The sequence below is a fragment of the Pelodiscus sinensis genome, chromosome 1, assembly GCF_052426305.1.
Source record: "Pelodiscus sinensis isolate ZL-2025 chromosome 1, ASM5242630v1, whole genome shotgun sequence".
Taxonomy (NCBI): Eukaryota; Metazoa; Chordata; order Testudines; family Trionychidae; genus Pelodiscus; species Pelodiscus sinensis.
The window spans coordinates 112,843,026-112,914,678 of NC_143052.1; the positions used below are offsets into that span (position 1 = coordinate 112,843,026).

General features: G+C 45.6%; 1 protein-coding gene across 3 annotated transcripts; it reads left to right on the forward strand.

Moving 5' to 3' along the window:
• The first annotated feature begins 13,130 nt into the window (after window positions 1-13,130).
• On the forward strand, window positions 13,131-50,566 carry BPGM (bisphosphoglycerate mutase). 3 transcript variants are annotated; one of them, XM_075897277.2, is made up of 4 exons: window positions 13,131-13,155; window positions 23,893-23,986; window positions 27,937-28,588; window positions 46,137-50,566. In XM_075897277.2, exons 3-4 carry the CDS (start codon window positions 27,988-27,990, stop codon window positions 46,316-46,318), a joined length of 783 nt encoding a protein of 260 aa, XP_075753392.1. In that variant the 5' UTR covers window positions 13,131-13,155; window positions 23,893-23,986; window positions 27,937-27,987; the 3' UTR covers window positions 46,319-50,566. The 3 variants fall into 3 exon arrangements, with proteins under 3 accessions (XP_075753392.1, XP_075753402.1, XP_075753385.1); XM_075897287.2 differs by lacking the exon at window positions 13,131-13,155 and adding an exon at window positions 13,350-13,374; XM_075897270.2 differs by lacking the exon at window positions 13,131-13,155 and adding an exon at window positions 18,457-18,613.
• The last annotated feature ends 21,087 nt before the right edge of the window (window positions 50,567-71,653 follow it).

Below are 71,653 nucleotides of genomic sequence, written 5' to 3' on the forward strand. Positions count from 1 at the left end.
TTACAGTATAGATTTTTAGTAAAGCTTACTCTTAGGGTGGCTATACTTCTGGCCAGCCCCCAGACTGGAGGAAACAAAAGTAGCAAGGTATAGGTGTGAGCCCAAAATACTGGATGTGTAATGAGAGTGTGAGTTTATAATAATCTTATGAGATTGTTGACTTTTGAGTATCACCATTTTAAAAGGTATGAATATCATTGTGAGGGAGTGAAGAGAGGAGATCCTGTCAGTACAGGAATTAAACAAATCTTTTGGCTCGGCTAGCCCCGCCCCACTTCACCTGTAGCCAATGTCAGGAGTATAAAAGGAAGGAGCCTGGCTCAGTTAGGGGCTGACCAGTGAGAAGACAGGAGTTGGTTCTGCTGTCTGCAAGACCTGAGCTAGAACCTGTCTACTTGGCCAGCCACAGGAGCAGGTAAACCTCCACCCCCACCCCCTGAGGCAAAGGGGGAGAACCTATGAGGAACCCTCATTAAGGAGGGGGAAACTTGGACTCTTGGGGCCATGCCCCAAGCTTAAGAACTATACTCAGATACAGTAAACTTCCGATAATCCGGCACCTTTGGGACCCAGGGGGTGCCAGATTATTCGATATGCTGGAGTACTGGAAGGGGGCTATGAGAGGTCTGGGGGAGGGGTCGGCGAGGAACGGTGCAGCGTGGGCAGCATTCCAGCTTCTGTGCCCCTGGTTTCCCCAAGTCCACTGCTGGTCAGTTTCAGCAGCGGCGGACTTCGGGAAGCCAGGGGCAGAGCAGCTGGGGTGCTGCCGGGTTGGTCCCACAGTGCTACTCAGGTAAGGGGCAGCACTGTGGGACCAACCCGGCAGCACCCCAGCTGTTCTGCCCCTGGCTTCCCCAAGTCCGCTGCAGGTCAGTTTCAGCAGTGCAGGACTTGGGGAAGCCTGGGGCAGAGCAGTTGGGGTGCTCTGCCCCACTGCTTCCCTAAGTCCGCCGCTGCTGAAACTGACCAGCTTCAGACTTAGGGAAGCCGAGGGCAGAGCAGCTCCAATTGTCCAGCTGGCCAGAGCACTTCCAGGTTCCAGCTGGTGCCGGACTATTGGGAGTGCCAGACCACTGGATGCTGAACAACTGGGCTGTGTCTAGACTGGCAAGTTTTTCCACCACAGCAGCTGCTTTTGCGGAAAAACTTGCCAGCTGTCTACACTGGCCACTTGAATTTCCGCAAGAGCACTGACGATCTCATGTAAGAAATCAGTGCTTCTTGCGGAAATACTATGCTGCTCCTGTTCGGGCAAAAGTCCCTTTTGCACAAAGCTTTTGTGCAAAAGGGCCAGTGTAGACAGCTCAGATTTGTTTTGCGCAAAAAAACCCCAATCGCAAAAATGGCGATCGGGGCTTTTTTGTGCAAAAGCACGTCTAGATTGGCACGGACACTTTTCCGCAAGAAGTGCTCTTGCGGAAAAGCGTCCGTGCCAATCTAGATGCTCTTTTCCGCAAATGCTTTTAACGGAAAACTTTTCCGTTAAAAGCATTTGCGGAAAATCATGCCAGTCTAGACGTAGCCCTGGAGTTTTACTGTAATAGGCTGGAGTTCCTAGGCCTGGGACACCAGCGGCAGGGGACTGCACCTTTTTGCCACTAGCTAAGCCTGAGACCTAACCACTAGTGGGGGACATAGCCACAATCACATGTTCAGGTTTGGGGGCAGAGTTTCCATTGCCCTGCTCCCATTTCATTTTTCTCTAGTTCAGCATTAGTTCATAATGGGTGTAAAGTGCTATCGGATATGAATGCATTTCACCCCAGCATGTTGATCACTGCATGCAATCCTCAGATCTGGTCAGGTTTCCCAAGGAAGAGGGACTAAGGTGGCTGAAGTGGAAGGTTATTCTTTCTGAAGTATTTGTGCAACCCAGCTACATGGGAGTCAGGATCTAGCCTTCTTGTCGCAGGTGTAAGTGTGGATAGAATCACTTCTGTAGTTCTGAGGATCTTACAGACCATTTCCACTTCAGGCAGATAGCACTGTCTTCATGCTGCTGCTATAGCTTGACCTCTAGTGGCAGTAGAGGCAAGTTACTAAATTATTTTGCAACCTGAATTATACAGAGTCTCAGAGGGGCTAGTCTGTAGCTGAAAAAAACGTAAACAATAGTTCTGCAGCACCTCATTTAACCCAGGCACTCTAACTTACAATATTTTGTCCTATTTTTTCCTTCTTTCCCTTCCCATCCCCTCTCTTTCTCTGCTATTTATTTGTATCCCTAACCCCTTAATTTCATTCATCTGAAGACGTGGGTTGTGCCCATGAAAGCTCATGATACCATCTACATTTTTTGTTAGTCTCTAAGGTGCTACAGAGCTATTCATTTTTTTTATGAAATACATAGTACTAGAAGATCTACCCAGTGTTGCTCGGCTCCTTAACTCAGTTAATTTTTGTTTTTCTTCATTTAAATCATTGCTCTGGTGTGGGGCTGGGAATGAGGGGTTCAATATGCAGGCTGCTCTGGGGGGAGAGGACTAGCCCTCTGTCACTATAGCAGCTTGGGGCCAGGTGAGAAGTGCCTCTCGATGACTGTTGTAGCTCCAGAGGACACAGCTGGGGCAGGTCCAGTTTCATCTGCCCCCTGTGCTCACCAGGCAGAGTGAGGAATGCAGCAAACTGTGCACTTTCCCCTCACTCCCTGACAAAGGGGAACAGCCAGCAATGTTCCCATATGAATGGAGGTGGAGTGAGCTGCAGCCCCCCACTCTCCCTAAGAGCAATCCACATGGGGGGGGGGAGGGTGCACCCTCACCCAGCCCCTTTCACATGTTTGGTGATTCTGTGTCTTTTCTTTTTTATCTTTTTTAATGTTTATTTTTTTGTATCCCTATACACATTGGTGCGGGTGGTGAGAGTTTCAGCAAGGTAAGGCTTTGGTTGTACCCCATTTTCCTGGCACAACCAAACACTTACCTTGCTTTATGTTGTGAGAGGAAGCTACCTGCCTAATTTGTTGGTCCTAGTTATTACTGTTTAGGAGGAGTTCTTGAATGAACAAACAAATAGATGGACAGACAGACTTGCTCCATCACTCACAGACAGATTCTCAAATATATAGTATTTGTTTTGTAAACAATTAGTAGGTGTGACCTAGAAATAAGTTTAAAAAGAGGCTCGTGTATTTTGAGAAATGGAAATTAATACATTTTTGAAAGGTCCAAAACAGAAGGCAAAATAAAATGTAAGAAACCTCTGTTAAATTCTGGTTATTTTTGTTAAATTCTGTTAAATATTTTGTTAAATTATTTGTGTTACATTCTGATCATTATTATCTGGAAAATCATAGTCTATATGTGGTTTTCCAGTTTTTCCGGTTACACACATACTTTGCTTTCTCCACCTTCTGCCTCTTTCTGTCTCCCCCTCCCTCCCTTCTTTCCTCATTTATTTTGGTTCTGGACAACCAACACTCTTGTCATCTGAAGAAGTGGGCTGTGCCCACGAAAGCTCATGATACCATCTACATGTTTTGTTAGTCTCTAAAGTGCTACCAGACCATTTGTTGTTTTTTAAGTTTTTCCTGTTACAGACTAACTCTTCTACCCCTCTGAATATTTTTGTTTAGTTTGGATAAGTCTGAGTTTACCAAAAATGTAAACAAAGCCTGTTTTCTCACACAACTACAACATTGTTCTCAGGGTATGGTGTGATATGTAATGTATTTTTTCATCAGATTTGGTTGCAAATATTGTATGAGATTCTGATGGGACAGGCCCCCATCCCTCTGGTGGAAAGACTAATGAGCATTCCTGTACTTGGGCTGCCTCAGCTAGGAGCACTTGCAGAACACCCTTTATCTGGAGAAATAAAACTTAAAAGATGAGGCTGGCCACACAGGGGAAGGGAACAAGAGAATTTTTCTGGAAAAGGGGGAGGTGCTTGTGAACTCCAGTAAAAAGGGGCGCTCAGCCTGAGACAGTTGCTAGCCTTTTCCATCAACTCCCTCCCCGCTACACCATTGGAGGTAGGCAGATGTTACTTGGTTTGTGATGAGCAGAGGCCCTGGAGGGCAGCTTCCAGACAGTACCCTATGATGTTTCATGCAAAGAATCATTAGGGACTAGCAGCAACAGACCTGTAAACTGGGCTCAGCCTAAAAAGACCCCAGGACTGAGCATAAGTCCAAGAAGGAACAGTACAATTGTCCAGGAGTGGGGGCTCCTGTTGGAAACCTGGGAGGAGATGCTCAAAGACATGTCCATAGTCCAGCAACAGCTGCGGCCCAACATACCCGAGAGTGCTCCATGGCTAGAGCACTGACAGGAAAAAGCCAGGTCCCGTGCTCAGCAATTCCTCCCACTGCTCTTCCAGAGCACTGCAAATAGCTTTTGATTAGACAGAAAAATTTGAAAAGGTTTTATTGAAAATGTAGGGTTTTTATGCAAATTTGGAAACATTAATATGAATTTTGATTTTAGTGAAATGTTAGTTTACATTGATTTTTTTTTCATGGAGGAAAAAAAATTTCCCAGCCAGATCGAATCTAGACCCATCAAGTATTTAAAACGATATAACTGTATGTCCCAGCCTGTAGTGTGTCTGTGTGGGTTCGAAGCGCTTATGGAGGTGGCCGAGTTGAAGAAATGGGATTTATAATTAGTTCTGAATGTGGTCAGGCTCATGGTCATTCTCTCTTGCAGGAACGCGCTCTACAGGTGAGGTCCAGCTGCAGTGAAAGTTCTGTGTCCAGCAGTCCTACAATCATTGTGCTAATGGAATATAGCTATTTTGGAAGCTCATGATAACAGATGCTCATCTCATGGGCCAATCCCATAAAAGGCTGTAAATAGTAAGAGTTCTTGTACTGTACTCTGCACTCAATGAGGTGTCTGTGAAGAGAGAAGAGCATTAGAAAGATGTGTTCATGCTGACAGTGTTGCTAAGCAGATGGGCTGATGTGTTTGGGATCAGAAGCTTTCTGGGGGACAGTAGTTTCATTCCTAACTATAAATTGCAATGATTAAAATTACCAGTTGCTAATTCATGTAACACTGTGGCCAGGACTGTCTCTGACAGGATGAGATAAAGTCTAGCTCTAGCCCATTGCTGACGGCAGTGGGGGTTTTGTTTTTGGTCTGTTGCTGCTGTTGCACCACCATAGCTGTCTGGGTTTTCTTTAGCTTTGAAGTACTGTCAGCTCCCTTTGCAGAGAGCAGTGGTCTAGTTCAGGGAAGTCAGTGGTGTTCATTTCTAGCGCTCCTCGTGCAGGGCATTTGGAACAGTATTAGGGGGTGCTGAGACACTGAATCAAACTGCAAATCCTGTGCATAAGGTAAACCACTTGAAGCCCCAGAGGGTGCAGTAGCACCCCCAGAAACCCTAGTTCCAGCACTTATGCCCTACCAACCACATGAGCATCAGATTCATCATGATTCTTTTGTGATATACTACAGCTGTGGTGTAGTGCTGCTGTAATGTCAGACTGGTTTTTAAGCACTCTTACATTGTTATCCTCGTTGCTATTTAGAAACAGATTTAGGTAATAAATTGATGCAATTCTTTTGGGTTGACCATTGTTTCAGTCTGTTTTACCTTGATTTAGCTTGTGTCTGTTCCTTACGTTTTTATGCAAAGGCTATATAAGGCATCCTTAAAGCAACCCTGAGCGCCACACAAAGGGTTGCACCAGTTTAATGACAGGATGTCATTAAGTTGGTACAACCCCTTAATATAATATATATAACGAACAGACTTAAGATCATGCCTGTTGTGTTAAACCAACAGTTTTAACAGGTACAACAATATTTGCATACACAGTAATTAGCCCTTTGCTATCTACTTGTGTTTCTGAAATCAGACGGTCTATTATCAGTGTTATGTTGGAGCACTATCATGGGCCTGGTTTACACTGGGAGTTTAACATTAAATCAATTTTCTAAACAATGAGTCCATACCACCACGCCTGTTCAGTCAGCTTCAAGGGCTGTTAAGGTCTGTTTTGGTGCTCCTGCTTTTCGCTCCTGCTTTTCACCTTGCACGGTCAACTTTAGGGAAGTGCAGACACAGCACTGTGAAAGTCAACATTCTTGGCCTCCTGGAGGTGTTCCACAGTGCCCCACGGTGACTGCTCTGTCCAGGGCTTTCAACTCTGCTGCTCTCACGGTGCATAGGAAAAGTCCCAGGAAAATTTGAATTTCCACTTCCTGTGTTGGCAGCATGGCAAGCAGACCTCCGAGCAGGCCACACACCTCAGCAGCACACCTCACCATGAATGCCCAGGGTCACAAATGAGCACCAGCCTGGAGTGTGCAGGAGATCCTGACCTCATTGCTGTGTGGGGAGAAGGCTGGTGGGGGGGGGGAAAGGGTATGCCAGGGACACTCAGCAGTGTTGTGTGACAACAAGGAGCTGAGGCAGTTGTACCAGAAGACAAAGGAGTCAAACAAATGGTCTGGGTCATCACTGCAAACATGCCACTTTTAAGAGCAGCTGTCTGGGATTCCAGGAGGGGTTCCAACCAGTTTCTCCAACCAGTCTGTGGATTCCTTCCAAGACACTCCTCAGGCAGCTTCAGGAAGCAGTGTGGAGGACATTGCGGATGAGACAAGAGGAAAATTGTCAGCAGGTGAACATAGCATCCAATTTCACCAATAGCCAGGACCTTTTTATAACTTTGGAGATAATCCCCTCCTCCCAGGACGTCTTGCTGCTGGGCCCTGATGTCAGGAAGGGCACTTCTGGTGAGTTCATATTTTTTATTATGCTACACGTGGACTAAGGCAATTGTGTGTGATTTGTGGGGGAACAGCTTGTTAAAGTGTCTGGAGATGGAGCAGGAATCCTCCCTCACATCTCCATAAAGCTCTCACAGAGGTACTCTTTCATCCTGCTCACAAGGTTTCTGGGGAGGCCTGCCTTATTCTGACCACCACAGTAGGCTACCTTCCCCCACCAAGGGGTCTGGCATCACTGCAGCACAAAGCATTGCAGAATAAGATCCAGGTTTCTGCCTGCGTTCAGTCAGCACCCGCTCCCTATCATGTAGAGGTTTTTAAGTCTCCGCTTGACAAAGCCCTGGCTGGGTTGATTTAGTTGGGATTGGTCCTGCCTTGGGCAGGGGGCTGGACTTGATGACCTCCCGTGGTCTCTTCCAGCTCTATGATTCTATGACTCTGTGGGTGTGTCTAAACTACACCCCTTTGTCGGCAGAAGGATGTAAATTAGACACATCAAAAGTGCAAATGAAGCGGGGATTTAAATATCCAGCATTTCATTTGCATAATGGTGGCCGCTGCTTTTTTTGAAATGGGGCGTTTCAAGAAAAAGGCAGTTAAGATGGGTCATTTTTGACAAATGCCCTGTTTCGAAAGATCCTGTACTCCTCAAAATGCCCCATCTAAACTGCCAGGGTTTTTTAGAGAAAGCCCTGTTTTGGAAAAAAGCGGCGGCTGCCATTATGCAAATGAAGCACATGATATTTAAATCCTTGCTTCATTTGCACTTTCAATACATCTAATTTACATCCCTCTGCCGACAGAGGGTATGTCTACACTACCCCGCTAGTTCGAACTAGCGGGGGTAATGTAGTCATCCGCAGTTGCAAATGAAGCCCGGGATTTGAATTTCCCGGGCTTCATTTGCATGAAGCCGGCTGGCGCCATTTTTAAATGCCGGCTAGTTCGGACCCCGTGCTGCGCGGCTACACGCGGCACGGACTATCTAGTTCGGATTAGGCTTCTAATCCGAACTAGCTGTACGCCTCGTGGAAGCCTAATCCGAACTAGCTAGTCCGTGCCACGTGTAGCCGCGCGGCACGGGGTCCGAACTAGCCGGCATTTAAAAATGGCGCCGGCCGGCTTCATGCAAATTAAGCCCAGGAAATTCAAATCCCGGGCTTCATTTGCAACTGCGGATGACTACATTACCCCCGCTAGTTCGAACTAGCGGGGTAGTGTAGACATACCCAGAGAGGTGTAGTTTAGACGTACCCTGTGTGATTCAGAGAAGACTGATATCACACATAGCTTCCTCTGCTTCACTCAGATTGCCATGTAACTCACGTCCTGCAGTAAACCTGATTGCTCATCCCCAATGAAGCATGACTTGAGCCTCTGCCAAGCTGCTGCTCTTGGCCCCCCTGCCACTACTGGGAATGCACTATATAGAACTACTCAAGGAGCTGATAGAGGAGATATCTGAGCCTTTATCTATCATCTTTGGAAAGTTATGGAACATGGGAGAGATTCCAGAAGACTGGAAAAGGGCTAATATAGTGCCCATCTATAAAAATGGAAATAAGAACAACCCTAGAAACTACAGACCAGTCAACTTAACTTCTGTGCCAGGAAAGATAGTGGAGCAAGTAATTAAGGAATTCATCTGCAAACCCTTGGAAGATAATAAGGTGGTAGGTAACAGCCAGCATGGATTTGTAAAGAACAGATCATGTCAAACCAATCTGATAGCTTTCTTTGATAGGGTAGGGTAACAAGTCTTGTGGATAAGGGAGAAGCGGTGGACATGGTATACTTAAACTTTAGTAAGGCATTTGATACGGTCTCACATGATATTCTTATCAATAAACTAGGCAAATACAACTTAGATGGGGTACTAAAGGTGGGTGCATACCTGGCTGGATAACCGTTCTCAGAGTAGTTATTAATGGTTCACAATCCTGCTGGAAGGGCATAATAAGTGGGATTTCGCAGGGGTCTGTTTTGGGACCAGTTCTGTTCAATATCTTCTTCATCGTTTTAGATATTGGCATAGAGAGAACACTTATTCAGTTTGCAGATGATAGCAAGCTGGGAGGGGTTGCAACTGCTTTGGAGGATAGGGTCCTAATTCAAAATGATCTGGACAAACTGGTGAAATGGTCTGAGGTAAATAGGATGAAGTTTAATAAGGACAAATGCAAAGTACTCCACTTAGGAAGGAACAATTAGTCTCACACATACAGAATAGGAAGTGATTGTCTAGGAAGGAGTATGGCAGAAAGGGATCTAGGGGTCATAGTGGACCACAAGCTAAATATGAGTCAACATTGTGATGCTGTTGCAAAAAAAGCAAACATGATTCTAGGTTGCATTAATCGGAGTGTTGTGAGCAAGACGTGAGAAGTCATTCTTCCGCTCTACTCTGTACTGATTAGGCCTTAGTTGGAGTATTATGTCCGGTTCTGGGCACTGCATTTCAAGAAAGATGTGGAGAAACTGGAGAGGGTCCAGAGAGAACAACAAGAATGATTAAAGGTCTGGAGAACATGACCTGTCAAGGAAGACTGAAAGAATTGGACTTCCTTAAGTTGGAAAGGAGAAGACTGAGAGGAGACATGATATTGGTTTTCAGGTATCTAAAAGGGTGCCACACGGAGGAGGGAGAAAAACTGTTCTCCTTGGCCTCTGAGGATCGGACAAGAAACAATGGGCTTAAATTGCAGCAAGGGAGATTTAGGCAGGACATAAGGAAAAACTTCATAACTCTCAGGCTGGTTAAACACTGGAATAAGTTGCCGAGGGAGGTTGTGGGATCTCCATCTCTGGAGATATATAAGAGCAGGTTAGATAGACGTCTATTAGGGATTCTCTAGATGGTACTGGGTCCTGCCATGAGGGCAGGGGACTGAACTCTATGATCTCTCGAGTTCCGTTCCAGTTCTACTGTTCTATGATTCTATGAATTCTTGCACACATTGGGTAAATGGCCTTTGACTTTAGAAAATCGGGTGCTAGAAAATCGATCCCAATTAATAAATCCGACCGGCTTTCAAACACTCATTGGTTAACTTCTGTGACCACATTTAAAGGGAAATATTGTTACACATCCATGGACAAAACAACATGTACATGCCAGTCAGCTCATGTTTAACTCAGTTTTCACTTTTTCTTGTAATATTAAAGTATTCAGTCTTTTAAATGACCCTCTCTATAATGGATCACTATTTTGTGGTGGGAATAGATGAGTGCAGGCAAACCCAATTTTGTGCTTTTTGGGCTTCCCGTCTGCCACCTACCACCATCAAATCTCATTGGAGTTCTCTTTTCAGCTTTAGTGTTTTGTTTGCCCAGATTCTAGCATTAGAGCACAGCAACAGTATATCAGTATTAGACAGGATGTTTTTCACCGACTTATCATGTCTAGACTCAGCACCATCCCCTCCCTTTCTCTGCACCAAGAAACCACTTTTAAGCTTATCAGCTCTGTCAGTCTTTTACTGACGTCTGCATGTTCTTCAACTTCACTGCTTTGTTTTTCTCAGAAAAAGGTTGAGCATAGGCCTTGCCTTACCTCTGAAGCAGTTGACAGATTCACTTTCAAGACTGTGACACTGGACATCTAGAGATAGAAACATGAATATATAAAAAAGTAGTTAACCCAACATCTCTGACACTTCAAAATGGTTCCATTTCTGGGTCAAAAAAATGGGCAACAGTTTGGTCTTGGGTGTGAATATTGGCTTTCCAGGAGTTCACTTTTCCATAGAGTTGCATTATAGTATCTCTTCTTTTGTGTTGACTGGCTTGCAGTTGCTTTGGAATGTAATATCTAACCATATAGGCCATGATTCAGGAAAAGAGTCTCTATTGAGGAAATTATTTAAGAACATGCTTGAATCCCATTGAGGTCAATGCTTAAAGTTAAACTTATGTCTAAACAGAAATTTAAAAGAGACTGACTTTGGCCACTACTGCAGTAGCAGCAGCAGTAGCCGGGAACCCTGGGCCTTTTTGAATTGCCAGGCCCCAGGGCAATTGTCCACTTTGTCCCCTCCTCCCATCAGCAGCCTGCCTGGGATCAACATGGCTGCAGCAAGACTGCATGCGGCTAGAATTCCAATTTATTTGAAATTTTCTTTTCATAGAATCATAGAACTGGAAGGAACCTCAAGAGCACATCAAGTCCAGTCTCCTGTATTCATGGTAGTACTAAGCACCATCTAGACCATCCCTAATCTGCTCTTAAAATTTGCCAATGATGGAAATTCCATACCCTCTCTAGGCAATGTTTTCCAGTGTTTAACCACCCTGATAGTTAAGTTTTTCTTACCATCCAACCCAAATCTCCCTTGCTATAGTTTTGGAAGCACTCAGACTTGAAATATGTTCAAGTGCATTAGCTAATATTTTTTAAATAATCAGGTTTTAAAACCAAAGTTTAGCTTTAGTTAAACTGATGCCTTTTGCTAAAATGTATTTACACTGACTGACAAATATCTGTGGCAGACATAAATAGGCTGAAGGATGACATCTTCCATGAATGCATGATGTATTTAATTTATATTTTATTTATAGGAATAATTGTGAAAATAGAACTAGATTTTAACATTTGGAGTCACAAAAATACCTGATTTAAGATGGGTGTTTCTGGGGAATAAAGTGTTATAATAAATAACTGACAAGGTGCTGCATTTGCTGCTGAAGGACCTCCTGCTGGCTGCAACTAGGAATTAGCTCTGCCAGGCCACAGCCTCTTCTTGATTGCACTCCATCACTTTGACGTGGGGTTTCAAGACTTCATTGTTCCTGCAGTGTGGGTGGCTATCTGGCCAGCTCACTTTACGTGTGTGTGTGTGTGAGTGAGAGTGAGAGAGAAAACCCACTGTCTCAGCAGGCAGTTTACCTCTCTCTGTGCCTTAATGATATAACTTTTCTAGTTGCTGCTAGGGGAACCTAGGTTTGCTCTCTTCGAAGGGTTCCAGCCCAGAGAACTTACCATTAACAGGTCTTCAGTCCTATCCCTGAGCTGCTTCTATCCCTGAGCTGCTTCCTATCTTGCCATTTCACCCTGCCAGTGACTGAGCCTGCCTTGCTCTCTGCAGTTCCCTTTCACTCTCAGCTAGTGGGCTTTATACTGCCCCATTCCCCTCCAACTCTGCTTCCTCTTTAATTAATCTTTTCTCCCCAGCTACTTCTCCAAGTCCAAAGTGACTAAATGGCCCACGTATCCTTCTTAACCCCTTCGGGTCTTGAGGGACGGGCACCCCGCTCACAATGTGGCATATTTTATTCGCCTTCTAAATGTATTGTTTTGCTTTGGGAATAAAGCAGGCCCGCTAAAGCTGTTGACACATCATTTTATTACACTCATCATTTTATTACACTCAGACACCCCCACATGATCAGCGTCTCATTGTGGTTAGGGACGTGGTCCTGAAGAACATACACACTAATTAAAGCAAGAAGACAAAATGGTAAAGCTGCTGGTGTGTGGAGGCCATTGCCTATCTTGCTGGCCAGGATTGTCTGAGTAGTAGCTGTGAACCCAGGCAGCCCCACGTGTGTAATTTGTAAAGTGTTGAGACGGTGCTTTCAAAGAACCATGGCACTTGCGCCAGGCAATCCTCCAGCTGCGCTGGCTCCCTCACGCAGCCAATGACACTGTAGCATGCAAATGAGCTGTGGAGTGAGGGTGCGATTGTTTGCATTACCGCTGAAATCACAATGGTGAATGTTTGGCCTGGCATAGGGACATGCCTTGCTGTTGCATGGGTGTAATTTGTGAAACAAAATGGCCGAGAACTTAAAAAATTGGACAGTAATAGACTGCATGTCCCAGTGATGACTGAACGCCAGTGATATCCTGAAAAAAGGGAGCCCTCAGCTATGCTTGTAGTTGTTCCTATTGCTTCATGCTGGCTCAACCAATGTTCTAGGCTTCGGAGTGACAAGCCTGGAATCTTATTATACAGATTGTTTCCTTATACTCCTCTCTGTCAGTATTCATCCATCTGTTATCTCTTGCCTTATATTTAGACCCTAAGCCCCTTGAGGCAGGGACTGTCTGTTCTATATGTACAGTGCCTAGCACAATGGGGTCTCATTCCATGACCTGGGCTCATAGGGGTTATAGTAATAAAACAGTTATTACATCCATTTAAGGATATAACAGACAGTGAGAAGAAGGATGAAGGCAGATTCTCGACCCTTCCTCAGGAGAGGCATAAGGATCTTGTGCAAAACTGGGTTTTTGCGCAAAAAAACCCCGTCCACGCTATTTGTTTTTGCATGAAAACCTCTTGTGCGAAAACCCCTTGGACAAAAATAGTTTGAATAAATTATGCAAATGAAGTATGGCAATATGCTAATCTGTGCTTCATTTGCATAGGCTCTTGTGGCAAAAGCCGCAGTGTAGACAAAGCCCAACTGAGGAGCTGCACCCAGACAAAAGAGGATGAGGGCAACAGCAATAAGGACATGCATTTTCAAGGTCAGCGGTGTACTCTGCTGGCTGCATGGGTTTGGAAGAAGACAGTGATGTCTTGGTCTAGTTTGGGAACAGCATTCTGGAAGAAAAGCATGAGGATGCCTGAGAGAAAATGAATAAATGGGTGATATAGGCTGTTGTCACTAGTGGAGCAGAGAGGTGATGTAATAAGATAGAAGAGTACATAAATAGGAAAGTGCAAAGGGAAGCAGAGACTTAAAGGTAGGAGCAAGAAACTTGTATTTGATGTGGGAGAGAAGGAGGAATACCTGGAAAGGGGCAATAAAGTCACAATGGTGGGTCAGGAAGATAATCTTAGTACTGGCATTTTCAATGGATCTGAGAGAAATGAAGGGGTGGTAGTGGTTCTACCGAGTAGTGAAAGTCCCAGAGTGCAGCCGATTTTATTACTGCTTGAAAGCTTTGTATGCCAGCTATAGTCCAGGATTTTCAATGTGCTGCAGCAAGTTTCCACATGAGATGTTACAGCATGGGAAGCTGGCACACTGTAGCTTCACACCCTGGTATGCAATGCAGTAAGGTCTTCTGTAGACAAGCCTGAAGAGAATGCCTCCATCATAGGCATGGATGACAGGGAGGATGGGAATGTTTAACTGTGCCAGGGGGAAATAAGGAGGGCTTGGGAGGGAAGACAGAGTTGGTGGCAAAAAATCCAGGAGGCGTTGGAACAAGAAGGGCCCAGAGGCAGGATTTGGGCAGAGGAAGCCCTTTTTAAGCTGGAAACTATGTAGTGATGACTGTTTGTGTATCAAAAATAGTCTAATATCTAAGTACAATGTGTTCCAAAAATAACTAAAAGAAAACATCAAAGGAATAGAGCTTCGTCAGCAGAGAATGACGAATATTTTGGAAAATGTTAACAATACATTGCTTACTCTACTGTTCTTCCTCCTAATTTTGTTTCCTTCTTTCTTTACTCTGCTTCCACTCTTGCAATCATCTTGTAAATAAGAGTAGTATCAATACTTGCATGAAACATGGTCCTAGAAAAGGATTTCCCTTAAATGCTAAGCCTCAGAGGGGTAGTTTGTGTTAGTCTGCATCTGCAAAAACAATAAGATTCAGAGGCAGCAAGGCAGGGGGAAAGCTAGTAGTTGAGTACTTGACTACTTGTTTACATCCCTACTAGATACATGCATAAATGAGTCTGCTCACTCCTACATTCTGCTGCTTTTGCTTAGCAGGAGTGGTCTTTTTTTTGTTTTAAACATTCTGGCTACGTCTACACTGGCCCCTTTTCCGGAAGGGGCATGTAAATTTCATGAGTCGTAGTAGGGAAATGCGCGGGGGATTTAAATATCCCCTGCGGCATTTAAATAAAAATGTCCGCCGCTTTTTTCCGGCTTTTAGAAAAGCCGGAAAAGAGCGTCTACACTGGCCCCGATCCTCCGGAAAAAGCGCCCTTTTCCGGAGGCTCTTATTCCTACTTCAAATAGGAAAGTGCAAAGGGAAGCACTTATTCCTCTATTCAATTAGGAATAAGAGCCTCCGGAAAAGGGCGCTTTTTCCGGAGGATCGGGGCCAGTGTAGACGCTCTTTTCCAGCTTTTCTAAAAGCCGGAAAAAAGCGGCGGACATTTTTATTTAAATGCCGCGGGGGATATTTAAATCCCCTGCGCATTTCCCTACTACGACTCATGAAATTTACATGCCCCTTCCGGAAAAGGGGCCAGTGTAGACGAGCCCTCTTATTGCAATTACAGGATGTAAATCTCACACATCTGCATCCAGATGGAAGGAGGCAAGAGGCTGGTGTTAATTTGCATTCATTGGGTTGTTCCTTGAAAGAGTGATGACTGCTTTGCTTTCTTCAGATAGTTATTTCCAATGTCATTTACGGCTTGATTCTGCCTTTTAGACATGATTCTGCATTACGAAGCAGTGTAAAGTAGCCCTGCCTCACCACAGCAACACTGGAGACATTCTCCCCAAGAGAGACAAAATGCATCTTACTGCTGTGCAGGATATGGGGGAGGAAGAGTAGGGACTGATGAACACGTTTGCAGTATCCCGTTAGGAGGTTTAGCATGCTCCCCATCTCAAGGAGGCTGCCAGCTTCACTGTCTGGCATGTAAGAGTAGGGTGTAGCTATGGCGCTACCTATTTGGAATGTTCTGCACCCCTAGGGAGTAGTTAGGGGATGATTCATGTACTTTCCTGAGACTGCATTTCTGCCCTGTCCTTGTTTAGACGTCATAAAGTGAGGAGAGGCTCTTTACTCTATTCCTCTTCTACTCCCGCATCGGCTGCACAGACATGAGGACCAGGGGTGTTGAGACTTAAAAATGTCAGAAACCCCATCTTTTCTTCTGAGTCCATGAGTTCTCATATCCCCTTTATTTGGCTGGTCCCAGACCCTTTTTTTGCGGCTTCTTTGACCATTAGGAATTGAACTTTCTTTTCCAGTTTCTCACACTTTTATTTAGTATTAGAAGATTTACCAGCATTCCTCAGGTCCTTCATGAGGCTGGGGATGGGAGATGCTGCAGGAGTCAGGGCAAAGGCGTAGGGATGTGGGAGGCTCAGGGCAGGGGGCTAGGTTTGTGAGGGTCCTCAGAGCAGAGGGCTGGGGGTGTGGGGTGTGCTTGCTGCTCTCCTGCGGTCATTCTGGAATAGGGATGTGAATGACTAGTCGACTAGTTGCTTCCCCTCTCCCTCCCATCAGAAAGAGGCAGCAGGGGAGGGGGAAAGAGGAAGGGGTGCTTCAAAGTGGCAGTGCCATGTGGAGCCCTGGGTCTGCCACTTTGAAACGCTGCATGCAGTCCAGGGCCAGCTGCGGACTCCCACTTTGAAATGCAGTGAGCACGCAGCCAGCAGGGGACTGCTTGCTGGCTCTGTGCTCCCTGCAGCGCTTTCACCTTTGAAGTGTAGCAACAGCCCTGGCGGAGGTGCCCTTATTGACTAATTTAATAGTCCATGCAAATTGCATCTACTATTCAATTAGCCAATTAATCTAAATTGAACCTCCCTATTCTGGAGTATAACTGCCCTATGCTTGCTCTCCTACGTGGTCATTATACACTACTACTGTCCCTCCTGTCACAGCCCTCCCTTTCCATGTGATGAGAAATAATCGCATCCCATTATCCTGGCCCAACCAAACTCTGACCTTGCTTTATCTTATAAGAAAAGGCAGCATACCAAACGTAGTGGTCCTAGCTCAGGGATGGGCATAACACAGAAGCAGTTTGCCAGGGTTAGCCTTGGTGGGCTGCTGCCCTATATTTACCTGTATGGCCACAGGTACTGGCGATCACAGCTCCCATTAGCCCTGGATTGCTGTTCCTGGCCAATGGGAGCAATGGGAAACAGTGTGGACCAGGACACCGCTTTCTCAGCTCCCATTGGCCAGGAACAGTGATCCATGGCCAACAGGAACTGTGATGGCCAGTACCTCCTACCATGCAGATAAATAGAGTGGTGGGGCCTCACCAGAAGCTAACCCTGGTGGCCTGGATCTGACCTGTGGACAGATGTACAAACTCTCAAATAGGTAGTAGAAGATGTGACAAATCCAGGCAGCATAACTTTTCTCTTGTGCCTCTGTCCTTAGTGTACATTGGGCACATCCAACCTGCAGCTCTTGAGGCTTTAAAAATGTGGCCATTCAAAGGCTTCTGTCTTAACAAGAAAATGTGCATTTGATTCCAAATGGAAAATGTGTCCTGCAGGTTTTAATGAGTAGTGTTTGAATCAGACCTATTGCTATGGAGACAAGGAAAAAGACACCTTCTTCATGACAGCCTCCCAGCATTACTACTCTCCCCTCCTTGTTTGTTATGATTCTGAATCAACAGTGCCTTGTAGTTAAGCTGGTGTCACTGGTAACATCCAGACTCAAACATCCAGACTACATCTGCTCTGTGGACAAATACCTGCAGTGAGTATGCTAATGAAGCGCTCCTTAGCATTTGTCATGCTCAGTTGCAGATCTCTGCCAATGCTTTTTGCGCAAGAGGTTTTTGCGCAAAAACAAGCAGTGTAGATGGGCCCATTTTGCGAAAAAAACCAAACCTTTTATGCAAGATCCCTTATGCCGGAGGTATATGGGATCTGGTGCAAAAGGTTTTTTATGTGCAAAACAGACCTGTCTACAGTGCTTGTTTTTGCGCAAAAACCTCGTGCACAAAAAGCATCAGCAGAAATAGGCAAATGACAGTACAACACATGCTAATGAGCACTTCATTAGCATACTCTCTGCTGACAAGCACCTGCAGTATAGGCATAGCCTCACTGTTACCTATTTTGGAGATTTTGGTCCTTGGAGGAACCTGCCTCCCCATGAGAAGCTCCAGCCTTACAGCTCAGGGTAGGCAACTCCATTTTCAGCTTCTCTTGGTCCTTCTGAAATAATATTTTGGTCCTCGGGCCAACAAAGTTACATGCCACTGGTCTATGTAGTATCAATAAGTTATAGACAAGTGACTCTGCCCTTCCTTGCCCCATTCTTTTCTGTCAGGTACTTAGTTCTAATCTAGGAAGATTTATTTTTGGGGGATTAATGCCTTCTTTTTCTTAGTAGGTAGGTTTAGTAGGGTTAAAAAAAACAAAACCCTGTGACTTGTGAATCTTTTACCCAGGGTCCCCCACAAAAATATTTTCCCTTGGCCTGTGATAAACCCCAAGTGTGTATGTTTACAGGGAAAGGGGTAAGAAAGCAGGAAATTGTATACAGGGGAAGCCCAAGTACAAACTTTCTCCAAAGCAAGGAAGGAAGCAATACAAATAGATATGAAGTGACCGCCTATGGTTCTCGGAGAGTGCATCGTGCTGAATTTGTGCCCTTGGAAAGGTTCAGGTGGGGGTACAGAAGCCTTGGCCGGGCCCCTGAGACTAGCCTCAGCTTGGAAGGAGTTTTCAAGATTCCTGCTCCCGGGTGCGATTCGGTATGTTGCGAAAAGCAAGCCGAGGCGTTCTACAAAACCTCCCGCGGGGCAGGCAGGGGTCCCAGCGCCACAGCCTAGAGGGGGCGATTCCACTGCAGGCTGGTCAACCGGATCCCTACGAGGGCAGAATTTTCGCAAGCGGGAGAGGGGGATCCTGGCGCTCCCTCCAGCAGCACTGCCCGGGAAAAGCAACCCCCCCGCTGCATCCCCTAGCAGCCAGCAACCACCACCCCATTGGCTTCGGCATCTGTTTATCCGCCCCACCGGCCAATCGCACGCTCTTCCTACCGCAGCATTGGAGCCGGAAAAGACGGATTAAGTCCCCCGGTCCAGCCCTTCGCCCCGCTCTGATAGGGAGCGGCCCGGCTATTTAGTGAGTGACGGCTCGGCACCCCGCTCACACGGCGGCTGGGCGGGCTTGCGCCTTTCGCTGCCTCCCGAGCAGCCAGTTTGAACCTGTTGTTACAAACTGTTCGCCTGCGGGCTGCAGCGAGGCAGGAGCTGCTGCTGCTGCATTGTTGGTCCCGGCGGCGCCTGGAGACTCGGCACTGCCAGGTAACGCTGGTTTGATGTGGGCGAAGAGTTAGTGGAAGCAGCCGGCTAGGGAGTGCGCGCATGGGTGCACCCCGGGGAGTGAATCGCTCATGCACTCGCGGGGCTTTGCTGGCACGTTGGAGGCTGATGCTGCCAGCACGTTTCCTCCCCATGCAGCTATGCCCGGTGCACCGCCGGCTCACTGTGCTGGGTCTTGCACCGAGCCGGCTGCCCAGCGAAGCCTGTGGACTAGCGGTTCTTGTGCCGCCGGTGTAACGACAGAAACACTAGCCACCGGGAGGGAGGCGGATTTGTGGGCTTTTCTCTATTTGTGATGAACAACAAATAGTCTGGTAGCACTTTATAGACTGACAAAACATGTAGCTGGTATCATGAGCTTTCGGGGGCACAGTCCACTTCTTCAGAGTGTTGGATGCGCAGAACCAAGGGTATAAGCTTTCATGGGTAGAACCCGCTTCATCAGATGAAGTAGAGTGTACAGAGGCATTGGGTGTGTATATAAGGACAACAAGAGAGAGAGAGGGTTCTTGTAAGGACAGTAGCTGTTGTGCTTGGAGTGCTGGTGATTTCTCTAGTCTCATAGAAACCTAGTCGTGAGAGCTTGATTTCCTCTAGGGCTGTTACTCCTTTTGCTGTTGTTACAAATCAGAAAGCTGAGCTATGCGGTGTAAATTATGGGGCAGGAATAGTGGGGAAAGTAGAATTTTATTTTATGTTTTTGAAAGTGACTTTGCTAAAGGAGCAATCTCGGATGTGCTGCTCAGTAACTTCTTCATGAACTGGGAATGTTTTCAACTTGATTTTCTGAGGTGCTCAAGAGTCATCACTTAATTTGATAAGTGGGAGCTGCAGGTGCTTAGCACCTATGAATGTCTGGTCCCAAGAGACTGCATTGAATTAGAGGCTTGCCAGTCAGAAAAGTTGCATTGTACAACAGTTACCTTTCGCTTCCTTGCTGGGCACAGCCAAGTATGTAGCCTTCTAGTTGGCCTGATTCTGCTGTCCTTGTGAAAGCCAATGTTTCCTTGACTTCATTGGGGCTGGTACCTGCGTCATGTCTGCAGGATTGGGATCCAAATGTGCACAGTCTGGGGAATAAAAAAAAAAGTATAATTTAAAACATACGCTGGGGGGAATAGATTACCTGAGATTGAAACCTGGTTGTTTTGCAGTGGCAACATTCTTAATTAATCAAAAGTAACGTGATATCGAAAAGAGGCTGAAATGGTGGAATGGGATGGGAAGCTATCTATGAATACTTGAAAGATGCAATATCCCAAGAAGAAGGAATCTACTTTCAAAGGTATCAATAGTGGGCTGTTATGTAGAGAGAATTTTGAGCAGACTTCAGGAGCAATTTTATCATATCAGTTACTGACATTACTGGGGAATATTTTCCCAGAGAAAGTGGGGGAAGCCCCATGACTTGAGTCACTTAAAACTCAACAAAGCACTGGACATGCAGACAGGCAAGGAATAACATTCTTGAAAGATTCTGAGGGATAGCCAAGTTAGTCTGTACAGGATAAACTTAAGCAACAACAAATAGTCTGGTAGCACTTTAAAGACTAAAAAAACATGTAGCTGGAATCATGAGCTTTCGTGGGCACAGCCCACTTTTTCAGATGACCCACGAAAGCTCATGATTCCAGCTACATGTTTTTTTAGTCTTTAAAGTGCTATATTTGTTGTTGCTTAAGTTTATTCTTGAAAGAGACTTACATTGAGATTTATAAGTGCCTAAGGTGCCCAAGTGGCTTGGACACCTGCTTTATTTAGGCTGAGATTTTTTTTTTCAAAAGATGCCTGAGAGTGAGTTAAATGCCCAAATCCACCTAACTCCTTAGATTGGGATTTATAAGGTGTCAGTATAAAATCACTTTTGAAAATAGGATTTAGGCTTCTCTATCAAGCTAAGGTACATTTATTAAATCATCAAATCTGTCACTTTTCAAGTTGGTTTTAGGGATGTTAAATATCAGTTAATTGAATAGTCACGTAACCTCACACATTCTTATTGGTTAGTCAACTACTCTATAGTCCCCGTGGGCGGGGCCAGCAGTATCGTGGGCAGCAGTGCAGGGATGCCAGGCGGAAGCTCTTGCAGACCAGCTGCCTGTCTCCCCATGCTGCTGCTGCTTCTGATACAGAGGTGGTAGTAGTGCAGGGTGGCAGCAGCCCCTGTCTGGGGTTGGACGTGGGTCTGTGCTCCCGGACCTGGCATGAGCCTGAATTGAGCCAGGCTGCCTGCTAGCCTAGCTCCTAATACACTTTAAATGCAGAGCTACAGCGGAGAGGTCCTGGACCCATTGCAAGCTAGGATTGAGCCAGGTTGCTGGCCAGCCTGCTAAAAAATGTAATGGGGGGGGGGGGCAGAGGGGAGAAGCGTTTAGTCTATAGCATTAATCTATAGGATTTTGCTTATTGGTTAATCGACTACCCTATTACATCCCTAGTTGGTTTTCCATTTCTGACATTTATGATTGTCAGTCATAGAGCTTTCAAATTTGGCTGCTTTTTTTTAAAGATATTTTAATTCTGATATCATCCATGTAACTCAATTTGAAAAGTGCATAACTTCACTTGAGGTAAATGGTACTGCTGTGTGTACTTTGATACTAAATATATCTATGTGATTACAGAATTGTTTTGACACATTGGAAAAGATCACTGCAGATTTATTAATCGAGCCTATGTATTTTTTGGTGGCACTTCTTCATAGGCAGTAATGCAGTGACCCTTTAAAATAAGGGAATAAGGAGAGAACACACGAACACACTTTTGGAAAGTTTAAAAATGCAGTTTAATTTTATTTGTTTTCAAATAGAGGGCCTGATTCACCTTTGCCCTCCACGTTGTGTGTAAAATGCTACCAAATCAGAATGGCGACATTGAGTTTGTTGACATTTCTGCAATGAGAGAATGGTGTAAAACACCTGTTTTGCCATTTATATGGGCAAAATCCTGCATTTGTTCATGCAATTCAGGTAACTGCAGGTGCAGAGTACGTGCAGAGTACTTGCAGAGCAAGCACATTTACCTAACTCTCTCAGCACCGCAGAGTTTTGTGTGAGTATGGACTCTGCAATGCATAAGCTATTGACTTTTAGTCTCTCATAATGCTTGATCAGGTTGTGAGTGGTTTCTAAATGAACAGCATGTAGCAGGGCACAAAGGTAGCTGATCTCTTTTCTCTGCTTTCCCAGCCTCCTTCCCTAAAGATGATGATGTCTCTTTCACTCAGGAAGCATGGGTCAGTGGTTTGTGCCCTGAGAGACAATTAACAGCTTCCATCTTTCTCTGCACCCATATATAAGGGCCTTAGGGACCTCTTGTTCTAAAGAGAGCTGGAGTAATCAACGTCTTGCTCAGCCCTTGTGGGTACTGTTAAAGAGTAGGAATGTTAAAATGCATTTGTTTGTTTAAATGTGTAACCACTGAACATTTCAGCAGTTGCATGGGAGCCTGCATGTAACTGTGAAGGTTAACGGATAAGCCCAGGCTACACAGTTACACTTTCATAGCCCTAGTTAGAGTCTTAGTTTTTGGTTTCTTTCTCCTTCACTTTGCATATAGAGGCCTCTAAGTATGAATTGTTTGTTCTTCTGCTTATTGTCTCTAAACTCAATCTTTCTATTCTTGCTGCTATATCTTTGCAGTGCAAATCTTTCCCACATCCTGTTCCAGGTTACAATTACACAACTACGAAGATCATATTTTCTTTCCCTGCTCCAGTCACCACATCACTTCTCCTCTTAGATCCTCCATTAGCTTCTACTGTCCTTCAGCACAAAGTTCACGCTTCTCAGATCCAGTTCCCCACTGACACAGCTGTTTTAGTCCCATGTAACGTAATTGGCTTTACTGTGTGTAGCAGAGTGGAACAGCAAACTCATCTATAAGATACAGCTCTATCCTTACATCTATACTATCATTTAATTCTCCTACACATCTCCTACTAACTGTCCCTCTTCGCTCTTTGCTCTGGATTTTTGTGCTTTCTACCATGCTGCCCCCGTCACTTGGGACAGGCTCCACATGTATCCAAGCCACTTCAACAATGTCTTTCTGCATTGGCAATGTGCCCTCTATTGTTCCTGTTTTCTAGCTGTATCCTGTTAATCTGTAAACTTTTAAGACAGATTCTTTGATGTGTGACTGTGTATATTTGTTGTGCTGTCTAAGCAAGTCCCTGGAGAGATAATGTTAGTGGCTTCTTGGAGTATCTGGGAGGCAAGCAGACTTCTCTTTTCTTAAGTGCCTAATCTCTATCTCACACTGACAAGTTTCACTTATTACGATCAACATACTGTACTGATTATAGTGAGAGACTGACGGAAAGTGTGATTCCCATATGCATTGGCTCTGCTCCAGCAAGGATCCTAAAAATAGTGTGGCTGTCATGGCACTGATGGAGGCTCAGGCTGCTTACCAAAGCTCAGATCCAGGAGATTGCATGGAGATTCACTGTAACAACCACAAGGCTATTTTTTGTGTACTTACTCTGCTTGAGTAAGGCTACATCTATATTGTGCTGTTTTGTGCAAGAAATATGCAAATAAGGCAAAGCGTGGAATATTACTGTGCCTCATTTGCATAATTAATAAGCAGCCGCTTTTTGAGTAAGAGTCTTTTGCGCAAAAACCCCCTCTTGCGCAAGAGCTGTTCTTCCTGGGGGAAAAAAGAGCAAAAAGGAGCCGTGTGACTGGCTCCTTTTTGAGCAAAAGCCTCTTGCTCAAAGCGGCCGCTTGTTCAATATTCCTTGCTTTGCCTTGCCTCATTTTCATATTTGCACAAAACAGCACAGTATAGACGTAGCCTGAGGGTTTGTCTCCGCTACACGGTAGATTGATGCCACAGTGATCAATTTAATCAGTGGTCAGTTTATTGAGTCCGCTTAGATGCGATAAAGCGCTCTCCCATCAACTTGGATACTCCACTAGGACGAGAGAAGTAGGTGGAGTCGATGGGAGAGCATCAGCTGCCAACTTTACTGCACGAGATACCAGGGTAAGTAGGTCTAGTATGTTGACTTCAGCATCACCATTCGCATATCTTAGCGTAACGGGGACACATAGTGTAGACCAGGCGTTGGTGTGCTAAGTCTGTCTGCTGGGGTTGAGAGCTGCACAGCCAGCTGTCATGAAGATCGATCCAAAGAGGCAGGTATAGTAGCTCGCTTTGCTAGAGCCCTAAAAGAGAGGCAGGGCTGGCATGACTAGTCATTGGTGTGATTCCTTTCTGTGTTCCAAATCTCACTGCCTTTTGTTTCCCTACAGATAGCGTCATACTGAGGTCTCCACACTCTTGCTAGCAGCTCTAGTCTCTGTGCCTGGGGGTTTGTGTAAGTTGGATCTGTCTGCATTAGTTCAGGTGAGGACAATTATTTCCATATGTCACTCTGTGTTTTTTTTTTTTTTTTTAAGGTAAATATTTCAGTATTGGACTAATAATTAAGGAAACATATTTCTGTACCTCCCCTCTAAACATAATCAAGACTAGTGGTCCAAGTCTTGTATATAATTGCACTGTAGTCCCTAGTTACACCTAAAACTGGGTGGGTTTGTTGTCTTTTTTTCCAATTCCTACATGACTTGTGTTAGGCTCCCGTGATGCCCAATTCAGAACACACATCAGTGGGTGTAAATCGCTAGCTTTTCTGGTCACATCAGACTTAAATTTGGACTTGTAAAGCAGCTGGTCAGTTCTCGTGAATGATACACTCCATTCATTTTGACACTAAATATTCAGTATCCAGACAATACATTTGTATAAAATATGGGCCCTTTGAGGTTATAGTGCTAAAGAAATATTCATGGTCTCTTGCTTTGGGCAGAATATTTTTAATAGCTTCTATGGGAAGGGAACACTGAAAGAAAAGCACCTCATCCCCGCCAGCTTGAGTTTGAAATGCTTTGTGGCATTTCTTATAACATTGGACACCTAAAGAGAGAGCTTTAGTATTGTAAGCATCTTGCTTGAATATCTTAATTGCAAGCTTGTGACTCATCAGGGTGACTTGAGTCTTCTGTTGTGCAGACCTGATTTCTATTCATCTAGTGTGTGGAGTAGGACAGGATGAGGTTCAGAACATGATTCTGCACGGAGACTAAAGAGATGTGGCCCTTTCTGTAAGAGCACCTGTTCACTCTTTGTCCTTCGTTCTTGCTTTCCCTCACTCCACTTGGGTTTGCCAGTGGTCCTGTGGAATCAATTCTGTGTTGAAGAGCTCTGTGGATTTGCTGTAAAATGTTTAGGGACCCTGAGGCAGCCTGCCTGGAGCTGAATGGCCTGTGTCATGAGCTTGGCACCAGTCTATAAGGCAGGGGTGGGGAAATTAAGGCCCAAGGGCCACATCTGGCTTCCTGGAATCTGACCCCTGAGACTCCAGGGGCTAGCCCCCCTCCCACTGCGGAGTTGGAGCACACAAAATCTTCTAGCCTGGGGCCCGCTAGGCTCTGGTGTGTGAGGGGAATGTGGGGAATGTCTTTCTGCCTCTGTCGGGGGCCATGTCAATGAGTGTTTGTTTTGTGTGCGGCCCCTGACTGATTTTATTTTATTTTATTTTATTTTTCCCCCTGAGGGTCAAAGTCCCCTGGCCCAGAAGGTTCCCCACCCTTTATAGGGTTAATGATAAACACCCTGGAATTTGGCTGTGCCCATCTTTAAACTAGCAAAGAAATATAAAAGGAACGTTGTGGTCGTGGTGCTTCAAGCAGAGGCCCTGGCTAGGCCTTGAGCTTGTGAGTTAGCACTGAGGAACACCTCTTCTATGCCAGCCTCACGCAGTGAACAGGCAAGCTGTCTTTGGCTTGCTGGCTCTGAATTGGTCAGGGTCTCCTCCTGGCTCTTCTAGGCACTAAGTTTAGTTGATCGCTTGGCCTGCGTGGGTTTTCCTTGAGTTGAGGGGTGTTTGTCTGATGCCTCCAGTCGGGTGCAGAGAGAGGACCTGACAGACCCCATCACAGATGCTTTGTTAATGTAAGGTAAAAATGTTCTGTTTGTACAGCACTTAGCACAGTGAGGACATGGTCCATGACTGGAGCTTGGAGGTGCTATGGCAATACAGCTAACGAATAAGTAACCCAAATGAACTAGGTACAGTAAAACTCCAATGGTCCGGCATCTGATGGTCCGGTACTCCTGATGGTCTGGCAACATCAGGAACCCGGAAGTGCTCTGGGCAGCCGGATCATTGGAGCTGCTCCTCCCCCAGGTTCCCCGATTCAGTCGCTGCTAAAACTGACCAGCGGCTGAATCAGGAAGCCTAGGGCAGAGCAGCTGGGGCGCTGCCGGGTTGGTCCCATAGCGCTGCCCCTCGGGGCTGCGGGGCCCAACCCGGCAGCCCCCCAGCTGCTCTGCCCCAGCTGTCCCCCATTCAGCCGCTGCTGAAACTGACCAGCGGCTGACTCCAGGAAGCCCGAGGCAGAGCTGCTCTGCCCCGGGCTTCCTGGAATCAGCCCCTGATCAGTATCAGCAGCGGCTGACTTGGGGACACCTGGGGCAGAGCAGCTGGGGGGCTGCTGGGTTGGTTTCGCAGCGCCAAGGGTTGGTGCTACCAGACCAACCCGGCAGCACCCCAGCTGCTCTGCCCCAGGCGTCCCCAAGAGCAGCTGGGGTGCTGCCAGGTTGGTCTCGCCATGCCAAGGGTCGGCGCTACCAGACCAACCCCGCAGCACTCCAGCTGCTCTGCTGCAGGTGTCCACGATTCAGCCACTGCTGAAACTGACCAGCAGCGGCTGAATCAGGGACGCCTGAGGCAGAGCCGGACTATTGGAAAGGGGGGCTATGAGGGGTCTGGGGCGGCATCCCCCCACCCCACCCTAGGCCCCTCATAGCCCCCCCCTTCTGATAGTCTGGCAAATCTGATAATCTGGCACCCCCGGGTCCCAAAGGTGCTGGATTATCGGAAGTTTACTGTAGTTGGAAGAAATGTTGCATGGTACCACTGTGTTATGCCTGTCAACCTTGTTCAATGATGGCAGTTGAGAATTCTAGCACACGATTCACTGTGACACTACTGCAGCCAGCAGCGTCAAAACACTGATTCCATTTGATTATTTAACCCCTCTGAACAGCTGATGAAGACTTGTGCGGACGTATTTTGTGCTGTTTGGGATGCCTGGTCTCTGACCTGCACCATTTGTCATGTAAGATTGCAAATGGCTGGAGAACTTTGGGGTTTTCAACTTGAGATACTTAATGGCTGAGTACTCAGAATTCCATTCAGTGTTCAGGGGAGTTGCAGATCCACAGCACTGCTGAAAACCAGGAGTCTCAAGCTGTGCATGCAAAAATGTGACCACTATGGACCATTTTAGCCTAACAGCTTTCCTCTGGATCTTAAAAATCAGTCATGCAAAATTTGCTTGATGCTGTACCACAGCGTTTCTCCAAGTGGTCCGCAAACCCACTCTGAGAGAGTTGGTACCAGGCCGCTCCAGCTTGTTTACTTACCAGCTCCGCAGCCACAGAGCCTCATGGCTTCCATTGTCTGCCGTTCGCCATTTGCAACCAAGGGGAGCAGTGGCCTGGGTCACACTGCTTCCTGTGGCTCTCCTGGGCTGCAAATGGCAAACAGCTGCCAACGGGAGCTGTGAGTCTTCGTGGCTGCAGAGCCGGTAAGTAAACAAACTGGAGCGGCCCGGTAACAGCTTTCTCAGGGTGGGTCTGCAGACCACTTTTGAGAGATACTTCTTCTGTACAAGAAGTCAAAAGACTATATTTGGTCCCTGCCATGGACATCTTGTTGTTTAATCCGTGACCATAAAGAAATGAGATTCACTTGAAAATCAAGAGAAAAGCATAATCAGAGGGTCTTCTGAGGGCCTTTCTAAAAATTGGCTCACCTGTTATGTGCATCTTAGAATGGTCTTCGGAGGAGCTCAGCTGCAAACAATGTGTCTGGCTGGGCGGGATGGGGAATTTTTTTTTTAATGTGTAAGGAGACAAAGATATAGGAATGGGAGGAAACTGAACATAGAAGGGCAAAATGGAAGTTATCTGGCGAGAACTGTGGCTAAACAAGATCAGCTATGTAGGCAAGGTTGCACCATATAAGGACTTGAGGGGAGTCTGCATGTCAGATCCAATTGCATCTCTGTGGCTTAAATTAGTGGAACAACATGACCCTGGTGGGCTAACAATTATAAGTTGAGTAGAAGAAATTAGCTCTAGGGATAGGTGATGGACACTTGTTATATATTGGGGAGGAAGGGAATGTAGAGGCTAGCAATCAGCACAGAGGACAGCAGGAGAATTTACAGTATTTAGAACTTAAATGTTACTTTCTAGTGACACTCACTTCATGTCTCTTTGTCTAGATGGATCATCATTAAATACGACACTATAAGCTGAGTGAAACCAGAATAAAAATGACTAAATACAAACTTGTTCTGTTAAGACATGGAGAAGGAGCCTGGAACAAAGAGAACCGCTTTTGCAGCTGGGTGGATCAAAAGCTGAGCAACGATGGGATAAAGGAAGCTCAGAGATGTGGGAAACACCTCAAAACACTAGGTTTTCAGTTTGACCTTGTGTTCACATCAATTCTAAGTCGTTCTATTCAGACTGCTTGGCTGGTGTTAGAAGAGATGGGGCAAGAATGGGTTCCCACCCAAAGTTCGTGGCGACTAAACGAACGGCACTATGGTGCACTGATAGGTCTCAACAGAGCAGAAATGGCTCTGAACCATGGCGAAGAGCAAGTGAAAATATGGAGAAGAAGCTATGATGTTGCTCCACCTCCCATAACTGAATCTCATCCTTACTACAAAGAAATCTATAATGATCGCAGATATAAATGCTGTGATGTGTCGCAGGACAAACTCCCGAAGTCTGAAAGCTTAAAAGAAGTGCTGGAGAGACTTCTTCCCTATTGGAATGAAAAGATAGCACCAGAACTGAAAAGTGGCAAAATGATTCTCATATCTGCTCATGGAAACAGCACTAGGGCGCTGCTCAAGCATCTGGAAGGTAAAGCTCTTGTTCATAGTCTTTCTGGTTTAGTAAACTTTTTAAACAGAAAAAGTTATCTTGTACGCTGATCCCATGCTTTCTTTTGCTTTTTTGCATTCAATACATAAGCTTTTTTCCCCACCATAGTTGGAACAGTACACCAATGACAAGAAAAACTTGATCCATAAGACATTATTTTATGGAAATAGAAGAGCTTTAATATCTTTGGTGTCCAAGGACAATAAGTTGGTCTCCTGGGGGGAGGGGGGAAAGGGGAAGAGAGAGAGAGAAATCCATTCAGCTGCAGTGGTGCTAATATACACCATTTGGCCCCCTTCACTGGTCCCTATTTCACTGCAATGATTCATTCATTCAATTTCATTCCATGCTATGCCAAGTAGATGCTTGTTAAAATATTTATCATTCTAGACATACTTTCATTTCCCAGTGAGCAGATAGCAAACCTATGCACACAAACTGGACTGATTCCTCTGTGGGCTGAGAAAGTATGAGTTTAGAACAAGCCGGTGTCAGTTTTTAGGTTAGGCCTTCTTATGCACCTATGGGTCCAAATTTAGTGCAATTCACCTTCCAGTTCTTCAGTTACAAATGTAGGTCCTGTCTACAGTGTGACTTTTTTAACCACAGTTTTGTAACGTGGTGGCTGTACAGTCGCTTCAGCAAGATGAAAGTAGATACAAGACAGCTGATTCTTCTATTTGTGCATCTGCACCTATTGAACTGTCTAACATAGTTTTCTTTCTGGCACAGTCTAGGTGGGTATTGTTCTCTACACGTTTTGCAGAGAGAGATGCCTAGAGTGGTATCAAGAGAGCAGGCAGTAGAGATGTAAAATCCCATTTTAATTAGTTAACTAGTTAAACATAAAACAGAGGCATAGAAGCTGCTTTTTCCTGGCTAGACTGAGGTGTCCCTCCCCTCTCCACAGGAGGTGAGAGGTTGCTCTAGCCCTTGCCAGTTAACGATAACTGGTAGCATCACCCATTAACGGTAATACTTAACTGGTTAACCATTCACATATCTAGCAGGCAGTGTATTCTGGAATGTCCTATATCAGAGCTGTGAAGATTGCTGAACCCTTTATACTCAGAGGCTGTGTCTACACTGCACCCCTTTTCCGGAAAAGGGATGCAGACTAGACACTTTAGAATAGGCAAATCCGCGGGGGATTTAAATATCCCCCGCGGCATTTGCATTAACATGGCTGCCGCTTTTTCCGGCTTGGGGATAAGCCGGAGAAAAGCGCCAGTCTAGACGTGATTCTCCGGAAAAGGGTTTATTTTCCGGAGAATCACGTCTAGACTGGCGCTTTTCTCCAGCTTATCCCCAAGCCAGAAAAAAGCAGCAGCCATGTTAATGCAAATGCCGCGGGGGATATTTAAATCCCCCGCGGATTTGCCTATTCCAAAGTGTCTAATCTGCATCCCTTTTCCTGAAAAGGGGTGCAGTGTAGACACAGCCAGATGGTATGGATGTCTTGTGCACTGACTGTTGCGTGTTTTCCTGTATGTGCCAGCCTTGCCCATCTACCATTGTCTGAGCACAATTGCTGCATAACTTTTAACCAGTGTTGGCAGACACAAACCATATTTAGTCAGCATGTCAGTAACTGGCTACAAACTGTAGGGCAAGTGTCTCTTCTGTACTGAGATCCACTTTATGCAAGTGTGGGAGGCAAGATGGAGATGGTTACAGGTGCCAGTTCTGAAACTGTAGCTGGCCAATCCTACTAAACAAGAGTAGCCTAGGGACCACTTGAAGCCTACATCAGCTGTGTATGGTTCTCTAGGCCACCATACATACAACAATAGAGAATTAAGACAGCTGAGTAGAGTTGCATCCCAGTGGACCCCCTCCCCCATCTCCTGCCTCCCATTCACTGATCCCACCCTGACATACCACATCCTTTTTAGATCTAATACTGTTCTGGTTGAAGTTAGTTATAGCCATGGAGGATTTCTCCTTCAATGTGCTTATCCTTTCTAGAAAGGTATGGAACCCTGTGCTCCTGCTGGCTGGAGTCTCTTCTCAATAGATCTTGATAATGTTGTTCCTTAAGTCACAGATGATTAATTTGTGAGACCCAACACTTTTGAATGGTCAGGTCACTGACGTTTTGAGTGGGCAACTTAGGATCTCTTGGGCCTGTCTTTCATCTCTCCTCTTCCCTGCTCTTTCTCCCCCTCTCTCCCCCCAAGTTTCTGAACTTCTGCAGTTCCCATTAACTCAGCTGGAGTTGTGGGTTCTTGGCTTGTCAGAAAATCAGGTGCTCAATGTCTGAACCTGGGTATTAAAAAATGCATGGCTGCCTTTTTCAGTGCTCTGGTTCTATTAATTGCTTTAGCTTTTGAGACTGCAGCTGAGGTAGACCTTGATTTAAGCCAAGAGGCTTTGAGCAGAAGTACTACCAGACTTTTCCTTTCCTGATTTAAGACAGGTAAAATAACTACATAGTAATAATTTCAGAGAGAAATTTCCTAAAAAGGTTTCAACTGACTCCTTTTAAAAATCTTAAACACAGCTGCTTCTACAACAAGGCTAAATAGTTCCTTTGGCATGAACGTTGCCCTCCATTATTGCTAATTAAAACAAAGCTTGAAGGCTTATGCTTGCTAACATCATTTAAAAAAAAGTTCTGGAGCGGCAGACTATTCTGACTGACAAGGCTTTATTTGTGTATTTGTTCAGTGTGGTGAATGGGTGCAGGATGTGTCGAAATGCCTGAAAGATCTGTCATGATTTCCATGGAAGATTGTGGGCTTATTTTTCCTCTTAAAAGCCAAGCAATTCTGCTGAAAATAATTATTTAACACAGTTTGGTACAGGCACACAGATGCATATACACATTAGAGCTGAAACAAACACCCATGAAGAGAAATGATCCATGTTAAGTGGCACATAATCCCTTGGAAAGGGAATGACTTTTTCTCCCAAACCACAGTTGAAAAGCTCTCCTTTCCAAAGCATCAACTCTTCCAAAACATTTCAGGACCAGTTTTTCATCCTGATTGTTGTTTTTCTGAAGTAGATGAATTTCACAAAGGATGAATCTAGCTCTGTGGTTTGTGTGATCCTGTCCCTTAACCAAAGTGTTGTATGAAATGAGCCTCCTTCTTAGGAGCATGTGTCCTGTTCCGTTGATACGTGGATGTTTTCGATGAGCATTGGGAAATCTCCTCTAAGTAGTTCTAAAGGCAAAGTGCAGGTAGGTATCTAGATCTCCATTGATGGACACTCATGACTTACTGACAAACTTCTATTTACACCTCTGAAAATCTTTCCCTTTTAAGTGCCCTTTTCCGCCTTGTTGTTGTCTTTCCCCCCCGGTGACTTCTTGTCTTCATTGATTGAAGCCTCTTGGCAATGCCCTGGCTGCCTGTGACTGTGTACATAAAAGCAAATGAAAAGGACATGACCTGCTCACATGTGTCTAGTGACAGGCCATAGATGGTGCGGCTAAGCACCACAGCACTCTGACGTTAAGGGCAGGATTCTCTTTACCACTTAAGGGTGAAGCTAAGGTGCATGCAGGACAGCCTCTTGAATATTTCTGCAAAGAAGCCTGCTGCATTTTGCCTGATAACTAATGCTTCAGACTTTGAGACTCTTCCATAAGAGCCCCACCATGGAAACGCTGCCAGGTGTTACACTACTACTGTGAGGAGCCTTACAGTATAATTACAAGGGGACTGCAGCTCCCAGGCTGTTAGCTGGGCTTCTGGCCGGCCTGCTAAAAAAACTTACTGATAAGGGTCGGGGGTGGGAGGGAAATGTGTGTAGTCTATAGCATTACCCTAAAGTTCTGTTAATCGACTGTACTATTACAATTCTAGGACACATGCTGTATCCTGTTGGCAGGCGTGATCCACTTCAAAGAGAGCTGGGTTGCCCGCTGTCTCACGTTGGGTCCGGAAAGCCATGCTCTTGAGGTGGTCTGTCTCCCATCAGAGGACAGCGATTTACCAGTGTCTGAAGCCATGCTCCTCAATTGGCAGGCTGTGAGCAGAACACCTCCCTTCACATTTTCTTCTGTGCTCAGGACATGTTGCTGATGGGGCAGAAATGTACATGTGGGAAGGGCATCTGTGCGGGGAATGGTCTGGGGGCGAGCCTTGGCCTACGCTGGGTCTGTACAGCAAAGAAGCAGCCATGGCTGGCCTGTACCAGCCAACTCAGGCTTGCATGGCTCTGGGACTGTTTGACTGCTTTGCAGACTTCCAAGTTCAGGTGGGAGCCTTGGGCTCTAGTACAGCGCAGGGTGAGAGGGTCCCAGAACTTGGACTTTAGCCAGAGCCCAGAAGTCTACGCAGCAGTGAAATGGCCTTTCTGTCTGAGCCTCATGAGTCTGAATCTGCTGGCATGGACTAAAGGTGACTTTGTGGGTGTGTGGTGTTTTTTTTTTTTTTTTTAACCCTTTGCTGTGTAGATGAACCCATAGGCACCAATTACTACTTCTGGAGAAGGCTTACTGGGGAATGTGACCAGTATGGGGACAGATGAACCAATTACCCATCAGCTGAGTGTTATAAAAGACACAGGAAGGAGGTGGAGGGAAGGGACTGAGTTTGGTGAGCTCAGTTTGTGCTGAGATCCCAAGGGAGCAGATCAGTATTTCCAGGTATGTGGAAAAGGGCAAGAAACTACTGACAATAGTCTTCTGCACAAGACTGTATTAGGGTTGGTGGTGAGGAAAATGAAGTGGAGGGGCTATGCTTTGGAAAGTCTGGAGGGTTTCTGGGCACCAGAGGCTAAGGATCCAATGTGCCAACACAGGTGTGATAAGTCTCATGGAGTTATCTTGCTGGCATCTCTTCCTTTTTGTTCCTAAGCTCCTGGGCTTGGCAATATTGCCAAATGCTAGCTGTGAATTGCCGTCACTGCTCTGGACTGCTTTCTCACTAGCTTGTAATTAATGGAATTTGAGACTGTAAAGTTTTCTCCTGCAGGCCAAACTTTAAACAGAGGTAGAATATAGCTTCCTCAAACAGGATTTGACCAACAAGTTGTCTTAACATACCACCGTGTGCTAGTATTATGATGAGTTCTCCAGGTCTATGGTCCATTCCAGCACAGAGACAGGTTACTACTTTTTTTGTAAAGATTTGGAGGGAAGAATTTTTAGGGGGGGGAGGGAAGAGGCATGAGACCTATTGCTTGCTACATTCATGTAAATACAGACTGCATTTTACCTCCTCTGTTTCACTAACCCAGTCTGTGTACCATAAAGATTAGTAGCCAGACTCTGCTGTTATGCCTATGCACATGCAGACTTTTTAATTGAATTATCTCTGTGTAATCGAGGGAATAATAACCTGAGGCCTTAGTTAACAATCTAAACATCCTTGGCTAAATTCTGCTCTTGCCCTTAATGAGGTTGCAACTGCGTGCAAGCTTTTGGGAAATTTCACTAGTGTGCAAAGGGCTGTATGTTCTGTCTTGAAGTAGGGATGTAAAACTCAAACCAGTCTAAATGTGTAATCCGGTGAAATTCAATTGGTTAAATGCTCAGTGGGCATTCAGGCCCTCTGAACTCCCAGCAGTGGCTGGGAATTTTCCTGATAAACTGTATAGATGAGCCCTAATGAACTGATAGGCTAATGCTACTCTGTTAACCTTACCAGTTAAACTCCCAGCCAGCAGCAAGAGCCTGTGGAGCATTTAACCAATTTGAATTGGTTACACCCCTCATCTGAAGAATCTTATCCCTAAGGTACTATTTAGGTAAAGGGACTACTTAATTGGGGCAGATATTTGGTGTTGCTTCCCTGCGTGGGTGTTGTGGTTTTTGTTTTTTGTGGGTTGGTTTTTTTGGTCTTTTTTTTTTTTTTTTTTTTTTTTTGCTGTGACTATGGAGCTGGAAGGAAGGGACATGCTTAAGAGCAATAAGACAATGACCTCATAGGGGTTTTGAAATGCATAGGTTTCTTGTTAAAAGTAGATGCGATATGTTGGACTGTATCTTGACTGAGTCACTTTTAATGGCCAGAGCAATGGGATGCCCATGTAAAGTGTTTTCTGAAGCATAAATATTTCAGACCCGTAATTTGTAGGGGCTATCCACTAATAATTTAGTGAAACTCCAACTCTAGTCACAACTTCAGCTTATCCAGCCAGTTCTGTATCCTTGTTCTCTGGGACATCGGAGGGTTCCTTCTGCAAATCAGGCAACCTTGTGCTGTCAGTGATATAAACATTTTGGAATAGAGACTGGAATATGGCTCAGTGTGGCCTGAAGGGTGACATTGATTGTAAGAGAGTAAATCTTATAGGCAAAGAAACCTCAGACACTAGTGTACTCCTTTGTTTTCAGTGGATCACATTTGGTAGCATAAATAAATGTCTGGAAACTAGCTTGGATACAACATATTAATTGCTCCCAAGTGCCTTACCTGCTCCTGACACAGGTGCTGAAATGCTGCCCTTGCTGAGGTTGATTGTGTTTAACAGCACCCAGAAATATCTTTCAGCACTGTGGGACTGGACGTAGAGAATAGTGTGCCCTTGAAACTGCACACTGCCTACCTAAAATCCCTCCTGCAATTATCCAGGTTGGACTCTCTCCAAGGCACAGGTGCTGTGCAAGTGATCATGAGTAGGCAAAACTTTAGTCTTAAGGCTTCTGAAAGACCACATCCCCATTGACGCTTGGTATTGACTTGGAGGAATGAATCCTGCCTACTGAATCATAAGTACTACTCCACGCAGCACCTAGGTGGCTTTCAACTACTGACCTTATCTCACCCTGCTGAGATTGTGAGAGGGTGGGATCTCGGGTTGGACTGGTATGAATGCAGAAGTTCAGTAAAAGGTCACTTAGCTTGTGTTACTGTGTGAAGTAACTGGATACTAGCTTTAGCTGACACTTAGGCTAGTCAGAGTGGCATGTTTCCAGTATCTTGACTTATGTTCAATGTCTTACCTGTCTGGCTGGCTAAAAGGAAATGCTTTTCTTGGTATTCTCAGTGCAGTTTTCAGCATGCACATGAAATGGGGACACAACAATTTCTTTTCTTCACATTTCACCTTTTGGCTGTGGTCTTGTCAGCTGGCAGCATAATCTAAACAGTCTACAGCATAGCGTAAGAAATGCCCAGACCTAGTTTGTCGGCAAATCTTTGTCATTCAGGGCTTGAATGTTCCACCCTCCCTCCCCCCGACTTATCTTACACTGACAGAAGCACTTGTGTGCACGTGAGTGAGCGTCTCCTACTGACTTCTACTGCCCATGCCACAAAAAAACCCACCTCAAACGGGCACTCCTGACAGCACAGGAGTCACCAAACATGCTGTAGCAGTACTGCTATGTACAGTCATGGCTTTAAGTGGGAGATTTATGGGGAAGAATTTCAGATGTTACATTGTGTGCTGTGGTGACACTTTTTTTTTTTTTCTTTTTGATCAGTACATAATTCATGCTCCAGCATGGTGTTGGTAGGCACTCTAGTTACAGTGACTAGGTTTCTTTTACCAAAAAAAAAAAGTCCTGAGCACTTGCATGCAGTGGTGTTGGCGTTTACCTAACCCACCTTGTCTCTGAGTCCTTAGGGGGATTTTAGATTCCATGTTCTTTTTGAAGAGTGTTAAAAAATAAATATCCTTCCTAAATTCCAGTTCGGGGAAATACGTGCTGCCTTTGGGAAAATACGTGCTGCCTATCTAAATTCCCCTTCATAATTTCATCTGGTGCTGTGTGATTTCTAAATAGGTTCAGTGTTTGCATTTTAGAGGAGGGACACAGCCGCTCCTTTCTTGTAAAAGGTCAAATTTGCTGTGGCTATGAAGTCAGTTGAGCTGTGCATGTTTTATAATCAGGAAATCAAATTGACCCCTCCTGTAAAGTGCTTAAGGATTCTTTAGGATTAATGCCACGTAAATATTTTTCTAGGTAAGTTGCCTCTCAAATGCAGAACCTTGAATAACATGCTCGTGTCCCACAGCATTTTATTTAAATGAAGATTACAGCAGCTCAGTTTCTGCATGGGAATTCTCAAAGCTTATTGACTTGAGGGTGTGCTCTTTGAACATAATTGTCTCTTTAGTGTTTGTGGAGCTGTTGCTTAGAACTCTTTTGTTCTCAGGCTGCATACTGGCTGGTATTGACTTTGATCAGTTATAGCTGGGGTAGGCAAAAAAACCCACCCCAGCCTTTAGGTCAGATCTGGCCTACCATGATCCTCTGGGCTCTGCTAATGTCTCATAGCCCAATGGGGTTTTCAAGCAGGCTCCCTGCTGCGGTGCGCCCACGTGCTGCTCAAAGTGACTAGCTGCTGGGGCCAGCACGTGTCTGTGTGGCTCACCTATGGTGGTGAGGGCGGAGGAGAAGGGGCAGTGCCTCCGCAAGCTGCCTGCATCTGCAAACACAGCCCAGGCAGCTCCAGTTGGCAGCCAATGAGCACTGCGAAGTTTGTACTGAGGCGAGAGCTGCAAGCTGAGACTCACTGCCCTCCTCTCAAGGGGCAGGCACACTGTGAAGAGAGACATGCTAGCCCCAGCAGCCAGCCACTTTCAGTGGCATGTGGAGGCACCGCTGGCTGGCAGCTGGCTAGGGTAAGCACCTACAAGCCAGAGCCTGCACCTGGCATCCCTTCCTGCACCAAAATGCCCCATCCCAGGTCACAACCCAAACCTTCTGCACTCTTCCTGCACCCTTACCCGTGGTGTCAACTCTCTGACCTTGCACCCCCCTCTTATCCCTCCCCCAGATCAGAATCCACTCCTGCACTCAAACACCCTCCCTCACTTCGTCCTGTACCCCATCCCCCTAACCATAGTTCCTTTCTGCACCAACTTCCATCCCACACCCCTCATCCCCTCCATTAATATAGAAAAGTGTGGCCCTTGACCACTTTCCAAGTTCTTGGTGTGCTCCACCCAATGAAGTTGTTGCTCATCCCTGAGTTTTATAGGATAGTGAGTAAAGCTGTGAGAGACTTGAGTATATCAAGGCAAAATTTTATAAAATGAATTTGATTCATGAGATTTGGGAACTTTGTTTAGCTATTTTTTGTATTAAAAGAGCATGCAGTTATGGAGTTCTGTAAGTATCCTGTAAGGAATAATCTCCCATCCTGTTCCCATGGGCAAAGGAATTTTTTTTTCTCTTCTGAAAGAAGGTCTCAAAGAATGGAGACCTTTACATGAAGTTATACTCTTGGTTGCTTTAAAAAAAAAAAGTTTAAGTTGATGGTAACTAGGGATGTGACTGGTTTACTGGTAAGTATCACCCATTAAGAGAGATGCTTACCTGTTCTGGTTAATCAGTGGGGCTGGAGCAGCTCCCCATGGGTAGGGGGCTGTTCTACCCTAGCCAGAACAGCTCCTGTCCACAGTAAGCCCTGCCTAGCTGCAGGCAGGGGCTGTTCTGGCCAGACTGGAGCAGCCTCCCTGTCTGCCCCCTTCACTTTCCAAAAGTCTATCCGGTTACGTGCCTAGTAACGCTGCTGCTATGAATGTCTTGATTTGTTTTTATATGGTCATTATTCCCTTCCACCTAACAGTCCGTGTGTGTGTATGTACCCTTCTTGTTCTGTGAGAGCTGTCTGTTTTCTTAGCTGCTCACCTGTACTTTGCCTCTTTCTAGCCCTTGTCCATTTGGCATGTTGATCTCATAGACTTTAAGGTCAGAAGGGACCATTATGATCATCTAGTCTGACCCCCTGCACAGTGCAGGTCACAGAATCTCACCCACCCCTCTTAGAATAATCCTCTCACCTATATCTCAGATATTGAAGCCTTCAAATACTTTGAAGACCCCAAGATGCAGAGAATCCTCCAGCTGTGATATGTGCCCCATGCTACAGAGGAAGGCGAAAAACCTCCAGGGCCTCTGCCAATCTACCCTGGAGGAAAATTCCTTCCCGACCTCAAATATGGCGATCAGCTAAATCCTGAGCATGTGGGCAAGACTCATCAGCCAGACACCCAGAAAGTTCTCTATAGTAACTCCTATCATCCCTCCATTGACCTGATAATGAATGGTCAATTAGTTACCAAGATCCTGTTATCTCATCAAACCATCCCCTTCATAAACCCATCTAGTTTAATCTTGAAACCAGATAGATCTTTTGCCCCCACTACTTCCCTTGGAAGGCCGTTCCAGAACCTCACTCCTCTAATGGTTAGAAACCTTCGTCTAATCTCAAGTCTAAACTTCCTACTAGCCAGCTTTTATCTATTTGTTCTTGTGTCCACATTGGTACTAAGCTTAAATAATTCCTCTCCCTCCCTGGTATTTATCCCTCGGAGGGTATGTCTACACTACAAAGTTAATTCGAACTAATGGACGTTAGTTCGAATTAACTTTGATAGGCGCTACACTAGCGCTCCGCTAGTTCGAACTTAATTCGAACTAGCGGAGCGCTTCGTTCGAACTAGGTAATCCTCATTCCACGAGGATTAAGCCTAGTTCGAACTAGCTAGTTCGAATTAAGGGGTGTGTAGCCCCTTAATTCAAACTAGTGGGAGGCTAAGGCTTCCCAGGTTTCCCTGGTGGCCACTCTGGCCAACACCAGGGAAACTCTATTGCCCCCCTCCCGGCCCCGGACCTCTTAAAGGGGCACGGGCTGGCTATGGTGCCCGTGCCAGTCTGCCAGCATCCAGCTAGCAGACCCTGCACCTGGCACAGCTCGATCCAGCCACCCAATGCCCCCCGGCCCTCCCCCTCTTCCCGGGACCAGGCTGGCGGCTCCCAGGAGCTTGCCTGGGACCGCAAGAGGCGGGCACCCACCTGGTCTAGTGTGGACATCGTGGACCTCGTCCACGACCTCCGCACTAGGCACAGGAAAGGACAGGCAGGAGAGCCTGCCTGGCCACCCAGGAACAGGTGCGCATGAAAATCAAGGTGGTCCACTGAGACCCCCGTCCCTGAGCCCTGAGCTTACAATGGCCGTCCTGCGTCAGACCAAAGGTCCATCTAGCCCAGTAGCCTGTCTGCCGACAGCGGCCAACACTAGGGACCCTGGAGGGGAGGGACCGAAGACAGTGACTAAGCCATTTGTCTCGTGCCATCCCTCTCCAGCCTTCCACAAACTTTGGGCAGGGACACCATTTCTACCCCCTAGCTAATACCACTCCATGGACCCAACCTCCATGACTTGATCTCACTTCTCTTTAAACTCTGTTCTAGTTGTAGCCTTCACAGCCTCCTGCAGCAAGGAGTTCCACAGGTTGATTCTTTGCTTTGTGAAGAAAACTTTCTGTTACTAGTTTGAAGCCTGCTACACATTCCTTTCCTTTGGTGTCCTCTAGTCCTTCTATTATGGGAACTAATGAAGAACTTTTCTTGATGCACCCTCTCCACCCCACTCATGCTTTTATAGCCTTCTATCCTATCCCCCCTCAGTCTCCTCTTTTCTAAACTGAAAAGTCCCAGTCTCTTTAGCCTCTCTTCATATGGGACCTGTTCCAAACCTCTGATCATTTTAGTTGCTCTCCCCTCTCCCACCTCCTTTTCCCAGTCTCCCCTAGTTTTGTTCAATAAAGAGAAATTCTATCTTTGACCACACGTTTTCTTTATTTTGTACATCAGGAAGGGGGGCTAGGGAAGGGTAAGTGGACGGAGGTGAGGGAGGAATGGGGTACAAGCCCCCGATGGGGAGGACTGGGCTGGCTCTGTGGGCTTCTGAGGGTGGAAGCTCTCCTGCAGCCCCCTAATTGCCCCCTCTACCCAGATGGCAGCCTGCGGCAAGTGCAGCTGGTCTGATGGCCGAGTGCTGTGATGTGCCCAGTGTGGGCACTCAGGGCACTCCAAGCCAGGACTGCTTTGCAAGCGGGGCACCCCTGAGAACTGTCTGTCCGGGGTGGGGATTGGGTCCCTTTAAGCACAGCCCTCGGCTAGCCTGAGGCAGCAGCTCCACACTCTAAGTCCTCATCTGATGCCCTGCCAGCACTGCTTCCGGCCATCCTTAACCTCGGTTTAGGGTCCACTTAATGTGGACATGCTAGTTCGAATTAGCAAAACGCTAATTCAAACTAGTTTTTTAGTCTGGATCCGTTAGTTCGAATTAGCTTAGTTCGAATTAGCGCTGTAGTGTAGACATACCCTAATATATTTAAAAAGTGCGATCATGTCCCCCCTCAGCCTTCTTTTGGTTAAGGTAAACAAGCCAAGCTCCTTGAGTCTCCTTTCATAAGACAGATTTCCATTCCTTGGATCATCCTAGTGGCCCTTCTTTGTACCTGTTCCAGTTTGAATTCATCCTTGTTAAACATGGGAGACCAGAACTGCACACAGTATTCCAAATGAGGTCTCACCAATGCCTTGTATAATGGCACCAACACCTCCTTATCCCTACTGGAAATACCTCGCCTAATACATCCCAAGATCGTATTAGCTTCTTTACGGCCATGTCACAATGGCGGCTCATAGTCATTTTATAATCAACCAGGACTCCGAGGTCCTTCTCCTCCTCCATTACTTCCAACTGATGTGTCCCCAGCTTATAACTAAAATTCTTGTTATTAATCCCTATAAAATTCTTGTTATTAATCCCTAAATGCATAACCTTACACTTCTCACTATTAAATTTCATCCTATTGCTATCACTCCAATTTACAAGATCATCCAGATCTTCCTGTATGATATCCCGATCCTTTTCTGAATTGGCAATAGCTCCCAATTTTGTGTCATCCGCAAATTTTATTAGGACACTTCCACTTTTGGTGCCAAGATCAGCAATAAAAAGATTAAATAAAATTGGCCCCAAAACTGATCCCTGAGGAACTCCGCTAGTAACCTTCCTCCAACCCGACAGTTCACCTTTCAGTATGACCCGCTGTAGTCTCCCCCTTAACCAGTTGCTTATCCACCTCTCAACTTTCATATTAATCCCTATCTTTTCCAATTTAACCAATAATTCCCCATGTGGTACTGTATCAAATGCCTTACTAAAGTCGAGGTAGATTAGATCCACTGCATTTCCTTTATCTAAAAAATCTGTTATTTTCTCAAAGGAGATCAGGTTGGTTTGGCATGATCTACCTTTTGTAAAACCATGTTGTATTTTGTCCCAATTGCCATTAGCCTCAATGTCTCTAACTACTTTCTCCTTCAAAATTTTTCCAGGATTTTACATACTACAGATGTCAAACTAACAAGCCTATAGTTATCCGGGTCGCTTTTTTTCCCTTTCTTAAAAATCAGAACTATATTAGCAATTCTCCAGTCACATGGTACAACCCCTGAGTTTAGAGATTTATTAAAAATTTTTGCTAATGGACTTGCAAGTTCATGTGCCAGTTCCTCAATATTCTTGGATGAAGATTATCTGGGCCCCCTGATTTACTCCCATTAAGTTGTTCAAGTTTGGCTTTTACCTCGGATATGGTAATATCTACCTCCATATCTTTAGTCCCATTTGTTAAGTTACCATTATCCCTAAGCTCTTCATTAGCCTCATTAAAGACTGAAGCAAAGTATTTGTTCAAATATTGGGCCATTCCTAGATTATCCTTAACCTCCACTCCATCCTTAGTAATTAGCGGTCCTACTTCTTTTTTTTCCCCCCCTATTTATATGGCTATAAAACCTTTTACTATTGGTTTTAATTCTCTTTGCAAGGTCCAACTCTACCTGACTTTTAGCCTTTCTCACTTTGTCCCTACATGCTCTAACCTCAATAAGGTAGCTTTCTTTACTGATTCCTCCCATTTTCCACTCCTTATATGCTTTCTGCTTTTTCTTAATCACCTCTCTGAGATGCTTGCTCATCCAACTTGGTCTAACACACCTGCCTATAAATTTTTTCCCTTTTCTAGGGATACAGGCTTCTGACAGCTTCTGCAACTTTAACTTAAAATAATTCCAGGCTTCCTCCACTTTAAGATCCATAATTTCTTTAGTCTAATCAACTTCCCTAACTAACTTCCTTAATTTACTAAAGTTAGCCCTTTTGAAATCAAAAACCCTAGTCTCAGATTTATTTTTGTTTATCCTTCCATTTAATTTAAACTGAATTAGCTCATGATCACTCGAGCCAAGGTTGTCTCCTACAACCATTTCATCTATGAGGTCCTCGCTACTCACCAAAACCAAATCTAAAATAGCATCCCCCCTTGTTGGTTCAGCAACTACTTGATAAAGGAATTCATCAGCTAACACATCTAGGAAAATCTGAGCCCTATTATTATTACTAGCACTTGTTCTCCAGTCTATATCTGGAAAGTTGAAATCTCCCATGATTACGCATGAGTATTTATTTATTCCATGAGTATTTATTTCATTAAAAACATTAAAGAGGTCTCTATCCATATCCAGATTGGATCCTGGTGGTCTATAACACACCCCAAGCACTATCCCAGGGGAGGATCTGATAGTTTTCTTCCCCATGTTATTTTTGCCCAAACAGACTCTGTCTTCTCCATTCCATCACTTTTTATTTCTTTACAATCTACCCCATCTTTAATATACAATGCGACTCCACCACCTTTACCCTTATTTCTGTCTTTCCTAAACAGCACATACCCTTCAATACCTGTACCCTTCAATACCTCCAGTCATACCTAGTATTCTACCATGTTTCTGTTATTCCTATAATATTTGGTTTCACTTCCTGGACCAATAGCTCTAGTTCCTCCTTTTTGTTACCTAGGCTCCTCGCATTGGTGTACAAACATCTTAATTTTTGCTGTTTGGCCTCATTCACATTCTTTACCCAATTTGGCACGGACGTTATACCTCCAATATGACCTATTAGACTAGTATCCACCCCACCCTTCCTCATGTTCATTCTCCTACCCCCAGCTATATCCTTTCTTACTTCGTTTTCCTCCCTCTCAGTGTTAAAATCTGGCGTAGAGATTATCTGGACATCTCCCAACCGTCTCCCCCAAATTCCTAGTTTAAAGCTCTCTTAATCAGTTGAGCCAGCCTCCATCCTAGAAATCTATTTCCCTCCCTACTTAGGTGAAGTCCATCCCTAGAGAACAGTCCTCTGTCTATAAATGCCTCCCAGTGACCATACATCCCAAAGCCCTCCTTATAGCACCACTGCCTAAGCCATCTATTGATCATCATAATCCTGTCACATCTTAGTTGCCCTTCTCTAGGAACAGGCAGAATCCCACTAAAGATCACCTGAGCCTCAATTTCCTTGAGCATCCTCCCCAGCCTAGCATAGTCTCCCTTAATTCGTTCCAGCGAGAATCTAGCCGTATCATTTGTTCCTACATGAAAGATGATCAATGGATTCCTTCCTGCTCCCTTAATCCTCTTCAATCTCAGTTCCACATCTCGTATCTTAGCACCTGGCAGACAGCACACCCTTCTATTCTCTGGATCAGCTCTGGTAACAGGCCTATCTATTCTTCTCAATAAGGAGTCCCCAATCACATAGACCTGTCTTTTCCTAGTGACAGTGAAATTCTCTGGTCTATCTCTAGCTTCCTCTGGCTGCAAGTCCTTGCCATTCCTATTTTCCCTTGTAATCCTCTTTAACCCATCCTGTAGCCTCTTAATGCTCATTATTGGTGTTGTCTCCATTAAGTCTTCCCCTTTATCTATGGGACTAGCCACTCTTCTCTTTTTCCTCACCCTTCCATCTTCATTATCTACCTGCTGTACCCCTTCTTCATTCTCTAGCTCCACATACCTGTTCTTGAGCTCTATTTTTCCTTCACCGACCCATCTTTTCCTCTGCCTGGTTCTCTGAGTCACATGCTTCCACTGTCCATTTTCTTCGCCCTGCAGTCCCCCCTCTGAGGCCCTTGATCCTGCTTCCATCTGCATATCTAAGCTTTCCCCTTCAGCCACGTCATGCCTTTGCCCCATCATCTGCTCAAACCCCCTTCTAAACTCAACCAGAGTTTCCACCTGCATCTCCAGTCCTCAGATCTTTTCTTCCATCAGCTTGATCAGGCGGCACTTCATGCAAACAGAACTCCTTTCAGGTACCCCCTCCAGAATCATGTACATACCACAGCTACCACATCAATCATCCTCCTTGTGTTCTCTACTACTTGGGCCATGGCCACTAATGCCTCTATGTTTTATCTACTTTCTCACCAAAATCCTATTAGTCCGGTGAACACAAAAACAAACCAAAACACCCTCTCCACAGCAAAAACAAACTCCAAACAAGTTCCAATGTGCAAAACTCCCTTTACAAACTCCCCTGTTTACAGCTCTGTTTGCTGCTCCTGTGCCGCTGCAGCTATCTGTTTAGGAAGTCGGTTGTTCAGGCTACCTAGCTTGCCAGTTACAATCGGCTTCTGTAACCCCTTTCCTAAAGAGGATCCAAGACCTTATCAGCAACTTGCACAAACTTGTGGGGTGGAAATAAGTGTGGCCATGGGGGCAAACTTTTCACAAGCACATACACTATTACCCTTTGGCTCTTGTATGTCTACAGCTGGAGCTAGAGATACAGATGCCAGCTTTAAAACTAGTATAAAACAACTAACCCTTCCCAATTGCTTGCTGCACTATGGCTACACTCTGGGGTTTTTAATGCTTTCGGAGCTAGTGTGGGTATGTCTCCTTGAGATGGAATTTATTATAGATGTTAAATTGAGATTAACCAAATAGTGAATGGGATTTCCATCGACTTCAATTAGTCTGTAAGGGCGACTCTGCTTTGAACCGTAGCTTGTACATTTCAAAAGTCAGCCCTGCAGGGAGCCAGGGAGCGTAGGACCAGCGAGGGAATCCTCCACTGGTCCCATGCTCCCTGGCTGGTCCCTTGCTCCCTGCAGCACCTTGGCCGTTGAAAATGTACAAGAGCTCTGGTAGGGCTCTTGTACATTTCAAAGGCAGAACTGCAGCAGAAGTGGAGGCTGCTTCAGTTCTCCACTCATGCCATTTCCACACTACCTCTACCTTTCCTGACCCCCACGGAGACAGTGCTGGGGGGGACGTGGGGGACTGGCTTTTAAGCCAGCTCCCCCCAACACAGGCTCCTGCTTCCTCCCCCCCCACCACTGCCCCTCTCTGATTAGAGGCAGCAAGGGGGGGGGGGGCGTTGGGAGAGGAGCAACTAGTCACATCACTAGTTGACTAGTCTCTTACATCCCTAGAATTTACACTTTCCCACTCCAAAAGTATAGACCTACCTTAAGTCTCATTAAAAGTCAAGGGGACTCGTGCTCTTAAATCATTCAGATGCTTTTTGAAAACTTTACCTGATACAGAGAAACAACCAGTAAGCAACCCCTGTCCCAAAAAGCTGCCTAGCAGAACACATCTGTCTTCAGGCAAATTCTCTTCCATTTGAGCCACCTACGTGGGCCGGGGAAGAGAAACTATTTACTTCCTCTCTTGTGACACATCCACACAAGGAAACTAAATTCGAAATAACTCTCAAAATAACTATTTCAGAATAAGCATCTTCCCCAAGGAAAGCAGGAATACAGATTTCAAAGTAACCAGCCTGTTATTTTGAAATTACAGGCTTGGTAGTGTGAATGCTCCACTTGCTTAGCTGAACAGCTTGCGGCAGCAATGTAGAATGTGGGCCTATATCTTTGGAGATATTTTGGGGGCACTCTTGAAGGCAGGAAGTTGCCTTGTGCTGGGTTTAACGGTGTGAGGTTTTTTTTTCTCTCTTTGCAGGCATCTCCGATGAGGAAATAGTTAATGTTACCCTCCCTACTGGCGTGCCTGTGCTCCTTGAGCTTGATGAGAATCTGCACCCGCTGGGCCGTCACCAGTTTCTAGGTGATCAAGAGGCAATCCAAGCTGCCATCAAAAAAGTGGAAGATCAAGGGAAAGCCTTACCTGTTGAGAAGAAATAATGCTTCTGGTTGCTACCTGCTGTTCCCCTGTGTGTGTGTGTGTGGTAATAAGTAGTGCATTGAGAGTGTTCAGTTGCACTTTGAGCTTGTTAATTTTAAATATTAAGTAGATGTGCTACTTCTGTGTTAGGTTAGTATGCTGGCCTTTCACCTGTGCAGACTAGAGTTCAATTCCAGTGTGTTTTATAGGTGAAAAGGAGGTGGTTGATTTCATTCTAAGCAGCAGTAAGGACAACATAAAACTGCTATGGTCTGCCCCAAATCTTTGTTCCAGAAAGGCCCACACCAGCAATATGGTAGGGTGTATTACAGGTCAGGATAAAGAAGTATGGGCAGAGCTCGGTGGGGAAAACTTGCACTGCAAATGTTACTGAGAGCAGAGTGTTGTGAAGTCCCTCACTTTCTCAAGCACTAAATGCTCCCAGTTTGCAAAATGTAAGTATTATGTAGTAAAGTTCCAGTTAGGCTGTTCTTCATGGGAAGACTTTTTAAAAAAGCCTTCCAGTGGCACAGGCATATACATGACAGGCAATTCTCTATTTGTCTTCCTGCAGTTTTACTAGCAGTTCATTTTGAAGCATAAGGTATTTTATGGCATGACTTTTCCAAAGCTAATTCTTGCTCCAGGAAAAAGTGCAATCCGGTAAAAGTATAGCTGACTGTATTAGCCACACAGTGGAGTGGGGTGTCCTTGGAAGTCCTCTCCCCCAAACCTTGCTTTCAAAACCAGTTTTTAGGGCTAGGTGAAGTATAATGCGGTGGTCTGGGATGAGTGGACACCCAGGCTCAACTTCCTTGCTCTGCCACAGACTTTCCATGTGGCCTTGAACAAGTCCCTTTGCTTCTCCATGTATGTTGACACCATCCACAGCAGCAAGCCTTCTGGGTTAACAGGCTTCTGGGACTCTAAAAATAACTCTGTAGGCAGCACTTTGAAGTGGTGTCTCTGAATCCTTGGGAGAGGGAATAAAGCAAGTCCTGCTAGACTAGGCTGGGAAGCTTGCTTTTGCAGGATGTGCAAACATGCCCTTAAATGCTTCATTTCCCATCTGTGAAATGGGGGTCCCAGAAGAAATACAACTGCAACCAAATTGTTCATGAGCTGTGCATGCACAGCTATGAAACCCCAGAGACTTCACTGGTGTAGTCTAGCAGACTTGAGCCCTTAAAACAGCATAAAGACTAGTGCATGAACAGCACTTCAGACTGGTGGTGGATTTAGCCCTTAATTAAAATAAGTAACCCCTGGATGGCTTTCAAACACTTCACAGGATCCATAGGCTTGGTGCAACTCCTATTAAAGTCTCTGATAACACTCCCATTGACATTAATAGGGCCTGATACAAACCTGTGAAATTCCCCACTTCTGCCACTCTGTGGCACTCCAGATAAAGACTAGATAGGGGTTAGTTTCCACTGAACTTTTTACAAACCTTTTTTGCAAGAGCAATACTGAAGAGATCTTAATAGCCAGTTCTGCATGGTGTAGGCAGTGCTTCTCCAGGAAATAAATACAGCTGTTTAATTGTGTGACCCTGTAAACAGTAGAGAACATTTGAAAACTTACTTCACAGTTCATTCCTGTGAACCTGTCATCGCAACTACTTACTTTACTGCTGTGTGCACTGTCCTTTTTTATATATAAAGAAATTAACTTGGAGCATTGCACGTAAAAACCCAAATGACACGTTCCAGGAAATCCCACAGTATGGGGGCCTTACACTCATTTCTCTTGCACCAGTGTTTGTGTAAAACTGCTGCAGCTTAAATCTGAATCCATCCTAGTACCTGAGATCTTTGTAGTGTAAATTCTGCCCTCTGATGCCTACTACACAACTTCCCCACCCCTTTTGCTGCCTCTGTTTCAGAGGCAATGGGCGGGGGGAGGTGGAAGCTGGTGCCCCTGGGGAGCTGGCTTTTAAGCTGGCTCCCTATGAACACTGGATCCCGTGGAGCTGCTTGCTCCCCTCGCACAGATGCATTTGATGCAGCTGGGGGAGGCAGGAGCTGATGCGCGTGGGGAGCCAGCTTTTAAGCTGGCTCTCTGCACATGCTGGCTTTGTGGAGCCGCCTGCCTTCCCCCTTGCTGTCTCTGAGAGAGGAAGTGTGGGTGAAGGCAGGATGCCAGCACAGCCCCTGTCCATGGGGAGCTTGGGCTCCCGCAGACAGAGGCCACCGCCGCACCATGCTGCCCCCATGTGGACCAGCTCCTGCTTACCACCCCCTGCAGCTGCCTCTGATTCAGAGGCAGCAGCGCAGGGTGGCAGGGGGCTCTCTGAGAGTGGGGCCAGGAGATACTGGCTTCTGGCCCTGCCCCTGGGGACTATTAAATAGTTGTGTAATCGATAATATTTGGTATGGATACACAATCCTTCAATTACATAACTAACATCTTTAGCCTGTTTTGAAGGTGGAGTTTGGCCCTTTCTGTGTTCGGTGCAGGCAAGGTATGGCTGCTGAAGGTACAACCAGAGTGCAGTTGTGTATGACTGAGGGTGTGTTTTTTTTTTAAATCTCACCTGTAGCTCTTTACAGTGAGTTGCTTGTTAACTGAATTTTTATAGGCTCAAGAAAATGACCACCTCCTGACAAAGCAGCTTTGCATTTGGTTAGTGCTGTGACTTTCAGAGCATAGTAGCAGCTTTTAGTCTGAGGTATTGCTGGATATCCTTCGTGTGTGTGTGTTTTTTTTTTTAACTCCTACATTTCTGGGTTTCACTTGCAAAAGGGGGCTAGTGGCAGTCTCTTCTCTCTTTTTAAGAGTTTGTCTAAAATACAAATAAGTTTCCTCTTGTAGAAATAAGTCAGTTTACTATCATCCTCAAATGTATCATGCACTAGATGAGAACCTCTATGCAATGCACAATATTGTGACCTTGATAAGCAACCTACAGCTTGCTGTGTGTATTTCTGTACTATACTATTCCTATGTATATAGGGTTTGAGTCTCAAATGATCTTCACCTGATGGTACTGTGGAGTACATTGGATGCCAATCAGTGAATGGTTACTTTCCAGAGCCCTACCAAAGAGCCCCGTGGCTAACAGGGCTTTCTCTTTGGACTGATAGCTGACATAAGCACTGGTAAAGACCTTCCTGAAGCAACACTATCAAAAACTTCACAGGAGTGGAGTCTCTTATCTGTATGGATTGAGAGATGCGTAGATGTCTGAACGTGGTATGAGGGGAGTGAAAAGAAATATGGGCCATCGAGTGGGTTTTTTTTGTAGTGAATAATTAGAATGGTAGCCTGGTTTGTAGGCTACTGAATGCCACATGCTGCCTTCAGCTATATACATAGCAGGATTCATGGACATGTAGCTGAGGTCAGAGCACGACCCTTTGCTGTTCCCCACACTGCAGTGCCAAAGGAGAGTGTAATGAAGGAATTTTTGAGAACTTGAGATGCTGCCACTGAAGTGTAACACAGAATGTTGATGAATAAGCCAAGCTCCCTAGCTTCTCAGGCATTTAATAGAACATGCAAGGAGGGCTAGTTATCCCATGCCCTCCTTCAGAAGAGAAAGGAGCACTGATCTTAGAAACACATGACCTTTAAGTAGAAGGGTCAGAAGGAAAGTGCTGAGTACATGTTCCAACTGATCCTTCCCAGCAGCCGGTGGAGTAGGGCAAATCAAAGATAGTTTCAAATGGAACAGTGTTAGCAATGCTCTTGACACAAGAGGCAGTGGTAGTGCGGGGGAGGGGGGGAATTGGGCTGACATACCCATTTGACAGAGCTGCCTGCCTGGGTTTCACAGGGAGCCACAGACTTAGACTTGATTTTCTGCTTTGGTGCTCTGAAATGCCCCTCAATAGGAAGCTGAATGGGAGGCCCAATCTACAAGTTTCTAAGCATTTACCAGCCCTGGTCTTGGCATCCCTTTAACTGTATTACTGACATAAGAGGAGCATGTACTTGAGGACAGAAGTCCTCATTCACAAGGAAGAGGACCTGATCTACAGACCCTATCTTGCAGCAAAGGGATGGATGAGAGGCACTTCTAAATCCATGATTAGAAAATGCATTTTTCCCTTGACCTTGAGTGACCTTCAGAGCTCTGAAAAGAATACAGTATTTCCACAGCCAATGACAGAGTCGTGGTTGGTTTGCTTGTAGGTTTGAATTGTGTGGTTTGTTGTGTGATCCTGCTGAGAACACTTGTAAATATTTTCTTGTAGAGTTGGCAAGTTCTTTAAAATGCAATAAACCACCTGAAATAAAATTTTAAAATGTTTTCTTTAAAACCCCTTACTCATGCATTGTTCCTATAGATAAGAAATGGATGGCTTTTTTGCAAGTTGACTGTCTATACTAGCGCTTTTGTCAGTATAACTTTGTCACTTTGGGGATGTGCAGGGGAGGAGGGGAGGAAACACACACCTAGGATAAGTCTAGACTACAAGCTTCTTTAGAAAGAGGCTTTTTCAAAAATCTTTGGAAAAAGCCTCTTTCGAAAAAGTGTCTAGACAAAAAGATTTTTCGAAAAAGTGAGCTGTTTTTTTGAAAATCTAGACACTCTTTCAAAAGACCTGTTTTCATGCAATAGCGCTTTTTTTTTTTTTTTTGAAAGATGACTTTCGAAAAAAGGTGTTGTGGTGTTCCTCGCACAATGAGGTTTACCACCATCAACAAAACCACAGCGTTCTTTCAATTTACTGTCACCAGGATGCAGGTAAGGTATATGGTGTGTTTTCTCTCTCTCTCTCTCTCTCTCTTCCCCCCCGACCCCTCCCACCAAAAAAGGCCACCTTAAAAAAAAACAAAACACACACCCCTAATGACCTAAGATATACCAACAGAAGCATTAGTGTGGACTGAGCCATGTTGGTGGGAGATGCTCTCCTCCTGATAGACCTGTTGCCACTTGGTGGGGGACTGTGATGGGGCATACCAGACTGTTACAGTAGGGGGTCTCAAACTCCTGTCCCACAGGACTGTCCCAACTGGAATAGCTGTGCAATCCCATCAGGGGTGGGTCTGGTGTGGGGTCCCCCCCACTCTCTGTTGCAGGAGCCAGGGGAAGTAGAGCACACTTGCTCTTTCTGCTACAGGGAGAGCGGGGGTCGGGTAAGGGGCTTGACGATTACTGCTGTTACCCAGCCCCTCTTTCTTCCCCCTCCCCACTAATCCCCAAGGCTGGGTTCCTCAGTGCACAGGGTGCCATGGAGTTAGAGGGCCCCGGGTGGTGGCGGGCAGGGCCAGTCCTTCTCTCCCCCCCCCACCCCCTGCGCCCAGTCTACTCCAATGGGCATGGCCTGTAGGCTGGGAGTTCAAGACCCCTGCCTTAGAGGCTCCCTGTTTGAAGGTGGGGTGGTGTGTGCACCAGCTCTGCTTCCACCTCCCCCTCTTCTTCCCCCCCTCCCCCCCCAGCATCCTGGGGGCGGAGGAGGACAGGTGCTGGGGGTAGCAGGACTCCATCCCCAGTAGTCCTACAATAGACATTCTGGGGGCAGACTGTGGGCTGGGCCGTGACTTGTGGTTTGGGAAGGCAATAACTTACCCCACCTATGATATCCAGCCCCCCAAAAGTGAGGTTTATTTGTTTGTTTTTGCTTCTCACTTCTGTAGTCTCCAGCTGATTTCTCCCCCCGAGAATCAGCGGCCCCTGACACACAGAAGTTCTGTCTTCAGGCCCCAGCTGCTGGATATCTCCTCCCATACCCTTTACCCTAAGCAGAGTGATCCCTCTTCTCCCATTTTGGGGGCGGGGGAGAAGTATCTGACTTCATGAGGTCTACTGGACACATTGCTGTTGGGTTTGCGTAGATGGTGCTCAGATACCATACTGATGGGTGGCAGCATAAAAACAAGGTAGAAACCTAGGAGGCAAAGAAAAGCCCCAAAATGTATGATCTTAAACAACACAGCCACTCATGATTTTTAAGCCAATCCATGGTTTTGGGGATCTGACTGCAATGTGGGAATTGCCCAGAGTGGGATGTTCTGAAACTGCCTAACTTTTAACTTCAGGGGACTTCATGCTCTGCAGCTTTGGTTCCATTCCCTGACACTTGTAGCTTGTCCACAAGCACAGTATCTCACTCTGCCACCAGTATGGTTCCTCTATACAGGGTGACACCAACCACCCTTAAAACATAAGAACGGCTGTACTGGGTCAGACCAAAGGTCCATCTAGCCCCGTAGCCTGTCTGCCAACAGTAGCCAGCACCAGGTGCCCCAGAGAGGGTGGACCAAAGACAATGATCAAGCGATTTGTCTCCTGCCATCCTTCTCCAGCCTCTGACAAACAGAAGCCAGGGACACCATTTCTATCCCCTGGCTAAAAGCCTTTTATGGACCAACCTCCATGAAATTATCTAGCTTCTCTTTAAACTCTGTTATAGTCCTAGCCTTCACAGCCTCCTCTGGCAAGGAGTTCCACAAGTTGACTACATGCTATGTGAAGAACTTTCTTTTATTAGTTCTAAACCTGCTACCCATTAACTTCATTTGGTGTCCTCTAGTTCTTCTATTATGGGAACTAATAAATAACTTTTCTTTATTCGCCCTCTCCACGCCACTCATGATTTTATATACCTCTATCATATCCCCCCTCAGCCTCCTCTTTTCTAAATTGAAAAGTCCCAGTTGCTTTAACCTCTCCTCATATGGGACCCGTTCCAAACCCCTAATCATTTTAGTTGCCCTTTTCTGAACCCTTTCCAAGCCCAAAATATCTTTTTTGAGGTGAGGAGACCACATCTGTACACCGTATTCAAGATGTGGGCATACCATAGTTTTATACAGAGGCAGTAAGATATTCTGGGTCTTATTTTCTATCCCTTTCTTAATAATTCCTAGCACCCTATTTGCCTTTTTGACTGCTGCTGCACACTGTGTGGAAGTTTTCAGGGAACTATCCACAATAACTCCAAGATCTCTTTCCTGATTTGTCATAGCCAAATTAGCCCCCATCATACTGTACATATAGTTGGGGTTATGTTTCCCAGTGTGCATTACTTTACCCTTCCAGGCTTAGTCTCCCTAAATCTAGGCTCTTTGAGGTTTTTAAGTGCCAGCAGCTTAGACTGTCGTCTTGTTCATCATCAGCCCCCAGAGCGTGAAACCTGCCTCCTCCCAGTTATCAGTTCCCTTTGGTACACACACGCAACATCGTTTGCACAATGGTGGCCTGCTTGGGATGAAAATAAATGCAATACAAAAATCACAGATTCAAACATGAAATAATGAAAGAGAGCAAACATATGCAAGTTATACTGCAACAAACAAAAGGTGCAACCTCAGACTTTATACTTCCATGTTAGATAAAAATCTCTTTTCTAATACAAGTCATCGAGTGCCTCTGAAGAGATTCCCAGCATAGCCACTAGCCTCAAGCCTACAGATAGTCCCTCAGTTTCTGGATGAAAACCTCCTTCCTAAGACTTCTCTTCCTAGCCTCTGCATTCCTTTAGCTTGGTGATTACTCCTGTTGAGAGGATGTGGAGGAAATTCCTCTTGACTTGATCACCAGGATGTTTCTGTGTCTTCCAATTAATTAATGGTCCATCATTGTCTTTTCTTGGGCTGCGCAATCAATAGGTACTTGAAGTTGGCCTTGTGTAAACCATCTTGGGAAGTATCCTTCCCTGCTGTGATATGTAGTTAAAACTGTACAGATTCTGAGCAGTTTCCTCTATATAAAGAATCATGGCAGAATAGGACTGAAAGGGACCAGCGAGGTTATTTAATTGAGTCCCCCAGACTCGTGACAGGACTAAGTATTCTCTAGATGAGTTCTCAGACAAGGGGTTGGGACCCCTTGGGGGGCTGTGAGGTTATTACATGGGGTATGTGTGTGTGTGGCAGCTGTCAGCCTCCACTCTACACCTTGCTTTGCAGCCAGGATTTATAATGGTGTTAAATATGTTAAAAAGTGTTTTTATTTTATAAGGAGGGGTCACACTCAGAGGCTTTTTACGTGAAAGGGTTTACCAGTAGAAAAGTGGGTCTAGACCATATTATCTAGACATAGATTCATAACCACTGTCTGTACAATCTTACAATGATCTTTAAATTCAGAACATTACAAGCTTTCATAAAATAATTTATTTGATACAGTACAGTAAGTCAGTACAGTCAGTCCCCGGGTTACGTACAAGATAGGGACTGTAGGTTTGTTCTTAAGTTGAATCTGTATGTAAGTCGGAACTGGCATCCAGATTCAGCCGCTGCTGAAACTGACCAGCGGCTGACTACAGGAAGCCCGAGGCAGAGTTGCTCTGCCCCGGGCTTCCTGGAATCAGCCGCTGATCAGTTTCAACAGGCTGAATCTGGACGCCAGTTCTTACATACAGTTTCAACTTAAGAACCCCAGGCGTCTCCAAGTCAGCTGCTGCTGAAACTGATTAGTGGCTGATTCCAGGAAACCCGGGGCAGAGCAACTCTGCCTCGGGCTTCCTGTAGTCAGCGCTGGTCAGTTTCAGCAGCGGCTGACTTGGGGACGCCTGGGGCAGAGCAGCTGGGGTGCTGCCGGGTTGGTCCAGTAGCGCCCAGAGCGGCGCTACGGGACCAACCGGCAGCGCCCCAGCTGCTGTACCACAGGCGTCCGGAGCAAAGCCGCGGAGCATGGGGGCAGCGGGACAGCCCAGATGCGCAGCGGTTGTCCTGCTGCCCGCGTACTCCGCAGCTTTGCTCCCCGTCTCCCTGGTCTGCTGGTCTCCAGCAGACCAGGGAGACGTGGAGCAAACCCCGTTCGTAACTGCGGATCTGACATAAGTCGGATCCGTGTAACTCGGGGACTGCCTGTACACCATCTGCTGGTTTCACTTCTCATTGTTTATTCTCCCCTTGGAGTATCTGGACCCTGACTGTCATACTGACTCTCAATTTTTTTTTGGTCCAGGTAGGGCTGGCAATGCCCCATCCCAAGGGAAAGGTGCCTGGGATTTAAGGAGCCCAGGTGCTCAAAAACTCTTTAGGACTCTGCTGGAAGACAGCACCACCAGCAGCAACCCTTAGTACCATGCTGTGCACTGGCTAGCTTCTGCCTCAGAGGGAAAAACACAATGGGTGTGTCTAGACTGGCAAGATTTTGCACAAAGGTGGCCGCTTTTGCGCAAAAACTTGCCAGCTGTCTACACTGGCCGCTTGAATTTGCCCAAGAGCACTGACTTTGTAATGTACAAAATCAGTGCTTCTTGCGCAAATACTTTCCCGCTCCCGCTCAGGGATAAGTCCTCTTGCGCAAGAATACTTGTTCAAGAGGGCCAGCGTAGACAGGCACCTTAATTTTTTGTGCAAGAAAGCCCAATGGCTAAAATGGCCATCAGAGCTTTCTTGCGCAAAAGCGCATCTAGATTGGCACGGATGCTTTTGCGCAAAAGCATCCTTGCCAATCTAGACGCTCTTTTGCGGAAATTCTTTTGACGGAAAAACTTTTCAGTTAAAAGTATTTCCACAAAATCATACCAGTCTAGACGTAGCCAATTTGTAGCATCAACAACATCATTTCTTGTATTACATAGAATAAAAGAACTTTTGAGGGCTGCCTTGGCCTGAACCTGCTCAGTTTTAGATCTAAAAAGCTAGAGCAAGGGCAACTGACTACAGCCCACCTGAACAAGGGATTGAAAAAATCCTTTAAGAACAGTAACTACAGGCATGGTTACACTAGGGAGGTATTTCAAAATAACAAGGTGAGTGTCCACACAGCAAGCCCACTATTTCGAAATTGCTATTTCAAAATAGGGCTAGTGTGGATGCTCTACTGCTGCTATTTTGAAATAACTACTTCCCAGAGTCATTCAAAGTAATTACTCCCCAGTGCTTCCTGGGGCTTTAAATCGAGGTAGTGCATCCATAGTAAGAGAGCCTACCTCAGATTAATTTCAAAGCTTCCCTGTAGTGTGGATGTGCTATTTTGATATAGTTAGTTTGAAATAACCTGATAGTGTAGACATAGCCTTGGGGAAACTCCTTGGCTAAGGCTATCACGTTCTACAGAACCTCTTTTTTTCTCTTTTTTTAAATGAAAGCTTCTAGCCTTCCTGGCTGTAAAGGTCACTTCCAAATGCAAACAGAGTACAATTCAATCTAGTGCTGCCTTCCTCAATCTGCAGTATGAAATGCTGCAGTGGAGCTGCTGCTCAAAGCTACTGCAACCGATGCAGCAAAATGAAAACCGAGAGGTGACAGTCTTCATTGCTGGTTTCTTCCCCATATCCATCCACACGCCGTTTCCTCTGGCAGCAATGTAACTGAAGAACATCAGGACATCCAGTGTTGTTGGGGCCAGGGAATTAGTGACCAGGTGGCTGAGGTTATACATCTTATTGGACCAACTTCTGTTGGGGAGAGAGTCAAGCTTCCCAGCTTACACAGAGCTTTTTGGGTTTGGGAAACATACCCTGTGGCTGTGTCTAGATTGGTGGGATCTTGCGCCAAAGAGGCCGCTTTTGTGCAAAAACATGCTGCCTGTCTACACTGGTGGGGAGTTCTTGTGCAAGAACACTGACGTTCTAATGTGTGAAATCAGTGCTTCTTCCGCAAGAACTATGATGCTCCCGCTCAGGAATAAGCCCTCTTCCACAACTGTTCTTGCGCAAGAGACCAGTGTAGCCAGGCAACATGAATTTCTTGCGCAAGAAAGCCCAATGGCTAAAATGGCCATCGAAGCTTTCTTGCGCAAGAGAGCATCTACACTGGCACGGATGCTCTTGCGCAAAAGCACATCTCTTGCGCAAAGGCACATGCCAGTGTAGACGCTCTCTAGCACAAATACTTTAACGCAAGAACTCTTGTGTTAAAGAGTATTTGCGCAAGATCATGCCAATGTAGACGCAGCCAGAGTATGTCAGTTAAATATAAGGTGGAACAGATTGTTTAGCATAAGCAGTCAACATATTTCAAGGGACTGTTCAAAATGAAGTGGCCAGTAAACACCTCTCCAGTCATAGGGGAGAAAGAAGGGAAAAAATTCTGAGGGAGATGACTTGGTGGGGTATAGATTGTTTTAATACACCATAAATCCAGCACCTCTCTTCAGGCCATGATTTTCAGCATCAAGCAGTTATGAATGTAAGGTCCCAGGCATGTGTAGGATCCATGGATCTTAAAAGCCGGCTGTATTGGGGGAGGGAGGGTATTGATTGTTGTAGCAGTGGACGTATGTCTGCAGTTTATGCTTCAGTTGGTCTAGCAGGGCCTGGTGCTGCTTTAAGTTGGTGTGTCCTGGCCTGCGGGGCACTGTCTTCTGATGATGAGGTTGGGGAGAGGCTGTTTGATTGGAGAGGCCTTAACTGGCCACTTCACCTTGTCTCTTCAGGACAGTTTAGCTGCTGCTTGTGACGTTCTGAGCAACAGCAGGGAGAGGCACTTGTGTGGGGGGTATATTCACATGGAGGCTCTGGAAAGGCAAGGGTAATGGAAACTACCCCCTTGAAGCAGGCAGAAAGCTGAGGCAATAGAACACAGGCTGCTGCCCAAATCATGACAGTCAGGAAGCTTGGGGGTGGGAGAGACAGGACAGCAAGAGTGGCCTTGTTGCTTCTCGCAGCCACACAGGGCTGGGTAGCGGGGCTACAAATTGATCTCACACGTAGCTGGAGTCTGATGTGAAAGATGGAGCCTTGAGCAGGGTCCATTGATCCCTGCATGCTCCCCTGTTCCTCACTGGTGGCCAAAGCCCCAAAGGGCTATTCCAGAAGCCAAGAATAGCAGCAGCAGCAGCAGCCTTTCCCTGGCCATGACCCATGCTGGGGCTGTAAGATACAGCCATTATACCTCCCATTCACTAGCTAGAAACATTCCCTGCTGCTGGAGAACTGTAGAGAGAATGCAGCGTAATGGCATACAAGATTCTCTGGCTGTTGCCTTGGGGTGGGGTACCTGTAACAGGGTGGCTACTGCCATACACTAAAAAGCCTGGGGCTAGGCCTGCTGGGATTACAGGATGAGCCACAGCTGGATGCTTCCAAGGTTAAAAAAAAAACCAACCTCCCCCCCACACACACACACTTTCAGGCAGGTGCTATGACAAGGGAAAAAATAGCAAACTGTAGCTGAGTCTGTAGCTTCTGCAAGGCTCTGAGTCAGCAGAGGGAACAAGCTTCCTGGAGAGAGGCCCTAGGAGAGCCAGCTGGGATGAAGCCTGTGTAAGTTGGTGGCTTTGTGTTAAATCAGGAGAGAAACACTGTTTGTGACCTAGAGGGTCCCTGTGTGTCAGAGGATTAAATAACTGGGATCCTGTCTCATGTCTGCTTTCTGAATCACCTTTGAATGGTGAGGCTTTTAGAGGGCTGAAGAAAGGGGAACAGAGGCACTGTGGAGAGGCTGCTGGCCCAAGGGGGGTGCTTAGAAAGTGGCCACTATCTTGCACTATTTCACACTATAGTGCACTATGTTAACACTGCCTGCAGGTGGCTGAGGTTATGCCTCAACTGTAATTGCAATACTGAGACCGAGCCCTAGTCAATTGGCTTGTGGGGCTATGAACAGTAGCCTAGACATTGCCACTCAGGCTGGAGCTCCGGCTTGGTAATGGGGGTGCCCGAGTGGGGTGTCTAGGGAGCTGTTTGTAGCCCCTTCGCCCTGCAAGCCTGAGTCAGTTGTCCCGGCTCAGAGACTGAGTGCTGGAATGTATGTTTGTTTGTTCATTGTTGCAGCATAGGTCATGCTGGCAACCTCTATGCCTCCTAGCATATCTGCATCGGAGAGGGATGGTGGTAGCCTCCTGGCCAGTCCCAGATGGAAACAAACCCTGGGTGATGCAGTTGCTGTCAGAATAAAAAGAGCAGCAATAGATCCAAGGCCATGTGCATGGTGCTAACAAAGATGCTACTCACTCACTATGCTCATTCACTTTCCCCAGTGTTACCTTGCTCATTGCTTCAGCTGAGCTTGAGCCATGTACTTCTCTCCCTTTCTGGCCCTGGGAGCAATCAAACTGCTGCTTGGAGAGCCAGATACCCCACAAAACAATTTAAGCCTAAAGGTTTGCACTCACTAGGGCTCATGCTACTTCCCCAGCAGTGCAATTTCACTCACCTGTATGTAACACAGTAATCACCCAGCCAGTCACAGGAGCAAGAAGAACAGCAGGCATGTGACTTATTCAGGTTTATTATGGTAGTGCCTAAGGACCAGCCCCACTGTGCTAGGTGTAGTGCAGATACACAGTAGCATCCAAACCCTGCCTGGAGAAGTTTACAAGCTAAATAGACAATGCTGAGATTCTCACGCCTAATAGTGCTAAAACAGATGTGCTTGTGTTTTAATAAAAGAAAAGGATAATAACCTCCATCCTCTGCCACAGCTGGGTAACTGTATTGAACAGTCTTGGTGTTACACACCCAAAATATCAATGGAAAGCAGGTAAACAAAAAAAGCAGGTTTGCCTAACAGATGTTTGTCAGCTCCAACAGCTTTTACGGTGCCCCTTACGCAGCACAGCAGTTAAGGTTCAGAATCCACTGCTGTTCTAATCTGTGGTTTTCTCTGCCCCACTGCGTGCTCTTGGCAGGTTCTAGCATCTGTGCTGGGGTAGGAGTGGGGAAGGTAGGTGGCAGAGGCAGCACATAATCTCTAAAAATACTGTGACCGCTGTTACCAGAGTTGATATTGTGGTTCGGTATTTGGGTCTGGCTCTTGTAACCACGTATCACCTTGCAAAAATACAACTGAACAACAGGTGGAGTGAAAGCATTATGGTTAGTTCATTCCACAAACTAAAGGCATAATTTTAAGCTCTTCTGTGCATATTGAAGGTTATGTTCCAGCCTTCCCCCTCCCACTCCCATCCCATCCAAGCTGTTAGTTCCGGTAGGTAACAGTGCTCTGTAATGTCACAAGTTACACAAAGGTGACTTAGATTCTGAGGTGGAATAAATGGATTTGTAAGAAAGACCTACATAATTACCGCACAGCATGTAGCCTCTTTCCAAATATACCACTAGCTACACAAGACCAGATTAATACGACAGGAGCAATGTAATTGTTAACCACTGAGCCTTCCAGGAAATGGTATAACTGTTAACCTCAGACCAACTTAATTGTAAAGGCAGGGTCTCATACTTGCTTTTATCTGAGTGTGCAGGGGCAGAATTAAATAAAACAGGGCTATCCCACCTGCAGGTGTGTGAGCCCAGCACTAAATGAGTCACAGGAGCAGGCTTTGGTCTGCTACCATAGGCGTTGCAGGCAATGCTAGGTGGAAGGGTTTGAGGTATAGTGGATTGGGAGAAGACTGGGAGTCAGGCAAGCTGGTCACAGGGCTCTCCCTATCACTGCTGGAGCCCTATGCAGCCCAGCACAGGCATGTGGAGGAACTGGGGGAGGGGGACAGTGGGGCCAACTGCCCAGACCAGATACCATTTGTGGCAAAGGCAACGTCTCCCTCCAGTCCAGGGGGAGAAGAAGCACTTTGAAAGGGAAGCCGCCGCTTCTCTCCAGCTGCTGGCTACACTGCCATCCCCCAGTTCCTTTGGAGTCTTCCAGCTCATGCTTGTACCTCTTGATGCCACCTGGTGAGGGGGGCCTGGCAGCAGAGCCCAGGTGGGGGTGGCTGGAGGGTGAGGCTGGAGGCTACTGGAACCTCAGTGCTGATCCCGCAGGGAGGAAGTGGAAGGGGAAAGGGATGAGCCATTGCTGCCTGCAGCTGCTTGACATCCTGTCCCTAGGCATATGCAGCATAGGGCACCACTCAATTTGGGGTCCCCAAATTGAGTGGTGCCCTGCCCAGATGTGTGTGCCTAAGGACAGTCCTGGCTGGTTGTATAAAATTAACAGGGTTGGGGTGGGGGGCGGGTTGTCATGTACTTCTATACCAGATACAGCTATTGAGTTTGCTTGTAAACATCAGATGTGTTTAGCATAAGAGCCTTTAATGCAGTCTAGCAAGTATGGTTGAGGTTTGTTTAAATAGAATATTTTTACACATATTGCCACCTAGTGGCTGGACAGTATACTACGGTTTAGCATCCTATTACAGGGGAGAACTGTTCAGCTAGGACAGTGGTCTCCAACCTTTTTACACCCAAGATCACTTTTTAAGTCTCAGAACAGGCGAAGATCTACTGCCCCGCCCCTTCCTTGAAGCCCCGCCTACATTACATGAGAAAATCTAATGTAAATGTACTGCGCAGGTGCGCAGTTCAGAGAGGGCTCAAGAGCTACTCTTAGAGCCCCTGAGATCTACTGGTAGCTCGCGATCTACTGGTTGGTGACCACGGAGCTAGGAGCTAAGGAACAGATGCTGAAAAGCATTCAGGTTAAGAGAAGACATTTGTCAGTGATACCAAGCTAACGCTGCTTGTTGTAGGAAAGGGCAGGGTGAAATAATTATTTCAGTAGAGGATGGACTGCACAGATGGCAGAGGTGTGTGTGTGAGTGTATATAAAATTAGTGTTTGGGTAGCTATCCTAAGACACTTTGGGCCTAACTTTCAGAGACACTAAGCACTCCACACATACAAACGAAGTCAAAGAGAGTTGTATCATTTCCTGGAAGGTGCAATGGTTTACAATTAAGGTTGTCTGAGGTCACTAGTCAAGGCAGGGTCCCATACCTGCTTTTATCTGAGTGTGCATGGGCAGAATGAATCAGCACCTTTTGAAAAATTTTGGTACAATGCATCTTAGGTTGGGCACTCTAAAAATGGGACATCATCTGTGGACACTTTACATTTTGGCTGCCAGGGACTTGTCCAAGGTGAGTGTGAGCCTCTGCCAGAGGTTGATGGAAACAGAACTAAGGAAACCTGATTCCAAGTTCAGTACTATAAATGCAAAACAATACTATCTCTGGTTAAATATACCTATCTGAAACCCATGAGTTTCAGTTCTAGGGTTTTCAGAAACTTCTTGATGAGTTTCAGTGCATGAGAGGTATATACAAGAACAGAAATTCCACGTGTATTGAAATATGCTGCTGTGCTGTTGGTTGGAATAATAGTTAACACTGAACTGAAGTCAGAAAAGACAGTTTATGCCTCTTTTATGGAGTCTTTCACATACTTTATTTCACTAGACTAAAGCCTTTGGAAAAATCTCTTTTCATGTGGAGACTAGGCACTTTCTTCTGATGCTGGAAATTTCATATCCGGTGATTCCTGTGTCACATGATAGCTCTAGCTCAAATAATTTCATCCACTAGAAGCCTGTAATATTCTCTGTCCTCCATGAAGCTATAAATCCATCCCACGAGCAATTGGTTTAAAATCTAAAAGAGAGACAGACCACTATAGCCCTGCTCGGAAACAAAATTTGTATCCACATCTGTATCTGCAAAAATGAGCCGTAGATATCCACATTGAAATCCATGAAAGGGAATACCTGTGGATATAAAGCAGATATCTGCAAATTTGCAGGGCTCTCAACCTTAGCTTGGATCAGTCCACACAAGAGATCCACTTCCCTGACAATACAATACAATTAAACAATGGCCACATTTCTGCCACCTTATATGGGAAACCTGACCATTACACTTAACTACATGCCCCTAGCTTCCATCCAAGACACTTTTCCCAATCAGTTGTTTACAGCCAGGCCCTAAGATACAAGGGGATTTGCTCCAATCCCACAGACAGAGACAAGTACCTACAGGATCTCTATCAGGCATTCTTAAAACTTAAATACCCACCCGAGGAAGTGAAAAACAGATTGAGAGAGCCAGATGAGTACCTAAGCATCAGCTTCTTCAAGAAAGGCCCAACAAACAAAATAACAGAACACCACTGGTCATCACCCACAGCCCCCAACTTAAATCCCTCCAGCACATCATTAACAATCTGCAACCTATCCGGGAAAATTATCCCTCTCTGTCTCTCACACACAGGCCAATCTTCACCTACAGACAACCTCCTGACGCAGGGGCGGGCAATAATTTTTGGTTGTGGGCCACTCCAAGATTTTGGGAACTGGTCAAGGGCCGCACTTTTCTGTGGAGGAAGTGCGGGGTCTAGGGTCACAGTAGGCTCCAGATTTCAGCTTTCACTCTGTATTTTCTTGTTTATGCCATTGAATTTGGCTGTACAGGTTTTACATTGATTTTTAAATTGAATTTCATATACCAAAGCTCTCTGCTTATTGTGAAAACTTAGGTTACAAGTACAGCACTCTTGTTTTCTAGGTTGTTTTTTTTCTTAGCTTGTCAGAGTTCTGTGCTGATCAACAAAAATAATAAGGAACAGGTGTTAGTGGCAAAGTTTGCATTTTTGGCTGAAAAGGACGTGCAAATTATATATACTTGCATTTTAAGTGGGTGTTGTTTCTGTTTGATATACCTATGTTCTGGGAAACAACAATTTCATGCAAATCAGTCAGGCAAGTCTCTCGCCATAAACAGATGTCAGAATAAATAATTCTGAAGGGTTTGACCCTCATATTACTAAGAAAGGAAATCTTTTTTTTTTTTTAAATAAGGGTTTCCCTTAATGATTAGCTGGAAAAATGTATGCTTTATTGAAATGCTCTTCTAGGACACGGTTTTCTGTGAATACTTTTAAGACCAGATCTTCAAAAGTGCTCTGTATACAGCAGCTCTTCTTGCAAGGAGTGCTTTTGAAAATCTGAAAAAACAACAAATAAAAGTGTGGTAGCACTTTATAGACTCACAAAACATGTAGATGGTATCATGAGCTTTCTACAAAAGCTTTCTATGAAATTAGCCCACGAAAGCTCATGATACCATCTACATGTTTTGTGAGTCTATAAAGTGCTACCAGACCACTTGTTGTTTTTTCAGTTTCCCTGTACAGACTAACTCAGCTACCCCCAGAAGCTTTTGAAAATCTGGCCAGATTTTCAAAAGCACTCATCATAAATGAGAGGAAGGATGCTGTAGTGGTTAGGATGCTTGCTTGCCTGAGTCTTGCAAGATGTGAGTTTAATTTCCTGCTCCATCGCTCATGTCCTCTGTGACCTTAGGCAAGTGATATAGGGTGGAATTCCCCAAGGGGCACTGAGCAAACTGCCACCTACTAGAATTCACAATCTTGTGTTAGAAGCCCAGGTGCCCTGTGTACAATGGATGGGGAGAGTTAAATCCTTTTGTAGGTACTTACAGAAGCCAGTACATTGATGCAGGGGAGCTATCTTATCAAGCCCATAGGAAATGCTGAAAAGTGGGGTGTGGCCTAAGCCCTGCTCCTCAAAGAGAAGGAGGCACTTAAGTCCTGGCTGAAGGATAACATCTCTCTCCACTCAGCAGTGACCCTCTTCTGGAGTTAGGTACTTAAGTGTGTCCATCCCTTACAACCCTTAACCCAGAAGTTAGAGCACTTGGGTAGAATGCGGGAGATCTCATAGACTCATAGGGTACGTCTAGACTACATGCCTCTGTCGCCAGAGGCATGTAGATTAGGCTACCAGACATAGGAAAATGAAGCGGCGATTTAAATAATGGCCGCTTCATTTAAATTTACATGGCTGCCGCGCTGAGCGGACAAACAGCTGATAAGTTGTTTGTCGGCTCAGCGCGATAGTCTGGACGCGCAGGTGTCGACATCAAAGGTATTTGTCGACCACCCAGGTAAACCTCCTGGGATGAGGTTTACCTGGGTGGTTGACAAATACCTTTGATGTCGCCACCCGCGCGTCCAGACTACCGCGGTGAGCCGACAAATAGCTGATCAGCTGTTTGTTGGCTCAGCGCGGCAGCCATGTAAATTTAAATGAAGCGGCGATTATTTTAATCGCCGCTTCATTTTTCTATGTCTGGTAGTCTAATCTACATGCCTCTGGCGACAGAGGCATGTAGTCTAGACGTACCCATAGACTCATAGACTTTAAGGTCAGAAGGGACCATTATGATCATCTAGTCTGACCCCCTGCACAGTGCAGGCCACAGAATCTCACCCACCCCTCTTAGAATAATCCTCTCTCCTATATCTCAGATATTGAAGCCTTCAAATACTTTGAAGACCACAAGATGCAGAGAATCCTCCAGCTGTGATCTGTACCCCATGCTACAGAGGAAGGTGAAAAACCTCCAGGGCCTCTGCCAATCTACCCTGGAGGAAAATTCCTTCCCAACCCCAAATATGGCGATCAGCTAAACCCTGAGCATGTATTCACCACTTTGCCTGCTACAGAGCAGGGACTAGAACTTGGTTCTTTCAGCTCTGAGGAGAGCATTCTAGGGCTGCATTGGAGGAGTGCTCACTCAGTCACTTCTGTTGGAACTGTTCCATTGTGTGTATAAATACTCAAATATTCACTGGGCCAGAGAGAGTGAGAATGACACTGTGCTTGGTACAATCGATCCTTTGCCCTTCTTTACAATTCTAGTACAGCATTAAATAATCAATAATTAACATAGTTATAATACAGGACAGACACATGAATGATTATTTCTAAAAATGCATAATGACATGTTGGCATTACACACACATTTAATTAGAAACATTTTATCTGTTTTTTTTCAATGAGAGAATTTCCTTGCAGACAAAGAAAATTGAGAATATGATAATGATATCACAGACCAAGAAGTGGGAAGAAAATCTCCAGGTATACACAAAACAAGACAGTACAAGATTTGTGCAGAAAAACTATAGAAGCTGTAGAATACAGTACAGGTGAACAAAGTTTAGGTGAGGAACATAGTTCTCACGGCAGAATTTCAGAGGGAGAAAAAAATACAAATGTACATCATAGGACTCCATTATAAACATTATGTTTTCTTGCTGAAATGTTCACATCATTTCAAAAGAGGATTAAGGCAAACTTTGGTCACTACAGCAATAATCTAGAGGTCCTTATCAACTGCTCTGAAATATTCCAAGAGATCATAGCAACTTTGCTGAAGTTTAAATAGGTGAGAGATGTGAAAAATACAGGCTACATATGATCATTACAAAATACAGTAATTCCTCACTTAACACGTGCCCGTTTAACATGTTTTCGCGATAGCATGATTTTTTTTTTTTAGGGAACATTTTTCAAACAACACGATCCCGTCCCCGCAATAACACGATTTCCCCTAGGGCCGGCCGGTGGCCAGCAGCTGCGCGAGGCTTCCCCTGCCTCTCTGCAAAGCGGCAGAGGTTTGCCGCTCGCAGCGCTGTTCCCCGGTGGGCCCCTCTGGCCGGATGCAAGGCATCTGGCCAGAGGGAGTCTCCAGGGAATGGCGTAGCGAGCGGCAAACCTCCACGGCTTTGTAAGGAGGCCGAGGAAGCCTCGCGCAGCTGCCGGTGACCGGCCAGTTGGGGAAACCCAGCCGCCGGCTGCAAGCCCCCTCTCCTGTCCTTTTCTTACCTTCTCCAGAGCCAAACACCTCCCCTCCCTGCTATAACCCAGTCCTCTTTCTCCCCCAACCTTATGTCCCGGTCCCATCTGCTAACAAGTGCAGGCTGGAGCTGCAAGCACATGTGTGCTTGAAACACAACCCCCACCTTTTCCATTATTTTCAATGGGAAAATTGACCCCGCATAACACGTTTTCACATAGCACGATCATTTTCTGAAATTTATCTGCCATGTTAAATGAGGAATTACTGTAATCAGCTTATTAAAAAGAATAGTAAATGAAGAGTACAGGGGACCAAGTACAAAACAAGAAAAGTAGTAGTTTCATCATTAAGCTTTTAAATCAAACCCTTAATTACATGATATCTAGGACAATCTGGAACATATCTTTGGGGACAAATAAATGGTCCTCCTTTTGATAATGTTGCAATACTAAAGAGATTCAAAATGATGTCAGTAAGACAAAAGGTTGTTTAAATGCAATGTCTTCATCCACAATTTACACTATCTTTGATTGGACCAACCTCTGTTGGGAGGAGAGAAGTTTTTGAGCTATGCAGAGTTTTTCTTCAGGTCTCTGTGAAGCTCAAACCTCTCTCTCATCAACAGAAGATGGTCCAGTTGAAGTCATTACTTCACCAATTACCTGTGTCGATAATATCCTGGGACCACCATGTCTATAATACCATTGCTTATGTGAGAGTAAATTTCAGTGTCCTCTGATAGCTCTAGGTTCCCTTGCTAGTCAGACCAGTTGCTTGGGTGCCCCATGGCCGGCCATTGCAGCTGTTGCTGGAGCGACCTGGGTCTAGCTGCTTGCGCAGTCCCAAGGGCCAGCTGCCCCAGTCATTGCTTAGGAGGCCCCAGGGTAGCTGGCACAGGTGGCCCTAGGGAGTGCCCAAGCAGCAGCAGTACCAGGTGGCTAAAGCAGGGGTCCCCTATCACAGCAGGCCCCGGAAGTAGAGATTTAGTCAGGGCATGGGGATGTGTGTTTGGGTTTTTTTTGAGATACAACAAAGATCCCAGGCCATGAATTTGTTTTTATTTATTGATCATGATCTCTTACTAAAATACTTAAGTAATATACTAAAATGGTGTCTGAAGCTATGTCTACACGACAAGTGTGTTTGTGCAAAAACCCATGGAGCGTTCACACCTCAAGCACAGTTTTGCACAAGAAAATATACAGTGAATCAACAGAACAGAGGGGTTTTTGCAGTATAGGTATTCCTCTTTCCATGAGGAATAACTCTTTTTTGTGCAAGAGGGTTTTTTGTGTGTAAAAACAGCCTTTGGAAGAAGCACCAGTGCCCTGGTGGCCATTCTGTTAATGGCAATCAGAGCTTTCTTATAAGAGAGCATCAGTGCAGTCTGGACACAGTCTTGCACAAAAGTGCATCACTTTTCCCTTGCGCTTTTGCAATGTGGACGTGCTCTTGAGCAAAAAGTTTTTGTGGAAGATCTCTTCTGCAAAAAGCTTCTTGTGCAAGAAGCCTGCAGTTTACATGGAGCCTGAGAAGCTGTCCTAGTGAAGTTTTATTGGCTGTACAAAGGGAAAGTTTCGTTCTTGTTCAGTTAGCAAAATTGCAGGTCCTTGAGTAGCAGCTAAAGTGATGAAATAACAGCGATTGTATGTCAGATGAGATGCAGGCCAAGGTCACTCCCCTTAGCTGAATATGCACTTATAACTTAAACTATATTGTTAGTTCCATGACTGGATTATTATAAGAAGGTTCGTAAAAGAAATAATGATGGTATGCACAGAAGAAAAAAAAGCATGGTGTTGGACATAACAATATGCTGTAGCCCCCAATATTAGTTCAATTTATTCAGAAACAAAATACATTCTGAATAAAATCAATGGTCTCTTGTTGTTTTAGACATTATATCAATTTAACAGCAGCATCTCTCTACCAATCTTGGCAGAACGACACTGTGAAGTTGATATCTGCCTCTGAAATTTCCCACTGCCCTGCTCCATTTCAGAATAAAACGAACAATATTCCTTAAGTCCCCAAACAGTTTATAAAAGATGCCTGACATGTTTGATCTATACAATTTTAAGGGAGATAATAAATGCCATTTGAATAGGTGATCCAAGGATTTCTGTTAGATTATAATTATTGTTTGATTTCTATCCTAAACCACGAATAACTTATCTCCCTAAATGCATAAAAACATACAAACACCAAATGCACACTGGAGCTCATTCTTGTACGCATACTAATTAGGAGGTCAAATTTGGTTACAGAGCTCAGCTCCTCCAACGTATATGGGAACTAGTCCTAGATGCCTGTTATTTTCAATACAAGGGCCCATACTACTGTAAATCTGTACGGAGTGTCTTTTTAAAATCTGAAAGAAAAAACAGGACTATGTAGCACTTTAAAGACTAACAAGATGGTTTAATAGGTGATGAGCTTTCATGGGCCAGACCCACTTCCTCAGATCAAATAGTGGAAGAAAATTGTCACAACCATATATACCAAAGGATACAATTTAAAAAAATGAACACATATGAAAAGGACAAATCAAATTTCAGAACAGAAGGGGGGGGGGAGGTAAATGTCTGTGAGCTAATGATATTAGAGGTGATAATTGGGGAAGCTATCTTTGTAATGGGTAAGATAATTAGCATCTTTATCCAAACTTGAGTGTAAAGTGTCGAATTTAAGCATGAATGACAGTTCAGAGGATTCTTTCAAGTGAAGTCTTAAAAGGCCTTTGAAGCAGGATGCAGGTAATTAAGTCGTTGAGACAATGTCCTTTCTGGTTGAAATGGCAAGAAACTGTTTTTTCTTTGTGATCCTGTCTAATATCTGTTTTGTGGGCATTGATCCTTTGGCAAAGTGTCTGAGACGTTTGTCCAATGTACATAGCAGACGGACACTTTCAGCACATGATAGCATAAATTATATTTCTGGATGCACAGGAATATGTGTTCTTGATCTTATAACTCACTTGGTTAGGTCCAATAACAAAGAGTGAATATGTGGACAAAGCTGGCAACGGGGTTTGTTGCAAGGGAAGGTACCAGGGTTGGTATTAGTGTGGTATGTCCTGTGGTTGTTGGTAAGAATCATCTTGAGGTTAGGTGGTTGTCTATAGGAAACTATGGGTTTCCAGAGCCTCTCGGAGTTTAGTATCCTGTTCCAGTATAGGCTGTAGTTTATTGATAATGTGTTGGACAGGTTTAAGTTGGGGGCTGTAGGTGATGACAAGTGGTGTTCTATTGTTGGTTTTCTTGGGTCTGTCTTGAAGTAGTTGGTTTCTAGGTATTCATCTGGCTCTTTCAATTTGCTTTTTTATTTCTCCGGGTGGGTAGTTGAGGTTTATAAATACTTGGTAGAGATCCTGGAGTTTCTGGTCTCTGTCAGTGGGATTAGAGCAGATGCGGTTGTATTGAAGGGCTTGGCTACAGATGATGGATCGTATGGTGTGAGCTGGATGGGAACTGGAAGCATGTAGGTAACTGTATGAGTCAGTGGGTTTTCTGTAGAGAGTGGTGTCTAGTTTTCCATTGCTGATTTGTACTGTGGTGTCCAGGAAATGGATCTCTTGTGTAGAATGGTCCAGGCTGAGACTGATGGTGGGGTGTAGGTTGTTAAAGTTAAGGCTGGCCAGAACCAGTGCCGGCAGGGTATCAGGTTAGGACTTAGTGTGTGGGGCTACTGCCTGAGGCTAACTGAACTCCGTGCTTAAAGGGACCCTACCCCCACCCCGGACAGACAATTCTCAGGGTTCCCCGCTTGGTTGTCTACCTCAATGAGGGACAGCAAAGCAGTCCTGTCTTGGACTGCCCTGAGTGCCCACACTCGGGACACCACAGCACTCAGCCACATGGAGCCAGAACTGCCCCTGGGCATGTCAGTGTGTCTCATGGGGTCGTTGCCATCGGCCCGGCTGCACTTGCTGCAGGCTGCCATCCGGGGGGGCCCATTGGGGGGCTGTCAGGATCCAGGAGGCCCTGCGGGAGAGCGTTCACCCTAAGGAGCCCTCAGAGCCACCCTGGTCCTCCCCACTGGGGGCTCGTGCCCAATTCCTCCCTCATGTCCTTCCACTTACCCCTCCCTAGCCCCCCTTCCTGATGTAAAACAAAAGACACGTATGTTCAAAAATAGAAACTGGGTTTATTGAACAAAACTGGGGGGGGGGGGGATGAGCCTCTGGGGAGAATGGGAAAAGGAGGTGGGAGAGGGGAAGAGAGAGGGTGGGAGAGGGGAGGAGGAAACCTGGGAGGAGGGAGCTGGAAGGGGGAAGCCAGGGGAAGAAGGTGGAGGGGCAGCTCAGTGCCCAGGGTTGGGGGTCTCGCTGGACCAACTTGATTTTCATGCAAACCTGCTTCTGGGTTCACATGCGACTGTTGGTGGCCAGGTTGGCAGCTATCCTGCCATAGACGGCTGCATTCCTCCGTCTAGTGCGGAGATCATGGATGTTGTGGGCTTCCCCCCCAAACCTGAATAAGGTCCATGATCTCCACCCTGGACCAGGAAGGTGCCCGCCTTCTCCAGCCCCTGTCAGGCTTCTAGGATTTGGCAGACTGCTCCTGGGGAGCAGTGGAGGGCTGGCTGTCAGTGGCTTGCTGGATCATGTTTTGGGGCCACTGGGTCAGGGGCCCCGGTGACCACTGCTGGCTCTGGGCTGGCAGGCTTGGAGCTGGCACAGGCACTGTGATCAGGGTCTACCCCTTTAACGGCTCCGGGGCTGGGGGAGAGGAGAGTAAGTTTTCCTGGTTGTGCCCAGAGTGGTCACCAGGGCTCCCTGGGAAGGGCTGGAGGCCCCCTATTTCAAATTAAGTGTCTACACAGCACTTAATTCGAAATAGCTATTTTGAATTTGACGTTACTCCTATTAGAATGAGGTTTACCAAATTCGAATTAAGCACTCTGCTATTTCGAATTAATTTCGACATCGAGGTTTGCATGTATAGACGCTATTCAAGTTAATTCAAAATAACAGCCGTTATTTTGAATTAATTTTGCAGTGTAGCCATATCCTTAGATTCCCCACCTCTCTCCTACACTATGAAAGCAAGTTGCACTCTCCTGCACTAGCTTTCTGAGTGTATCTGTGAGTCTGCTCTGAGTTCTACCCTCTTTTCAGGATCTGTGGCTTTTAAGACCCAGGCTTAACATCTGATATTTTCAT

Coding starts and splice junctions, on each gene's coding strand:
- BPGM (XM_075897277.2), top strand. CDS start 27,988: ATGACTAAATACAAACTTGTTCTGTTAAGACATGGAGAAGGAGCCTGG. Junction 28,589..46,136: donor GCTGCTCAAGCATCTGGAAG/GTAAAGCTCTTG, acceptor CTCTCTTTGCAG/GCATCTCCGATGAGGAAATA.